Source organism: Eretmochelys imbricata, chromosome 2, assembly GCF_965152235.1.
Source record: "Eretmochelys imbricata isolate rEreImb1 chromosome 2, rEreImb1.hap1, whole genome shotgun sequence".
NCBI classification, from domain to species: Eukaryota; Metazoa; Chordata; order Testudines; family Cheloniidae; genus Eretmochelys; species Eretmochelys imbricata.
In genome coordinates this window covers 99,566,557-99,627,504 of record NC_135573.1, presented here as the reverse complement: position 1 = coordinate 99,627,504, position 60,948 = coordinate 99,566,557, and the positions used below count along the sequence as shown (strand labels likewise).

The 60,948-nt window shown below is 40.7% G+C and overlaps 1 protein-coding gene across 1 annotated transcript; it reads left to right on the top strand.

Annotated features, from left to right (window-relative positions):
- Window positions 1–303: 303 nt before the first annotated feature.
- Window positions 304–30,560, top strand: FBXO15 (F-box protein 15). The gene is made up of 9 exons (XM_077809084.1): window positions 304–400; window positions 2,624–2,728; window positions 5,979–6,221; window positions 6,632–6,841; window positions 10,745–10,874; window positions 11,714–11,796; window positions 14,434–14,579; window positions 23,865–23,989; window positions 28,981–30,560. Exons 1-9 carry the CDS (start codon window positions 306–308, stop codon window positions 29,248–29,250), a joined length of 1,407 nt encoding a protein of 468 aa, XP_077665210.1. The 5' UTR covers window positions 304–305; the 3' UTR covers window positions 29,251–30,560.
- The last annotated feature ends 30,388 nt before the right edge of the window (window positions 30,561–60,948 follow it).

Here is a 60,948-nt window from a genome sequence, read left to right as displayed (position 1 = left end):
TAACAAGGTGACTGGATTGCCTTCATTGGTAAAACTGGCTATTGTCATGGTACCATTCATCTGAGTGGTCATAGCAGAGCCCTATGTTTCAGCCCCATTTCCTCCCATCAGCTCAATAATTTCACATTACTGAAGTGCTGATTATGAAGTGAAACATTGGCCATATAACATGTCCTTCTGAATTTTGTTTCTGTTGTGAGGCATAGTGCATATTGCTACATATTTTTTTTCCCTCAGTTAATGATTATGTGACTATTAACAGCCTTATCTTTGTCTGTAGTAAGAGGTCAGGAATCTTCACTGCCATGTCTGCGAAACTATCTGAAACCCAAAATATTTGCATTCAAAGGCATTATCAGAAGACTTCTATGAAATCAAAATCTTGCCCATGCATTGAGAGGTAAGTATGTCTGTGGCTTCAATGTGATAATCAAATTTTAAAGAGGCTGTTCTACTCTGAAATATAATCATGTTTAAAAATAGCCTAGTGGAGTTCCATATTTGTATCTCAGTGACTTCCATATAAAATATTCTTAATATAAAAGTGGATCGAGTGGTTTACACCAGCCTACCTTGAAGCTTCAAATTGGGCCCTGAGTAATAAACTGGGTCTTTTCTTGTGCATTTTCACCCTTTAATGAAGGTTCTGCAGGCCATGTTAGTCCCTCAGTTACCTGTGTGCAACCCTATGGTCTTGATGAATGAACTACAGGTATATCACTTCTTAAAATCAAAGTTGTTACAGTGTTAGTTTAATAAATGGCAGTTTGTAATTAAACTTTTAAATACTTTTCATGGTGAGAAGTATATTTAGCACAGGGAATTTTAGAGCGATGGGGTATGTAAAATGGGTGGCCTCTTCCTTCAGAACAGGTCTTGAAGATGGAACTGTACTGCTGTGCCTGGTAATGTTACAGGGACACCGTCGACAGAAAAATCACATTTCTCTCTGAAAAATCTTGTACCTACTGTCGTACAAGTAACGTCTGAGATTATTATAACTGGAAGATTAGAGAAACTTCTTTGAGTTTGCTTACTTTGTGCATTTGATAGCACGTTGTGTGCAGCCATTTTCCGCATTTCCCTATGTAGCTAATTATTTAATCACTTTTCCCTGTTGTCTTTCACACAGCAACAGGGAAAAGGGAAAAGCATTTTCTAAAAAAAAAAAAAAAGAAAAAAAAGAAAAGGAAAATGTTGTTATAAAATCCAAAACTGGTGGATGGGACTCTAGAGCAAGGGAACTACTTGATACTATTTTTAACTCTTTTTGCATCTTACTAGGTATGAAGCTGTATTGGGACCCCAGGTAATTAGTGGGGTGGCTAGCCCACGTTGAAGCCCATGCTGTCACGGCTTCACTGCTTCGGTATCTGAGCTAGCAGGATTAAAGTTTCAATCAGATTCCGTGGTTGCAAGTGACCACAGCCTTAGATGTTGAAATTTTAACATATTTCCCGTAGTATTTAGTGGTATTGATCAACCTGTGTTTGGAAGATCACAAACTGCTGGAGTAAACAGTAGTCTTAAACATGCAGCTTCTTCACAAGAACCACAGTTGACCTGCTCTGACCCATAATTGATTTGCTTGGTCACTTGCAAATGGACATAGACATCAGGAAAGACCTTAAGGTTGCTGATTCCCACAGTAGCTCCTTTGTTCAGTGGTAACTCTGACACCAGGGTACTGCAATGCTCAGAAAAATGAGGACAATAGAAAAAGTTTATTTCAGACTTTTGTACCATATGCAAATGTTAATCTAATGGCCTGTGGCTTCCAACCCCTAGAGTCTAGACAAAGGATTCATGCCCCAGGCTGTGGTTTGCACATTCCAGCAGGTGATTGCAAAGCAACAGCAGCAATGGGATTTCAGGGAAGGCACCTGCACTTCATTGAACAGCCTGACAGCCACAGTGGAAGACAAATTTTGCATTTGGAAGTGCTCTGAGGATGCCTGCAAGTCCTATTGAAGTTAGCGGTAGTCTTTCCATTGACTTTAATGGCAGTTAGATTAGACCTTTTATGAGTACACATGGAGCTGAGGAGAGGTATAGCATCCCACCAAAGTTTGGTTTGGAGTCGGCACTGTTGATAAAGTATCTTGGGACTTGACACCACATTTGAAAAGTGATAGTGAACACACAAGATTCTGGGATACATTTGAGAGGTATTAGTGATGAGTGACTGAACGTGGAGCCATGATATGAAAAAAGACTGTGAACCTCAGAGGAGGGGTGAACAGAATAATTTCACATAATTTGAATGAATTCTGTTACTTTTCAAAACTAAATTGGCTTAAAGCTCAAAAAAAAAGTAACATGAATGCATGAGGAACTAAGCGTGCAGTTAACATCTTGTGCCACTTCAATAGGCTGTTGTGAAGTGCAGTAAGCAAAGGCTTTAGATCAAAGCAAGAAATCAAAACTGATAGGGCTGCAGGTTAACACTCTATGTGAGAACACAACATTTTACAAAGACAGGTTTGACATGTGGATTTATGAAGTGGTGGCTTCTCTCTCTCCTGATCACTTTCTTGTGCTGAGGGGTTAAAGGTTTTAGCCACCTGTCAGCTCTGTTTTGCACATAAGTCCAGTAATATTTTCCCTTTTTTTTTGTTTTTAGTATGCCATCAGAGATACTCCTGAAGATATTTTCTTATTTGGATGCTGTATCCCTGTTGTGTATCGGTTGTGTGAATAAACGCTTCTATCATCTGGCCAGTGACAAGTAAGAAGGGGGGAAACATAGTAATCTCAATCTCACAGCAGTCAAGTTAACCTGGGTTATATAAGACTTTTTAATTTAGTTTCATTGATGCCAGGGAATTGATGTAAGTACCCAGCAGCTATTTTTCTGTTGTATTGCAATCTGTATGGTAAATTTTCAATATATTGCATGCAGTTTTAGCTGTGTGAGTTCCATTAAAGTTAATGGGACTTACGTGGCTAAAACCAAGCACGCTGCTTTGAAAACTTACCCGTTTGCATTTATTGCTTCATAAGATCCATTTATACTTTTTTTTCTGATTTAGATAAACCAGCACAGGATGCCGGGCTCCCTCCTCACAGGCAGGGATTTTCACACCTTCCTTTCAGGTTCCTTCTTTTTCATTCCAGTTTTTTCCTGCTTTGTTGCAGGGGGTTTAAGTAGCCAGGCAGTTCTGGTGGTGGTTTCAGCTGCTTCCATTTGTCACAGTGCAATGAATTTATTTTTGATTAAATCAGGAGGAAAAAGCAAATAGAAGAAGGTTTATCGCAGGGGTATCAGTTGAAAGGGCTAAATTCCATGTTTAATTATGGTCCATGGGTCAGAGTATAAATTTAAGACTCAATTCATAGTGATCTCCCACTGATGTCACTGGGAGCTTTGAAGATGGATCAAATGGAGAAGCCAACCTGTATGTAGTAATTAAAATGTTTAGGTATCATTTTTTCAGTACCTTGTTGTTGTATTTAGCGTCACTTAGGGAGAAAATATGCTTCCCTATAGACCCACCCCTATTTCTCCAATTTCTCCCACTCCATTTCCTACCCCATCTGCTAAAATGATATGCACTGAAATTGTTACTGTTGTCACTGAAGTGTCATCGCTGGGCTTTGGAGCAGACACTCCAGTAAGATTAAGGAGTCAGGGAACTCCGCACCTCTGAGTTATGGTCCAAAATGACTGCTTTCATCTGCTGACATTCACTGCATTGATTGCATTTGGTTCACATATGGTAGATTTACTTTGCAACCATGAGGGCTAGAAATAAATAACCTCGGATTTCATTTCATTTTAAAATGTGATTATATCACACAGGCCACATAAATGCAAGGGGGCACCCCTGGTTTAGGGAGCTTGTGGCTTGTAATAATTCCTTTGCCTTTTCCCAGCTACTTTCTTCTGCTCACACCATGAATGACTGCAACTACTGTCAGTGGGAGAGATTGCAATAGCTTAGTTTGGGGCATGCCTTCCTCCTAGTTGGTAAATGCTGTACTAGACGCCTCAGGGATGTGTTGGACCTTTCTGAGAACAAGGTCTCCTTTCCTATCTCAGCCTCCAGTGCTAAACATTTTCAGCTCTCTGTCCTGCTTCTGGGATTTTTTCTGAAATCTAACTTCTCCATCCTGAATTCCTTTTTCAAATCAGAATCTAGGAGTGGGAGGAAAGAGGAGGAGATCTTGAAAGCTTTGGCTGTTGGTGGTATGATCTTTGCAGCCTCTTACAGGGGGCCTCTCTGCAGCTCCCCAGTTGTGCCTCCCAGGCTGTATGCTTTACACAGCCTCAGCTCAAAGAGTTAAAGAGAGGAAGCTTCACATAAATCTTACATGAATTAGACTATCAGACTAATGTTGATTTCCCAGAGAATCCCGTACAAAAGGAATGATGTACTCATAAGACGAGAGAGCTTGGTGGTAGTGATGTGTAGTGACTTACATTAACCACTGAGGGCACGGGAAACAGGCTGATATGAGAGAGACTGACTGTTCTCTTGGACAGAGGTCAGCCTGGGAGCCATCTAAGCCCTGAATATTTTATGGCAAAAGACCCAGAGAAACATACTAGAGCAGGTTAACATAGTTTTCATCTGGGAAAAAGCAGGGACTGGTAAGGAAGACTTGGCTGGCCAGTGGATGTGAAAATCCTGTGGTGAGGCTAATTTCTAAGTGTGAAATAAAACACCATAATGTGTCTCTGGTATAATTACTATGGACTGTGTGGTTGATATTTTGGTAGCACATCCTGTTCATCATTTGTAAAATTGTATTCAGAGGATAAATGGTAACATATTTATTGCATACTGTCCCCCTTTCCCTCCCCCTCATCTCTAATTTGTATGATTTTAACATATTTTAATGAGGAAAGGACAGCCCCAGAGGGAAAGAATTAGAACATGAGGAAAGAAGGATGCTTTTTAAATGCATACAAAAATGCATGAGAAAGAGAGAGAGATGTTGTCTAGTGCTGCATCACAAGACTAGGGATTGGGAAGTCCTGAGTTCTTATTCTGGCCCTGAAACAGACTCTTTTAGGCATTGGGCAATCCTTTAACCTTGCTGTCTCATTTTTCCCATACATAAGTGATACTTATCTACCTTCCTGGGGTATAGTGGGGATTAACTAGATAACATTTATAAAACACTCTAGATGTGGAAAAGTGGCAACTCTTGGGTGGCTTGGAGCCACTGTAGCAGCTTTGCTGGTACCCTCTTCTGGCCATGGTGCAAGGGATGTGCTTGGGACAAAAAGGGCATGTTCAGTACATCCCTGGTATGACCTAGCTGCTGAATTAGGCGTTGGGGACATTAACAGCCAGCACAATTTAAAGCAGCCTTCTAATTTGTACCAGGTGGCTGCCCTGACATTGACTGAGGACAGGCTGAGGACAGGTGGGGGAATGCAGCACAAATGGCACTTTTGCATCTTCCTGTTGGTTATTATTATGATGTCCTTCCTCAGTTTTTGTTCAGACAGTCCCACAGATCTTAGTGATAATTGATTGAGAAGGTAATGAGTAATAAGTAGGATGTATCTGATGTAGTATGATGTCAGGTAAAACTTTTTATATCCAACAAAAATATCAAGATGTGTATAAATGCCCTTTGGTTCTCATTTTGTGATTTGTCGTTCCCCCAGCAATCTAAATTCTAGCATATCTGCACTAATACAGAATATGGGGTTTAACAACAAACTAAAAGAAGGGGAAATTATGAATACAGAAGGACAACAGCCATTGAGGCAAAACCTAGATGTTGGGACTTTCTAGAAATGATTTGTATTCCCTTTATCCACCTAAATCAAACAAACCCAACTTGTTTTTAAAGTTGGTTAATATATTTTTTTCTTAATAAGATTCTCAATAATGCCTGAGATGCACATGCAACTGTATATTTTAATTCTGATGCTTGTGGGTCTGTTCTTTACTGGTCTGTGCCCTCACTGGTAATAACTCTTTATGGGATTCACTTTGTCTCTTGAATGTTTTTTCCAGTGTGATCTGGTTCAAAATTTACTCCAGTTTTTTTCCACCTAAAAGAACAAATTGGAAAACTAACTCTGTTGAAAAAACAGCTGTCTTACTAAGCCATGCTATGATTCAGGACAGAGAATTGGGATATTGGAAGAACGAATATATCATGAAACTAATAGCAGCTGGCAAAACTAGAATAATTCAGCTTCTGAAACCTATAAACCCTTACACTGGCCTTCCACTTAAAACCAAAGAGGCTATCAAGTAAGTAATGTCTTGTCATAAAGTGTGTTTACTCCCAGGCTACATTCAGAATGTTGGCGTAGTGGTTTTATATGGTATCTGTATATGGGGAAATAGAGATGCTAATTCAGATCATGATGGGGAGATGCTATCACTATCTGATTAATGTGATTTAGTCACAAGATAAAACTTAATGAAAATAGAAGTGAAATAAGACATTTCTTTAAGTTTTGCTTGCAGGGAAAAAGACACTTCAAGAGAAATCACCTTGGTTATTTCCATTGAAAGTAATAGGAAGGATACATGCTCTTCTTCAAGGAATCCCCAGGGACATTGCTGACTGAATTTCTAAAGTTCCATACGTTGTTCTTATCACCTCTGGGAGGTTGTTTTAAAAACTTTTTTTATTGTTTTTACTTCCTCGATAACAGAACATGTGGTTTGAATTGGGTGATTGTACTGAAGGACAGAAATGGAAAGGAACATGTAATGGAGCAGGTGGACATCTCTTTTAATGACACATCTGTTACTGTATTTTGGTATGGTACAAACTGGCCATGTTTAGACACCTTGTCAACTCTGGAATTATGTGGAGTGACACCATTGCTTCTTGACCAATGTAAAGTTCCCCCCAAGAATGGGTGAGTTTAAATTAAAGTATTTTCATACAATTAAATATTGTTGGAATAGTCTGTGTGGAAATTGCCTGACCTAAAACTGACCCAACCAGTGAATTATTTTGAGTCCTTCTACAGCCTATCCTAGGAAATCTATTTCTTGTTCTTCATGTCTCCAGAGAGAATAGAGAATTTAACAAAATTATATATTATTTATTACATTATTTTATTAACTGAGTAGGTGTGATATAGTGACTGGCCATGTACAATACAGAAAAATAAAGACACTTCCTGTCTTGGAAAACTGACAGTCTAAGCATAGGTATAAATAAGATAGAATGGTAAATCCAGACTCATGGAAAACTTGTAATTAAAAATCCGTGAGAACAATTCTTTGCCTCTATTTAATCATATATATTAATCTAAGACGTTTGTTACACAAATAAGAAAATGTTGTTAAAATATATTTTAACCTGAATTTTTTTTGTTTAAAACAAATGTGTGTATGTTTAGAAAACCTAAATGAATTAAAGGGAGATTTTAATAAATTCTTTAAAACATCCATGATAGGATTTCTTTGGTGTAAGTGGAAGGGTTTCAGAGTGTTAGTCAGTAATTTAAATGTTTGTGTGAGATGTGAAATTGCACACAACAGTATGGTAGTGCATAAGACCTGGAACACAAACGTGTTGATCTAGTGTCATTGTCCAGGAAGAGTGAGTGATGTATGTGGAGAAGAGAAAATTATATATATATATATTTAAATTCTTTGATGTTGTTGGTAACATGCCCATTGACTTTCTTTACCCTCAACAACCTCATGTATTTTTTAAAATTGCTGATCTAACTCTTTGTGATCTGTTAACTGAAATAGTTTACAAAGTAAATGTTCTTATGTCTGGAAAGAAGACTTTTTGAGCCTGTCCTACACAATCTGGTTTATTAGGGAAGGCGGTATGTTTGTACCCCTGGGAACTTCCACTTTTAGTTGATTAGCCATAGCCATTGAGAGGTGTTTGGCTATGATTAAAAGAAGACTTTATGCATATAAAAAGTAAAGTGTTTTTCTTCTTATTGGAAAATGTTGGCTTATTTTGGTTTCCCTGGGTAACTTACCAATCCTTGGCTGGAACTATATTAACAAGTATTCCAGTTAACAAATCACAATGAATTAGACTTCTGATTTTTAAGAAAAAGTACATGTGATTGTGAAATTTTTTGTTTTTTCACAGGACAGTCCGTACCATCAAGTTCCCTAGGATTTTTTTAAAAATGGCTCCAGAGGCAATCCTGGCAATTACAGGCCAATAACCCTAACTTTAGTACTAAGCAAATTGTTTGAAACTGTAGTAAAGAACAGAATTACCGTACACACAGATGAATATGATATGCTGGGGAAGAATCAGTGTGACCTTAGTAAAGGGAAATCATGCCTCATAAATCTATTAGAATTCTTTGAGGGGGTCAGCAAGCATATGGACAAGGGTGATCCCGTGGATATAATGTACTTGGATTTTCAGAAAGCCTTTGACAAGTTCCCTTACCAAAGGCTCTTAAGCAAAGTAAGCAGTCAAGGGACAATAGGGAAGGTTTCCTCTTGGATCAGCGATGGTTAAAAGATAGGAAACAAAAGGTAGGAATAAATGGTAAGTTTTTATAGTGGAGAGAGGTAAATAGTGGTATATCCCAAAGATCTGTGCTAGGACCTGTGCTGTTCAACATATTTATAAATGATCTGAAAAAAGGGGAAAACAGTAACGTGGCCAACTTTGCAGACAATACAAAATTACTCAAGATAGTTAAATCCCAGCAGTCTGTGAAGAGTTACAAAAGGATCTCACAAAACAGGGCAACAAAGGATGAAGGTATGGAGGATGAAATTCAGTGTTGATAAATCGAAAGTAATGTACAGTAGAAAACATAATCTCAACTATACATACAAAATGATGGGGTCTAAATTAGCTGTTAGCCCTCAAGAAAGACACCTTGCAGTCATGGATAGTTCTCTGAAAAAATCTGCTAAATGCTCAGCTGCAGTCAAAAAATCTAACAGAATATTAGGAATCATAAGGAAGGGGAGAAAAAATAAGGCAGAATATACCATATTGCCACTTTATAAATCCATGGTACATCCACACTTCGAATACTGCATTGCAGTTCTGGTCGACCCATGTCAAGAAAGATATATTAGAATTTGAAAAAAGTACAGAGAAAGGCAACAAAAATGATTAGTTACTACATGAGGAGAGACTAAAAAGACTCTGACTGTTCATCTTAGAAAAGAGACAGCTAAGAGGGGATATGATAGAGGTCTATAAAATCATGAATGTTGTGGAGAAAGTGAGTAAGGAAGTGTTATTTACCTCTTTCTGCTGTTTTGAACCTTTCTCTTTTTTTCCTTTCTTGCCATTTTAAAACGTTCTGTACTTTTCCTTTCCTGCAGTTTTAAAACTTTCTTTTTCCCTTTTTCTCACTATGCAATAATCCACTTTCTTTTGTAAATTACTGGAAAAGGGACTAATCTGTATTTACTAAACTTTATTTAAAATGCGTAAAAACCTGTTTTCTTCTGAAAATCGTCTAATGTTAACATGTGTGAAAAAACACATAGAAGCAGTCCTAATGCACTCCATAAAAGAAAAACTAAAACATTATTTCAAAATGGCTGCCTGGGAAGTATTTTTTTCTTCCCTAGCTTCCTGGACATCACAGGAAGCTGTAAGTGGACCATGGCAGTAGGCAAGCTGGAAGTTGCAAAGGTGTGAGTAACTGTTGTAAGGTTCACCTTTCTTCACCTACTGCTGTATTGGTAGATGAAGAAAGGTAATACTGCTACTATCAGGAAATCCAGGAACCATTTTGGATCTAATTAGGATTCTGAAGCTGTGAACTATTTTAGCAGAAGCTAGTTCTCCTCAATCGATAATACAGTCTCTTTGTTCCTACTACGTGTTCCTCCTAAATGTCTCATTTGCCAACAAGCATCCCTTCTTCCTTATTTGGATGAGTTGCTGCTTGTTCATTTTCATCCAGATCCTTGTTCTTGGTCACACACTGGGAGAATTATTGCGCCTAAAGAATCTGAATTTCAGTAAAAGGACATGTAGTCTTATATCCTAAAAATTACACTTCTGAAGTTCTAGGAATGAAGAACTGAGCATATTGTTATGGTTGGGATGTGTTTGCAGCTGCAATTGCTTGCTGATAGCATCCTGCTTTTTTTTTAAAACAAACACACACACACAAAAACATAGAAGCATGGGAAGAGTGACACTATGGATCTTTACAAGGGTCTTTGTGGAGAGTGAGCAATTGCCAAACAATATCTTGTGAAACTGATGGGAAGGATTGAACACACTATAGAGCCACTACTTACATTCCTGCAAACAGCCAACAATAGGCAATAGTCAATGGTATTAAATATACATTCTACACCAATTTTTCATCCCAAATTGGTAAAAAAACCTGAAAAATACAACTGTATAGTAAATGACCTTTTGGTTCAAATTTCACTTGTTCTGAGAAAGCTTTACCTTCCTAAATTGCCTGCTTAATGTTGATGAATATTTCATGATTCCCTTTGCTATGGAAACATTTTCTTTATAATGACACATTTGTTAATAAAAGAACCCTCTGGGCATTTAAGAAATTTAGTGAGCATATCAGTTCCTCTTGTTGAACTGTACAGTGGATATGTAATACCAGCCTGTGATAGATTTTGGTAGACATCCTTCCTGGAGATTCTCTTCCCACTAGGCTTTGCAGTCCTGCTGGTAAGCTGCTAGTTAGACTTTTTACTGCTTCTCATACTGCACGGTTTCAGAACAATTTGTTTTAGTGCCCAGGGAGAAAATGAAAAGTGGCTGAACTTTCATATTAATACTGGCACTCTCGTGTCTTTCTTTACTCTGCTATGTCTCTTCAAAGACCACGGCGACGTTCCTTAATTGCTGAGTTCAACCTTACTAACCTCACTAAAGTGACAACAATGATTGGTTCTGACATGCTTGTGCAACTTTTCCATCTGAACCCAGGACTCCTGGTGGGTCTCTGGAAGGTAAGACTACATTCAGCTACAGTATATTATTCATTATGGTAGCCTGGAAGGCACAGTTTCCTCCATCTTTCCTTTTTTTTCTTTTGTAAAGTTCAGACATATATATGCAGATAAAGAAGATGCGTGCAAATTACTTCCATAGCCTAATAGGAATCCACAGTCAAGGCCCCCTGTACTATTTTGGAACACCTTCATTTATGCTTTAAAAATATAGATTTCTAATTATTTCAGTGTAACATTCATATGTGCATTGTACGGTTTATTTTCCTCTTCCAGTTTTTGATGTGCCAGGGATTTTTTTAATTGACAAAGTATCACAGTTCAAGGGCAAGCTGCACCTGTGATCTCTCCCCCAGACTTTCTGTGGGCACTCTTTCCAAGAGACAGGCCCTGATCTGCATTCTCCCAGAGTGCTACTCTGTGGTTCCCCCGACTTTAGACTGGATCACCAGGCTACATACAACACCACCTATTCTCACTGTACTGTCACAGTTACAGGGCATGAGCTGCCTTAGACCCCTTTACAGTCCTTTATGAGTGCTCTTCTCAGGTGACAGTGCTAATTATAAGGTAGAAAAATAAGATTAATGAATTGTTGCTGATACTGCAGAGAATCTTCCCGTATGGGTAGCTATCCAGTGGTGCTTCATGTGTTCTTGTGCTGGGACAATGTTTATGGTAGCATTCTATGTGACTAGTGGCCCACGTATAACTATTATTAAAATTGTACTAATGCGTTGTGGTAATCTTGCAGCAGCAAAAGAAGAAGCATTTATTTGTGGGCTTTAATGCACAATACTTCCAGGTGAGAAAGGTATTCATTGTAATTAACTTTTCAGAAAGGAAATGGAATTGCTTTTGTTACGGCAAGTCTTCATCATCATCAACTTATTGAGAGAAGCACTTTGGGCTCTGCCACTATGTAAGTACTGGTTTCTCTTTGCCTGTGGATGCTAGGGATGATCTTTTAAATAAAGCATTGAGTTTGAAAATTAAAATTGATTGGTGATCAAGAAAGTTCAGTAACAATTGTAGTTCCCCCTAACCAAGAATAAGAACTCTGTTGTGAACTGGAGTTGCAATAACTGGTTTACAAAATGGCGTGGAATAGGCCTGTGTTTTCCATGCTAAAATGTACTGTGGTGAAGTAATATATTAAAGAGACCCTGTAAACCTAATTACACATGTGTCTGAAACCTTTCACTGTAGCTGAAAGAAATTAGAAATTTTTCTGTATTTTTTTTCTTTTGTTTATTTTCGTCACTTTCTCCTGATGTGTGACAGACCCACAGGGAAGAGGGACATTTTAAAAAATAGGAAAATGTCATTGTAAATCCACAAAAAGTGGCAGTGTGATTTAATTTAGAACCTGAATCTACTTTTAAATCTTATTGAAAAAGTTATTAGATTTCTAGTAGACAGTGTCCTTAGGTGTATATATAACACTGTATATTAATGCAATATATTCATGTGTGAGTTTTTCCTCACACATGTCAAAATAATGGTTACAATGATTACTATGTCACTAGCCTTCCTGAGCAGCTCTTTTTTCTTCTTCTTCATACCCTTTCCTCCCAGGCTGAAGGAGCATTTTATCTGGTGTAGATATGATGTCTTTCTCTCCCCCCTTCCCAGCCCCCTTCATTAGGATTCATTTCACACACACAATATCTAATAACTTTCACTCCACTGGGGCAGTCATTTATATGGGAAAAAATTTCCAATATGTTTAAGTGACTTAGTTTGTTAAGTGTAAATGACTTAAGAGCCTGTCTCATTGACCTTCATTGGGACCTATGTCACTTAGGTGCTTCTGAAAATGTTACCCCACACCAGTGATTCAATACTCTGCTCCTTCCACTATGGTTCAGGCACAGGGAGACTATATTTCCCTGCCTGCTGTTAGAACGGCGGTTCTCAACCCGCGGAATGTGGGCCAATTAGAACACAGCTGCGGCCCAGGTCAGCTGTGTGCTTGTCAAGTTTCCTTCCCCACTCTGAACTCTAGGGTACAGATGTGAGGATCTGCATGAAAACCCCCTAAGCTTATTTTTACCAGCTTAGGTTAAAACTTCCCCAAGGTACAAACTATTTTACCTTTTGACCTTGTACTTTATCCCTGCCACCACCAAGCATCTAACAGAGATATAACTGAGAAAGAGCCCGCTTGGAAATATCTTTCCCCCCAAAATCCTCCCCAAACCCTACACCCCCTTTCCTGGGGAAGGCTTGATAAAAATCCTCACCAATTTGCATATGTGAACACAGACCCAAACCCTTGGATCTCAAGAACAATGAAAAAAGCAATCAGGTTCTTAAAAGAAAAATTTTAATAGAAGAAACAGTAAAAAGAATCACCTCTGTAAAATCAGGATGGTAAATACCTTACAGGGTAATCAGATTCAAAACATAGAGAATCCCTCTAGGCGAAACCTTAAGTTACAAAAAGACACAAAAACAGGAATCTACATTCCATTCAGCACAGCTTATTTTCTCAGCCATTTAAAGAAAACAGAATCTAACACATATCTAGCTAGATTACTTACTAAGTTCTAAGACTCCATTCCTGTTCTGACCCCGGCAAAAGCATCACACACACAGACAGAGAGAACCTTTGTTTCTCCCCTCTCCAGCTTTTGAAAGTATCTTGTCTCCTCATTGGTCATTTTGGTCAGGTGCCAGCGAGGTTATCCTAGCTTCTTAACCCTTTACAGGTGAAAGGGTTTTTCCTCTGGCCAGGAGGGATTTTAAAGGTGTTTACCCTTCCCTTTATATATATGACAGTGCTGAAGACTGCGGATGTGCCCCAGGTTCCCTGCTGCCTGGGGAGAGGGGTCCAGGCTGCCCCACCACCTAGTGTGAGGGAGTTGGTCTCCCAGACGGGGTCCAGGACTCCCTGCTGGCCCCAGAGGGTCATGAACTCTGGGGTCCGGGGCAGCCGACTGGCCCCACCAGTTCCAGGATCCAGGGTAGCTGGCTTGCCCCGCAGGGTCCGGGGTCTGGGGCAGCTGCCCGGTCCTGCGAGGTCTGGGGGCTGGGGCAGCCACGTGGCAGGGGACTGGGGGGGGTGGGCAGCTGGGGCAGCCACGTGGCTGCGGGTGGGGGGATGGGGCAGCCAGCTGGCCCCCGAGGTCCGGTGGTGGCGGCCCACTCATATGTGCCCACAATATGTAATATGTTGAGAACCACTGTGTTAGAGAAAAGCAGGTGGCCAGATGGATGTTAGATTCAGAGTTAATTTGCCCTTATATATAATGCAGACAAGTCCATCTATTGAAATTTTACATGTACACACTTTAGGTGTATTTAGTGGTAAATTTAGTTAGCTGCCTTTGACTAGTCTTTACAGCACATTAATAAACCTTGTAATGAATATGGTAAACTGTAGTGAAACTTAGAGATTCAGAAATTTTAGTAGGAAAGTAGAACACCTTGACTGCTAATTGTGTTTGCCCTTTTTCAAATCTTTTTAAAATGCTTCCTCTGCTGAAACCACTCAGCATTTCTTGCCATACTAAATTGTTTTTTCCCCACCCGATTTCTCTTGATTTTATTTAAGACAATATATCCTGCCCCCTCATAAACCTCTGCTGGATGATGTTGACCCAGAATATGGACTGCATGGCTACCAACTACATATTGATATGCACAGCGGAGGACATACTTACATGTGTGGTACATTTCGCAATCTATTCTGCAGAAAAGGTAGAGTTAATGGAATTTAGATGTTCCTTTAAAAATGGTTTCTGGGTTCATTTCCCCCCATTTGTATTCAACTTCTTTCTGTTAAGGGAGAAAATAGAATAGGCTTTTAGGACAAACTAGTTTTTTTTTTTCTTGCATTTTTGTTGTGGAATTATTTTGATGGCTACTGCTGGCAAATTGACAGTCTAGATATTATAATGTCTGTTGCTTTTTTTTAAAATGCAGGCTTCTGGATTAAAAATAAAACTGTTCTTTACATTTCAAGGCTGAAATTAGGATAAAGCATCTTGGTAACAAACAAAGCATTTCCAAAAACAGAATTAATTTTATAACGTATTAAACAAATGTAATAACCAAGACTTGACTTCAATGTGTTGTTTTTTTTTTAATTTATTGCTCTTCTTCAATTACTTAAGTTTGCTTTGACTAGATGTGATTTTTAACAAAGCTTTATTGTTCAGATACAATGCAACTTAATAAGCATACTGTGATTCAGACAAAGTATAATTGTTTGGTTTGCTTCTCTAGATTGAGATACATATTGTTATGGCAATCAATACAAAGTTGTGAGAAATTGCATAAGTGTTTGTAAATAATTTACAATAACATTTATTTACTTTATTTATTTAGGCTTAGGCTTAACAATAAAGCATGCCCTTGCAGAAGCTCTGAGTGTCCTAATAATAATTAAACTTACAGTAATAACCACTCAGCAGCATTAAATAATAACATACAAGTAAATGCTGCCAGCTGGCAGCATTAAATAATTAAACTCAGATAACAATTTCCCCAGTCAACAAATAAAACCAGAAAATCCTTTTTTCTCCCCCATGCTTCCCTCTCCCCTCACCCGCAAGCCCCTCTCAAATTACATGATGAAAAATATGCATTCCTTTTTATGTTGGATGTAGGAGGTAAGGAAACTTTTTTTAAATTTTAAAAATCATATATATATATAGAGAGAGAACAAAATCTATACCCTATGAACAGTTGTTTTTTAAAAACTGAGGTAAGCAATTATTACTGTTTCATATTATTTTTCCAATAAATGGCTAATGCTGATGCTTTGTTACCAAATTTGCCCGTTACTTTCGGGTACACTCATTTATTAGGGTTATTCTTCTGGGGGCTGGGGTTCTGTAATTCTGTCAATGTACTGCTTGTGTCGCTTGTGTTCTCATACGGAGCTCTACTTTCTGCAAGTTCCCTCCCGATGGAACTATTCTGCATGACCTAGGTTCCCCAGGGCTGGGTTCCTCTAGCCCCAGAATTGGATGGACGGACACACACACGTATATTAACAGAGCGCGTTTGAGAGGAAGGGGTTAATCAGCACGCCCAAGCTGACCCCGTATAGGTCACTGGACTCAGCAGGCTGGGTCCAGCAGCACTTCCAAGCTGCCACCCTCATAGGCCCTTGGTCTCTGCACGTCCCTATCCCCACTTTCACATTACGATTGTTCTGGTAGTAACCCACTTGATGAGCAAACCCCACAGGATTTTTGGGTGCTGCAGGGATCTTTAGCTTAGGTACAAGGAGCGTTGCTGCAGAGCAAATGGGGAAGCCAAAAAACACCACGAGGGATAGGGGGAGAGAGAAGAGGGAAAGAAGCAACCAGCTTAACCATGCAAGTTATTTATTGCCAGGTAATAATCATACAAGGGGAGCCAAACAAACAAAACAGTTATAATATTAAATCTAACTTAAATTTGATTATAAAAAGTCAGGTTTAGAAAACTGATCACACAAGTCAGGGTCAGAAGGCTATATCTAGAGAGAGAGAGAGAGATGGGTTCTCACCATTCCGTGAAGCCCGAATCTCAACTGCCTGGCCCAGATGTTGTGCAGATATCCGTCAGCTGCTATGGTTGTGTCTCCAGCTTTCCTTATCTGGAAGGCAAAAAATCTTACACTTGTCTACATAGTACCTCTGCTTGTCCTGAGCTTCTGGGCAGTAAGAATTTTTCTAGTCTACCTATATACTGAGGCTTGAAAAACCCACTCATCACCTAGAGCAGATGGAAATATTGCTTGCGCAAGTGTGGGTGGGGTTGGGTAGCCTTTATTTCCTTCTGTTGGGAGGAAGAGGGAGGTACAGGACAAAGCAGCAGAAGTACCACTGATTCTTCTGAGGAGTGGAGGTGGTATGGGCAACAAAGTGAGGGGGAGCCACTGTATTCCTCCTTGGAGGGGAATGAGGAGCAGATCATGAATTCTGTGAACTACAGGAGGGATGAGGAAGCAGTAAGTGGGGTGGCCCAAGGGTTTTCTGCACACTCAGGAGGAGACGGGGAAGTAGCCCTGAAAAGGGTGGGGAGGAGATTGCATAATTGTTTAGATTTGGACACATGGAATCTATTTTGAGGGGAGAGACAGAATTTTGATGTATTGGGAATGGGAATATGTCTGGATTTGGAGATGTGCCTTTTGTGGTCAATGACCGCAGCATCAGCACAGGGATTTCTAGCCAGGCTATACACATCTAAAATGCTAACAGTTCTATAAATCTGTGCGTGTGTCTTGGGGTCTCCGTAATGAACGAAGAAGTGCAAAAGGTAGATCTGAATGATTAATGAATTGATTTATTCATGAATGATGAGTTCATTTTTTAAAAGCATAAATTCTCAGTGGCTGTTATTTGCATCGGATGATTCAACTGGTGTTAGTGAAAAGGTCAGAGAAATGTTCAGAGCTCTACAGAGTCCTGTAAATTAAAAGAGAGCTCCTGAGTCCTTGGAATTTAAGTGCATTGTCTATAGCCAGAACTGCCCTCCCTCAGGAGGCGAGGGTAAAAGTATTTTGGGTAAGATCCAAACTCATGCTGACTTCGTAATGTGGCTGACCCTTTGGGGTCAGAAGAACATTTTGTATATGTGAGCAGAGTTTTTTAAATATCTTCTCACTGTACTGGACCTAGGTGCTGACTGGGGTCTAGAGAACTGGAATGAAATAAAGGCAGCTGTGTGATTTCTTTTTGTTTGCTTCTTGATAACCAGTGTGGGGGATCAGAAGCGCAGTTTGTGACTGGTTGGGGAGTTTAACTTCAGTGTTACTCACCAGTCCTGGGAGTATCTGGCTCCCTTTTGCAGCCTGCCCTAACCTTGGCATTTCCAGTGACGGCTGCCCCAGGCACCCCGGGTCACATATATATTTTGGGAATCCTTGCTATGATGTGTTATATAATGAAAAAATTTTCCTTTAGGTTAAAAATTTTGCTGCTTTTTAAAAACATCATACATTAAGCCAGGCTGAAGGTAACTTATCTAAGGATTTTACTTCGTTTCTAGAAAGAAAAGGAGTACTTGTGGCACCTTAGAGACTAACCAATTTATTTGAGCATGAGCTTTCGTGAGCTACAGCTCACTTCATCAGATGCATACCATGGAAACTGCAGCAGACTTTATATATACACAGAGAATATGAAACAATACCTCCTCCCACCCCACTGTCCTGCTGGTAATAGCTTATCTAAAGTAATCTTCAGGTTAGGCCATTTCCAGCACAAATCCAGGTTTTCTCACCCTCCACCCCCCCCCACAAATTCACTCTCCTGCTGGTGATAGCCCATCCAAAGTGACAACTCTTTACACAATGTGCATGATAATGAAGTTAGGCCATTTCCTGCACAAATCCAGGTTCTCTCACTCCCTCACCCCCCTCCAAAAACCCACCCCCATACACACACAAACTCACTCTCCTGCTGGTAATAGCTCATCCAAACTGACCACTCTCCAAGTTTAAATCCAAGTTAAACCAGAACATCTGGGGGGGGGGGGGGTAGGAAAAAACAAGAGGAAATAGGCTACCTTGCATAATGACTTAGCCACTCCCAGTCTCTATTTAAGCCACGGCTGTTACTCTGAAACCTGTCATTATGCAAGGCACTGCATTTAGCCGTATGGAGTGGAAATCTATCTACTGCTTGAAAAAACTTGCACAGATACAGACAGCCATCATCTTCCTTTCCAAATGCAAACAGATGGACATCGTACCAAAAGGACTGAAGGTAAAAAATCCATTACAATCTACATACCACACAGACTATGCTGACAGCTTGTGCCACACGCTCTCAAAGAAACTGCGGAATCACCTGATCAACATCCTCTACAGCAAACAGGGAAAGATTAAGAATGAGCTCTCAAAAATGGATACTCTCATAAAAAACCAACCTTCCACACAAACTTCCTCGTGGCTGGATTTTACTAAAACTAGACAAGCCATTTACAACGCACACTTTGCTTCTCTACAAAAGAAAAAGGACACTAAACTTTCTAAACTACTACATGCTACAAGGGGCCACAGCAATGGTTCCCTCAACCCACCTAGCAATATTGTTAACCTATCCAACTATACTCTCAGCCCAGCAGAAGCAGCTGTTCTATTCCGGGGCCTCTCCTTCTGCCCCTCCACCCCCACGAACATGATACAGTTCTGTGGTGACCTAGAATCCTATTTTCGACGTCTCCGACTCAAGGAATATTTCCAAAATACCTCTGAACAACATACTAATCCACAGAGGTCTCCCTACCAACACTACAGAAAGAAGGATTCTAGGTGGACTCCTCCTGAAGGTCGAAACAGCAGACTGGACTTCTACATAGAGTGCTTCCGCCGACGTGCACGGGCTGAAATTGTGGAAAAGCAGCATCACTTGCCCCATAACCTCAGCCATGCGGAACGCAATGCCATCCACAGCCTCAGAAACAACTCTGACATCATAATCAAAAAGGCTGACAAAGGAGGTGCTGTTGTCATCATGAATAGGTCGGAATATGAACAAGAGGCTGCTCGGCAGCTCTCCAACACGAGTTTCTACAAGCCATTACCCTATGATCCCACTGAGAGTTACCAAAAGCAATTACAGCATTTGCTCAAGAAACTTCCTGAAAAAGCACAAGATCAAATCCGCACAGACACACCCCTGGAACCCCGACCTGGGATATTCTATCTACTACCCAAGATCCATAAACCTGGAACTCCTGGGCGCCCCATCATTTCAGGCATTGGCACCCTGACAGCAGGATTGTCTGGCTATGTAGACTCCCTCCTCAGGCCCTACGCTACCAGCACTCCCAGCTATCTTCGAGACACCACTGACTTCCTGAGGAAACTTCAATCCATCGGTGATCTTCCTGGTAACACCATCCTGGCCACTATGGATGTAGAAGCCCTCTACACCAACATTCCACACAAAGATGGACTACAAGCCGTCAGGAACACTATCCCCGATAATGTCACGGGTAACCTGGTGGCTGAACTTTGTGACTTTGTCCTTACCCATAACTATTTCACATTTGGGGACAATGTATACCTTCAGATCAGCGGCACTGCTATGGGTACCCGCATGGCCCCACAGTATGCCAACATTTTTATGGCTGATTTAGAACAACGCTTCCTCAGCTCTCGTCCCCTAAAGCCCCTACTCTACTTGCGCTATATTGATGACATCTTCATCATCTGGACCCATGGAAAAGAAGCCCTTGAGGAATTCCACCATGATTTCAACAATTTCCATCCCACCACCAACCTCAGCCTGGTCCAGTCCACACAAGAGATCCACTTCCTGGACACTACAGTGCTAATAAACAATGGTCACATAAACACCACCCTATACCGGAAACCTACTGACCGCTATTCCTACCTGCATGCCTCCAGCTTTCACCCTGACCACACCACACGATCCATCGTCTACAGCCAAGCTCTGCGATACAACCGCATTTGCTCCAACCCCTCAGACAGAGACAAACACCTACAAGATCTCTGTCAAGCTTTCTTACAACTACAATACCCACCAGCGGAAGTAAAGAAACAGATTGATAGAGCCAGAAGAGTTCCCAGAAGTTACCTACTACAGGACAGGCCTAACAAAGAAAATAACAGAACACCACTAGCCGTCACCTTCAGCCCCCAACTAAAACCCCTCCAACGCATTATTAAGGATCTACAACCTATCCTAAAGGATGACCCAACACTCTCACAAACCTTGGGAGACAGGCCAGTCCTTGCCTACAGACAGCCCCGCAACCTGAAGCAAATACTCACCAACAACCACATACCACACAACAGAACCACTAACCCAGGAACTTATCCTTGCAACAAAGCCCGTTGCCAATTGTGCCCACATATCTATTCAGGGGACACCATCACAGGGCCTAATAACATCAGCCACACTATCAGAGGCTCGTTCACCTGCACATCCGCCAATGTGATTTATGCCATCATGTGCCAGCAATGCCCCTCTGCCATGTACATTGGTCAAACTGGACAGTCTCTACGTAAAAGAATAAATGGACACAAATCAGATGTCAAGAATTATAACATTCATAAACCAGTCGGAGAACACTTCAATCTCTCTGGTCACGCAATCACAGACATGAAGGTCGCTATCTTAAAACAAAGAAACTTCAAATCCAGACTCCAGCGAGAAACTGCTGAATTGGAATTCATTTGCAAATTGGATACTATTAATTTAGGCTTAAATAGAGACTGGGAGTGGCTAAGTCATTATGCAAGGTAGCCTATTTCCTCTTGTTTTTTCCTACCCCCCCCCAGATGTTCTGGTTTAACTTGGATTTAAACTTGGAGAGTGGTCAGTTTGGATGAGCTATTACTAGCAGGAGAGTGAGTTTGTGTGTGTATGGGGGTGGGTTTTTGGAGGGGGGTGAGGGAGTGAGAGAACCTGGATTTGTGCAGGAAATGGCCTAACTTCATTATCATGCACATTGTGTAAAGAGTTGTCACTTTGGATGGGCTATCACCAGCAGGAGAGTGAATTTGTGTGGGGGGGTGGAGGGTGAGAAAACCTGGATTTGTGCTGGAAATGGCCTAACCTGAAGATTACTTTAGATAAGCTATTACCAGCAGGACAGTGGGGTGGGAGGAGGTATTGTTTCATATTCTCTGTGTATATATAAAGTCTGCTGCAGTTTCCACGGTATGCATCTGATGAAGTGAGCTGTAGCTCACGAAAGCTCATGCTCAAATAAATTGGTTAGTCTCTAAGGTGCCACAAGTACTCCTTTTCTTTTTGCGAATACAGACTAACACGGCTGTTACTCTGATACTTCGTTTCTCTAAATCTGAAAGGTCAAATTCCAAACCTAGGTAATATAAATCCAATACAACAGAGTTTAGGTTGGGATAAATACCTACCGTTAGCACAGAGAGAACATTAAGAGTTTCCATTTGAAGCTAAGCTTTTGCAAATGGGACTTTAAAAAACAAAACTGGTTAATAAGCATTTTCCCCAAAGGAATGATATTCACTTATCCACAAGTCATAAGTTTTATCTGCTGTCTCTCTCAATGGGTCATTTATATAGCTGATGGTCCTTAATGGGCCATCAAGCAGGCTAGGCAGTGCTGATGCCAAACTGTCTGGGGGTGTCACTCAAAAGCATAGCACAAGTTTGAAATATAGACATACATACGTATCTATAACTGATAATACAAAGGGGATACAAACAGAAAAATTAGATTATCATGTCTGGCAAATTACAACATTTTTTGCAGATACCTCACATGGCATATCTGGCATAACTCATTACAGTTTTACAATATTAATATTCATAATATTCTCAAGTGTCCCCCAGATTCCGTGCAGCGTCACAGTATAGACCAAAAATTTCAGGTGGTTTCTAAAGGTAAGCAGCTAATTTTGTATTATTGTACCTAGCTTTAGGCACCAAAGTTTAAAATTTTTGGCCATTGTACATAAGGAATTGGTATTTTATTTTGTTCTATAGTAGAACTAGAGTATAGTTTGTTAAAATAGTATGTAATAATACTTTGTCACTTTAATTTAAATTGTTTTCAATGAAGGCTCTCAAAGCACTTTACAAACATTTGTAAATGGAGGGAGAGAACTTCCTCTCTCTGTCTCTCACTGCTCTATTTCTGCATACCATATGCGTCTCACTGAGGATTTTGTTGGCATAAAGTTTTAGATGTGAGCTAATACAAATATGCATTTTGGTAGCTTGCCAGACAGTCATGCAGTACATCAAATCAGTTTGTTTTCAACTTTGTTGCAATGTGGGGGGAAAGAGAGAGCAGCATTGTTTTAAAAAAAAAAACAGAATTTAAAATTTTATTAAAGCTAACATTAAAAAATTATATAATACATAGGCTGAGAAATGTGTCTGTACCTCTGGATATAGTGCTTAGATTATCCACAGATACAAAGTTTGGTTTTAAAAGTTGTATGATACACATAGTACATAGGTTTCAGAGTAGCAGCTGTGTTAGTCTGTATCAGCAAAAAGAACCACCTTTTGTGTCAGCGTGGGTGACTCCAACCCTGTATTCGTAAGCGATTGAGATCATCTATGGAAGGCTAGACCTGGTGTTTCCTTTTCCTTCATCAGTATGGTAAAAAACTCCAATGACACTCCCTCCTCCCTTCTTGCTCATGGTGATTTATCAGCCTTAGTATCTCTGCTTCAAGGAGACCTAGTTACTTATGAAGAAGTTCACTTATCTTATGAAGTGATAGTTTGTCCTTGTCAGATATCTATGGATTATTAAGATGAACACCAAAATATAATCAGGCCTCAGAATATTCCATGTCCATTAGAAAGAAACTCTTCATATTTGGGGAGAAAAAACCAACAGGAATTCTTTCCCTCTTGGTTAGCAAAAAGTTGTACCAGATCCAATATAAAGGCTATATTTAATTGTACATAATTAAAACAATATATTTTAATGGTTGTACTAACCAATGAAAATGAATCTTTCTTTGGAAAAATAACAGGACAAGCAAGAAACATAAATCATTTATTTAAATCAAAGTTTTCCACTTGCTGATATAAATAAATGCACCCTGGAATCGATATTGGTTCAGCATGATAGCTTGCATCAAACAAAGTGGACAAAAGAGTGATAATGAAGCACCGCTTCTCTTCTCCTTTTCTGATGTTAAGCCTGATGTTTTTGTAGGGATTGTAACATTTAATTTGGGACTCTTTTTTTTTGCATTCTTTTTAACTTTACTGGGTTGGCGTCAGATTTCAGTATTTGAATAAAATGAAAATCCTAACCCCTCCCCATCTTTTGTCACCTCAGAAAATAAACTAATCCTTTGCATCTTTGAGACATGCTGGCTTGAATTTTTCAGCTGGTTGGGTATGAAGAATTATTGGCTCTTGAGGAAAGTATCCCATTAATGTGCAGGTTGTGAATAGAGGGTTTAAAGAAAGGAAATGTAGAGGTAAGAACATTCCCTGAGTGGCTGACCTAGTTAGATTTGTTGTGCTCTAACTATGCATGTATTGTTAATCTTTTCAGATTACATTCAAAATGGATACTTGAGGCTCACAGTTATAAGTTTAAAAAATAATTCACAACATTTACCTCTTGCTGGGAAAGTTGGCTTCTTCTGGAGAACTGATGTGTTTAAAGGCAGCGTACAGGTAAATCACTAACGTTTTGTTTCTGGAAATAGTTATTTAAAAAAAGTAGTGATATATGCTTGCTAAATATGTTACAAAGTTATTTTGGGTAGTTTAACTTGTAAAAAAATCTCATAAAATCTAGATGTTATGGAGGTTGTGAAGCTAATGCTATTCTTGAGAAATGCCTGCCTAGGACTCTGTTGTACTAAATTCCTAAAAGAGGACTGTCCATAAACTACAAACATGCATATTTTTAATAAGGAGATTGAAGTAATTTACTGCAGTACTGCAACAGTGTTTAAAAATACATTTTTAACATATTTAACTTTTGTAGATTGGAAACCTTTAAATGAGCACATATCTGAAGTAATCTCTACACAAATCTTTCAAACAGTCCTAAAAATGAATATATACTAAAGAGTTTATGCTTGAATTTGATATTTTATAATATTATTTTGACATAAACAAATATAATTAATAGGAGTTGCCATTTTGCAGTTAGGCAGGATGAGCAGAAAGAAGTACTGTATGATGAGTGAGTTAATATTTGGTTCATACATGTTAAACTGCCTGCATTATGCTTTACAGTGTTCATAGGTTGTCCTGTGCGACAGTGAGTGTAAAATTCAGCTTAATTTTTAACAATTTACTACTGCTGCTGGTGGCAATACCCACTGCAGTTAAGATTGAATTCAAACTTCCATTGAGTCCTCACTCTTCAATTGTTTATAACATCCTCAAATTCCTTTTTGACTGAAATTTCTTATGCTTGGTCTTTGCCCAGAGGTAGGGTTGCCAACTTTCTAATTGCACAAAACCAAACACCCTTGTCTCACCCCCTTCCCTGTCCCATCCCTGAGGCTGCGCCGCTTCTCTGAGGCCCCCCTCCCACCACCACCACTCACTCCAGCCCCCCTCCCTCTGTTGCTCGCTCTCACTCACTTTCACTTGTCTGGGGCAAGGGGTTGGGGTGCAGGGTCCGGGGTGGGGACAAAAATGAGGGTTCAGGGTGTGGGAGGGGCTCTAGGCTGCAGGCTCTGGGATGGGGCTGGGGATGAGGGGTTTGGAGTGTGGGAGTGGGCTCAGGCCTGGGGCAGGGGGCTAGGGTGCAGGAGGGGTTTGGGCTCTGGGAGGGAGTTTGGGTGTGGGAGGGGGTTCTGACCTGGGGCAGGGGGTTGGTGTGCAGGCTCCAGACGGGTGGTACTTGCATCAGGTGGCTTCCAGTTGGCAGCGCAGTAGGGCTATCATAGGCTCCCTGCATGCCCTGGTTCCATGCTGCTCCTGGAAGCAGCTGGCATGTCTGGCTCCTAGGTGGAGAGGCCAGAGGGCTCTGCATGGTGTGCGCTGCCCGTGCCCACAGGCGCCGCCCCCGCAGCTCCCGTTGGCCATGGTTCCCAGCCAATGCGAGCTTCAGGACCAGTGCTCGAGGTGAGGGCAGCACATGGAGCTTCTTTGGCTGCAGGGACATGCCACCTGCTTTTGGGATCTGCTCGGAGCCAGGGCAGGCAGAGAGCCTGCCTTAGGCCCGCTGCTCCGCCGACTGAACTTTTAACAGCTCAGTCAGCAGCGCTGACCAGAGCCGTCAGGGTCCCTTTTTGACCGGATGTTCCAGTTAAAAACTGGATTCCTGGCAACCCGACCGAGAGGTGAGATTTCTTCTAGTATCTGCAAGATCAGCTGAGCTTTTTTTTTTCTTTTCTTTTTTTTAAGTTTTGCATATATGAAAAATACACTTTTCCCATTTGTATCAACCAATCAGAAATGTTGTGGTTAGAAAACTGAAAATAGCTGAATCTAGAAATAGCCACATTTAAAAGTTCTAGAGCTATGATCATTTTAAGTCAGAAATGTTATGCACAGTAGATTACTTTTAAACTTCTTTGAAGCTTTTTAAAAGTTTGTGTTGGCTCTTGAGTTTGTCAGCCTGGAGTTTTTACCCTGTTTATGTAGAATTCCTAAGCATGTGTATAAGTGTCATTAACTTCATGGAATTATTCATGGGCTTAAGGTCAATCGGACATAAGCACATGCTTATGCGATTTACTGAATCAGGGCAAAAAGGTCTTGATGGAAGATGGTGAGGAGGAAATGGAACTTGGCGAGGAGGGCAGGTGGTTATACAATGGATGCAGCGGGGGTCTGTGCTCTAGTTGCCTTTCCTGCAGCTCCAACAGACACCTCATCATGTCCCTTTGCTCCCCCATTAGCCTCAGCATCTCCTCCTGCCTCTGCTCTTCGCGCGCAGTTAATGGTTTCCTGGCCTCTGCCACCGAATGCCCCCATGCATTCAGCTGTGCCCTATCAGTCCGGGAGGACTGCATGAGCTCTGAAAACACATCATCATGAGTGCTTTTTTTTCTCCACTTTCTAATCTGTGATAACCTCATGGACAGAGTTGATACGGGGAGCATAGAAACATTTGCACCTGCAGGGGGGATAAAAAGGGAGAGTACAATTTAAGAAGATACATTTCTGAAAAAGGGAAACTCTTTCACAGTGAATCAAGCAATTCACAGCAGACAGCACATGTGTTTTAGGTACAAGGTCACATTTTGCCTTTTATATTGAGCACCTGCTGGTATGGTGACACATCACACACGACTGGGCAACAGAATTTGGTTTCCAGGCAGCCATGGTAAGCCAAAGGGTACGCGGGGTTGGCTTCTTCCGCCTTCATAACATATGGGAATGGTTTCAAACTGCAGTGCCCTCCTTTCCCATAGCAAGCAATGCTGGTTGGGTTTGCCATTTAAAAGAAGGGGCTGTGGTTTTGGGGTGGATGTGCAGCACATCCCTCACTCCCCCCCCCTGCGTGGCTATTCTCCAGGATGATCCCTTTTAGCCAAGCGCAAACAGCCCAGCATGAACGGGGTCCTTTTACTGTTCCCTTACAAAAATTCCCCTATTTCAACCAGGTGATCATGAATGATATCACTCTCCTGAGGCTGACACAGAAAGATAAAGACTAGATTTTGCATGAATGTAACCAAAACCCGGGACCATTCACTGCCATGCTTTGTGCTGCAATGATTCCAGACTACTGGTTTGGCATGGTAATGTGTCCTACTGTGGAGGACAAAATAAGGCAGCCCTCCCCAGAAACCTTCTGCAAAGTCTTTCAGAGTACCTCCAGGAGAGCTTCATGGAGTTGTCCCTGGAGGATTCCTGCTCCATCCCCAGACACGTGAACAGACTTTTCCAGTAGCTGTACTGGCCGCAAATGCATCCCAATTCTTCAGGACAAATCAAACATTAAACACAATTGCTTTTAACCCCTGTACTGTAGTTACAAATGTGCACTCACCAGAGGTGCCTTCTCCGCCTTCGGGGTCCGGGAACAATATGCCTTGGGAGGGTATTGGGTTCCAGGGTGAGGAAAAGCTCCTGGCTACTGGGGAGAACGGATTCTCCCCTTGCCTGCTGCACATTCTCCTCCTCCTCCTCTTCCTCATTCACAAAATCCTCCTCCGTGTTGCATGAGACACCCCCCCTTGCAGATGTCCATGGGCAGTGCTGGGGTCCCCCCCTAGAATGCAGCTGATCATAGAAGTGGCATGTATGGGGTTCTGACCCGTAGCGACCGTTTCCCTCCTTTGTCTTTTAGTAGGCTTGCCTGAGCTCTTTAACTTTCACGTGGCACTGCTGTGTGTGGAGGACAAAATAAGGCAACCCTCCCCAGGAAGGATGATTTTAGCGCTACTCCCCTCCTCGGGGAGGAGTACAGCAGTCGATTTTAAGAGCCTTTTAGGTCGGCAGAACGGGGTTGGTTGTGTAGCTGCATTGCTTATAAAATCGATCTAACGCGGCTAAATTCGACCTAACCTCGTAGTGTAGACCAGACCTAAGAAGGGTTAGAAATCAAGGGCATGAGAAAAGAAAATTTGCTGAGACTTCCCTCATGACATCTTGTATGTGAAACTTTGCACTGACTTGATTATCCTATGAAAAAACAAGTGTGAATCAGATATTTCTCTTATGTTTTGAAAAATTGCTTTGTTTTTTTACTTTGTACATTTGGCTGAGAAACATCAGATAGTTTGTCTACATAACATAATTAATACAGTGTGACCCATAAAAATGAAAATGCATGTCCTTGTTCAGTGTACAGGAGTAATTTTAACAATTCTGAACTCATTGCCAATGGGCAGTGACATATCACCTGGTGTATATGTCTGTCCAGTATTTGTATACCTGAAGAATGCTAATGTACAGGCCTGGAAATACTTCTTGCATCAAAACAAGCAATAATTCTATATGTTGATTCATGTACACCTTGATATTTTATAGTCTTGGATAATATTTTTATACATTTTTTAAAGAATCGTTTTTAAGTATTTTATTTTATTTTAGTATATAATTTAAAAGGAAGATTAAAATATTGTATTTGCCACTCTGGGAATCAAAGACCTCTCTCTACAGCCTCTGCCCATTCCTAGAAGGTTAAGCAGGGGGATGTCTTGCAGTATTTTTAGTTTAAAGGCTGATCTCTGTTTTGTGAACCTCTGTATTTTTCTACAGTCATGGAACTCTTTGCACCTGTTTTGGGATATTGCCTGGTCCATGGAAGTTTAAACTCCATATGTTTGCTCATAATGGAGGGCATCTTGCTATTTTAACTAATAGCACACTAACTGTGATTATTTATAGATATAGTTTTAAATATTTTTAAAAAAATGTTTAAAACGTTGCTTATGGTATTGCTGGTATCACCATGTGATTGCGGGAGGCTACCAATGGCATGCTTAGGCTACAATCCTATTGGTTGGAAACCTTTCCAGTTAAATAGATTGTAGTCCTTTTACAGTGGCCGTTGAAATGCAGTGAATTTTACTTTGACTGTCTACCTATGTGCCAAATCTTGCAGTCTGTACAGCCCTAAGTCAGGGAGAATTTCCCCTAACATCAGTTGTAGTTCTGCCTAACAGTGCAAGGACCATGAGATGTAGCCCTGTGGTAATTATGATATATGCTGCACATAGAAAAATAATGTTTTTTGCTTATGTTTTTAGAACTGTTACATGATGGATGTGACCCTCTTGGATGAAACAGAAAAACCCTTCTGGTGTTTCAGTGCCCCAGTCTACATGAAACTTTCTTCCAAGGCATCCTGCCTTTATGACTATATGGGCCAAAACTATGACTTAAACTATGTGGATTCAGAGGGGAAAGTCCACATTGAGCTGGTTTGGGTAGAAGAAACCAAGGAATACTATATAGTCAATCTGGTTCTTTATCTAAGCACTGAAAAAGTTAACCGCTGGTTTGGAACAAAATACTGATTCTAATAATTTGAGCAGTTACTTTCCCTGCTGGTAATTAGTTGATTTTTTGTGGGAAGGGGGTGGGGATTAAGGTTGAAATGAACCCCACAGTCCAGGTGCTACAAGTTGTTTTGTGCTTTATTTACTGAAAACTAGGAAGTGTAGTCACTTCTTTATTTTTATTATTGTTTTCACTTTTGTTATTGGGGAGGGAAGTTTAAACATAAAAAGTAATGGCTTTCCTGTGAAGCACTGTGATGTGTGCTACTCTCTGTTGCAAGTACGGGGCATGATCAGGGTAAAAAGATCAGTGTCACTCGATACAGTATTATCTGGCACAGTCAGATATGTAATGCTGCTTCTGAAACAGATACTGTAAATATGACTGTGTTCTCTCTCCATATTTGTATGTTCTACACTGTTTCTAAGATCTTAAAAACCACCTTGAAAAACTCAACTCCATGAAGTCTGAAGTAACAAAACAATGCCAGAATGTTGTTGAGTGAGCCTCTGTGCTACTCTCCTTTAGATAATTATGAGAAACTATTGCTAAATGACCAAATCTATGCAGAGGAGGTATTTTTAATCATAATTTATCATTTAAAATTCACTGTGGTAGGGGCTTTAAAGATTTAGATTGAAAGACACAGGGATGACCAATGTGGGGAAGAAGGCTTTTGCCAAGGGAAAGACTTCTATAGACTCTTTTCTTAAAAGTTGACTGCTAAACTGCTGTTGGGTCAGAGGAAAAAATGCAGTTGTTTTAATTTGGTTGCATGTATTGTGTTCCATGTCTGAAAGCACTGAAGCCCTTAGGTAGGAACTGAAAGTGATTTATGTTGGCCCCTAAATAAGGGGTCTGATCTTGTTTTCCCCAGAGGAGCTGAGCGTCATCAGTTCCTAGTGACATAGTTAAGATTCAGTTACTTAAATAGTTGATGGGTACCTAAAATATTGCTTTTAGTATCTATCTGTAAGCACTTGTTTGAAAATTTTGTTTTGTATGTTTAATGTTTCAAGCTACTTGGTTGTACCTTGTGGAGTCCAATCCTGTACACCTTACTTGAAATCCATTGGGAGTTTTGCCTGAGGGAGATATGTGGCATTGGCACAATTGTGTCTTTTTAGTAATGTGGATAATGTTCCTGTATAGTTTGTTACAAATAGATACATTTTGTTTTGTTTCCAAGTACTTCCTATTACAGATGAGGTTGTCCGACCATAATTACTTATTTGTTGTCTTCTGTGACTTGTTTTTAACTGTGGCAAAAGTGATTTGCTTTAATATGTGTTTATTTGCCTCCTGTCTCTATAGTCACTTGCATATATGAGCCAGATATTTAAACAATTGCTGAGTTTAAGTATTTGTCCTTTGCATTACAGATATAGTGATTCTTTTTGTTACTTTGATTTTTAAATTTGTTTACTGTTTTCTTTGAATTCAAAGATATTAAGTAAAGAAAATAGAAAAGGTGGGTTGGTTCAGCAATATGTTTACAGTTTAACGTCTGCGTAACCTCGCCTAATCAAGAAACAAAATGTCTGTGCATTTTTAATGGCCAATCAACATTACTTCTGCTTCTCTGCTTCAGACCAGCCATATTCTTATTCTCCTTCCCCCTCCCCATCCCACTCCCCTGCCGTTGCCTTTCCTGGCTATTTTATAATGATGGGTGGGGCATGCGCAACGGTGTGCAAGCAGGAACATGGGACTCCCCAATAATCATCTCTGCCACTGTCTGCAGCTTCTGCCCTGACCCCCGCCCTGGGATTCCCTCCCCCAAGCTCCTCCTCCCCCATTTCTGCCGGGGGTGGGAGTCGGGCTGAGCTCGGCTGAAGAGATGTGCCTGGGAAAGGCACTCCAGCTAGTGCTCCTGCTGAGCCCTGCTCAATGGCACCCAGAGCAGGGAAGCTGGGCTGGCAGCAGAGTTCTGTGAGAGGGGGCCTTGGAAGCCTGCTGAGCCCCGTCCCTTCCTCGCCTGTAGCCTCCAGTAAGTATTTGAAGCCAGGGACAATGGCGTGAGGGAGGCAGCGGGGCACAGGGGAATAGGTGGGGAACCTGGGGAAGCAGCAGGGCCTGGAGGCATTGGGTGGGGGGCTAATGTTTAAAGTGCCCCCCCCCAAGTAGTCACATTTAAATTCCTGTGCATGCCCTTGAAAACAGGGAACTCCTACGGTTGCCAACTTTCTAATCACACACAACCGAACATGCTTGCCCTGCCCCTTCTCCAAGGCCCGACCTGCTCACTCCCTCCCCCCCTCCCTCCATCACTCTCTCCCCCTCACTCATTTGCACCGGGCTGGGGGGGGTCCTGTAACCCTATTAATTTAGCATGTTCAAGAAGATCACTGATAACTGGAGCTGACTGGAGGACAACAATTCCATTCTATGGCAACTCTTGAGATTTTGACCTTTGTTTTTGTTCTGCATTGGAATAACAAAAGCTTTCAAATGTTTTCTCGAAAACAGAATTATGTCCAAGTGTCTGTCTGTGGTTTTTTAATCAAAACCTGAGCTTTTTGATTGGGGAAGGTAGAGAGGAGGTGTGTGTATGTAGGTATGTATGTATTACAGGTGTAGCCATAACCTGGTGGTTAGGGGGCTGGGTCTAGGAGGCTGAGGCACAAGTCCCTGCTCTTCCTGATTCACAGCAGAATTTTTAATCCCAGATCACTTTATAATCAGGCAGATCAGAGACTTGGACCTGGGTCTCCCATATCTCAGGACAGCACCGTGATCACCAAGCTATAGAGCAAGACAGAGAGCATTGGACTCTCCTTCCGCCCCCCCGCCACTCGATAAATATTGTATGTTGAAATGGGTACATCTTCATAAAACATTTCAGCTTTGATGAAACTTCATTTCCTTGAAAAATATTCCAATCTAACACCAACGGGTTGTCTGTCTGAGGTTAAACAGTCATTTACTTCTTCAGCACAAAGAGAAGTTTCTTTAAGGTACTGTATTAAATTGCACTGAGATATAAAAATGAAATTAGATTGAAAGACATGTTTAATTCTCTGTTTTAGTTTAAAAACAAAGCATTTGGTTTTATAGCATGAGGCATCTTGGAGGAGTGGGACTTGTCAGACTATTATGGACCACAAAATGGATCTTATCACACAGTGGGCACCTGACCATAAGAAATCACAAATCTGAGGGTCCAGCCAGGAATCTTGGTCGTATTCTGAATGCATTTTCTGCAACACAGACTGCATGATTTGGATTAGGAAAGGGAGTTATCCTGATTAATCCAACTCTTTGCTGCTGAAAAACATGCTTTGCAGAAACTATCTGAAGCCTGCATCCCAAGTAAGAGGAAAAATTCATAGGGAAGAGTTGCAGACCAAGCTGGATGAGCAAGCATCTTAAACTGGTGATTAAGAGAAAGCAGAAAGCATTCCAGGAATGGAAGATGGGATGGATCAGCAAAGAAAGCTACTACTTGGAGGTCAGAAAGTGTAGGGATAAAGCGAGAGCTGCCAAAAGCCAAGCAGAGTTGGATCTTGCAAAGGAAATTAAAACAAATAGCAAAAGATTTTATAGCCATATAAATAAAAAGAAAACAAGGAAAGAAGTGGGACCATTAAGCACTGAGGATGGGGTGGAGATTAAAGATAATGTAGGCATAGCCCAATGCCTAAACAAATATTTTGCCTCAGTTTTTAATAAGAGTGGCCGGGTAGCTAATGGGAACAACGATATGAAAGTAGAAATTACCACATCTGAGGCGGAAGTCAAAATCAAACATCTTAATGGGATTATATTGGAGGGTCTGGATAATCTCCATCTGAGAATATTAAAGGGACTGGCACATGAGATTGCAAAACCAATAGCAAGGATTTTTAATGAATTTGTAATTAAACTCAGGGATCATACCTATGACTGGAAAATTGATAATATAGTTCCTATTTTTTAGAAAGGGGGAAAAAGTGATCCGGGAAATTATAGGCCTGTTAGTTTGACCTCAATTATATGGAAGGTCTTGGAACAAATTTGGAAAGAGAAGTAGTTAAAGACATAGAGGTGAATGGTAGCTGGGATAAAATACAACATGGTTTTGCAAAAGGTAGATCATGCCAGATCAACCTGATCTTCTTTGAGAAGATAACTGATTTTTTAGACAAAGAAATCTACCTGGATTTCAGTAAGGCATTTGATACAGTTCCATATGGGAAATTATTAGTTAAATTGGAGAAGATGGGGATTAATATGAGAATTGAAAGGTGGATAAGGAACTGGTTAAAGGGGAGACTACAACAGGTCATGCTGAAAGTTGAACTGTCAGGCTGGAGGGAGGTTACTAGTGCAGTTCCTCAGGGATAGGTCTTGGGACCAATCTTATTTAACATTTTTATTACTGACATTGGCACAAAAAGTGAGAGTGTGCTAATAACATTTGCGGTTAACACAAAGTTGGGAGGTATTGCGAATACGGAGGAGGACCAGAATATCATACAAGAAGAACTGGATGATCTTGAAAACTGGAGTAATAGAAATAGGATGAAATTTAATAGTGCAAAGTGTAACGTTATGCACCCAAGGACTAACAGCAGGAATTTTTGCTATAAGCTGGGGACTTATCAGTTGGAAGTGACAGAAGAGGATAAATACCTGGGTGTATTGGTTGATCACAGGATGACTATGAACCACCAGTGTAATGCAGCCATGAAAGAGGCTAATGCAGTCCTAGGATGCATCAGGCTAGGTACTTTCAGTAGAGACAGGGAAGTGTTAGTACCATTATACAAGACACTGGTGAGACCTTGTCTGGAATACTGTGTGCAATTCTGGTCTCCCATGTTTAAGAAAGATGAATTCAAACTAGAAAATGTGCAGAGAAGGGCTATTAGGATAATCTGAGGAATGGAAAACCTACCTTATGGGAGGAGAGTCGAAGAGCTTGGCTGGTTTAGCCTAACCAAATGAAGGGTGAATATGATTGCTCTTTATAAATATGTCAGCGGGATAAATACCAGGAAGGGAGAGGAGTTATTTAAGTGCCAATGTGGACACAAGAACAAATAGATATAAACTGGCCATCAATAAGTTTAGGCTTGAAATTAGATGAAGGTTTCTAACCATCAGAAGAGTGAAGTTCTGGAACAGCCTTCCAAGGTGAGCAGTGAGGCAAAAACCTAACTGGCTTCAAGTTGAGCTTGATAAATGTATGGAGGTCATGAGAGTGCTTACAATGGCAGGTAGCTGATCTGTGACTGCTAGCAGCAAATACCACCAGCAAGAATCCCAGTGATAGGACATTAGATGGGGAGGGCTCTGAGTTACTACAGAGAATTCTTTCCCAGATGTCTGGCTGGTGGGTCTTGCCATATCCTAGAATTTCAGGGTTGGAAGGGACCTCAGGAGGTCATCTAGTCCAACTCCCTGCTCAAAGCAGGACCAATCCCCAACTAAATTATCCCAGCCAGGGCTTTGTCAAGCCTGACCTTAAAAACCTCTAAGGAAGGAGATTCCACCACCTGCCTAGGTAACCCATTCCAGTGCTTCATCACCCTCCTAGGGAAAAAGGTTTTCCTAATATCCAGCCTAAATCTCATCCACTGCAACTTGAGACCATTACTCCTTGTTCTGTCATCTGCTACCACTGAGAACAGTCTAGATCCATCCTCTTTGGAACCTCCTTTCAGGTAGTTGAAAGCAGTTATCAAATCCCCCCTCATTCTTCTCTTCTGCAGACTAAACAATCCCAGTTCCCTCAGCCTCTCCTCATAAGTCATGTGTTCCAGTCCCCTAATCAATTTTGTTGCCCTCCGCTGGACGCTTTCCAATTTTTCCACATCCTTCTTGTAGTGTGGGGCTCAAAACTGGACACAGTACTCCAGATGAGGCCTCACCAATGTCGAATAGAGGGGAATGATCATGTCCCTCGATCTGCTGGCAATGCCCCTACTTATACAGCCCCAAATGCCATTAGCCTTCTTGGCAACAAGGGCACACTGTTGACTTATACCCAGCTTCTTGTCCATTGTAACCCCTAGGTCCTTTTCTGCAGAACCGTTGCCTAGCCATTTGGTCTCTAGTCTGTACAATGCATGGGATTCTTCATCCTAAGTGCAGGACTCTACACTTGTCTTTGTTGAACCTCATCATATTTCTTTTGGCCCAATCCTCTAATTTGTCTAGGGCCCTCCAGCGTATCTACCGCTCCTTATGCTTAGGATCTAACTGATTGCCATATTTGGGGTTGGGAAGGAATTTTCCCCCAGGACAGATTGGTAGAGACCCTGGGCTTTTTTTGCCATTTTTTACAGCATGGGGGTCACTTGCAGGTTTAAACTAGTGTAAAAGGTGGATTCTCTGTAACTTGAAGTCTTTAAATCATGATTTAAGGACTTCAGTTATTCAGCCAGAGGTTGTGGGTCTATTACAGGAGTGGGTGGGTGAGGTTCTGTAGCCTGGAATGTGCAGAAGGTCAGACTAGATGATCATGATGGTCCCTTCTGGCCTTAAAGTCTGTGAGTCTACATAACTCCTGGAGGCAAAAAAGCAAGTTTGCCAATAATAGGTTAAATGACCATTTCAAAGCATGAGTTTGATATCCTCATTGGTAGTGTTTTTGACTTAAAAACAAAATAGAAATCTTCATTTTTAGCAAACTATGTGGTGTGAAAGGTGCTGGAATGACAGACCCTGAAGTGCTCTATGCACAGACAAGTGCTGCATGGGCAGCAGCAGCTTAAACTGCTTTACCAGTGTGTCTCATGTCTGTATTTGAAGGACCACCTTTAGCGGAGAAAGGATAGTTCAGCTTCCATATCCTTTCAGCCTTGGGCCTCATTTCACTAGGGTGCAGATTAGGTCAGCATTGACAACTTTGTGATGTGAACACACTTGTCCTCTGAGACCTGGCGTGAAACCACCAAACTCACTTTACACTGGCCACCAAACAGCCAGTGGATGGTTACAACCTTCTACCAGTACTGACTTGAAATGAATTTGTTGTATTAATATTTTATATTTCCAGTGTAAAACACATGAGAACTTTTATTCATTTAAATGTCTTTTCAACTAAAAATGCTAAATTATGCAAAGGAAACAGTGTAACAAACACAATGTAACAGCATAATAAAAACTGGTCAAGAAAATATACTTGCTGTAGTCTCTAAAAACTGATAGAAATCTAATGATCTGCCATTTGTTTTATTAAGGGAGCCCATGGGGAAAGGGATAACAAGTCTTTAATAGCCTTATCATTTATCAACTTGCACACAGTGAAAGTGGATAACAGTTAAACTGGGAACACTTCTATTACAGGTTAACTCTCATTAGCTACTTGGTCTCTACAAATGTTGAATCCCAAAAGAAACTACTTTCCATTCCAATTTTGTTCAAAACTCTTCCAGGGCATGACAAGTTCACTTACCCACAGCAAAGTTGGGAACAGAATTAACCCTAAACTAACTGACTTTTAATTTTAAAAATTATGTTCCTAGCTGTTAGGGTTGTGAAGATGTTTGGAATAATGTAAATCAATGCAGTCCTGCTGTCTTTTTGGGTCTTCAGACCAACAACTCCTGTGCATTTCTTACTACTTATGAGGGCTTGTCTACATTACCTGCTGGATTGATGGGCAGTGATCGATCCAGCGGGGGTCGATTTATCGCTTCTAGTCTAGACGCGATAAATCGAGCGCTCTCCCATCGACTCTGGTACTCCACTGGAGCGAGAGGCACAGGCGGAGTCGATGGGGGAGCATCAGCTGTCGACTTACCATGGTGAGGGCACCACTGTAAGTAGATCTAAGTACATCGACTTCAGCTACGTTATTCATGTAGCTGAAGTTGCGTAACTTAGATCGATTTCCCCCCCTCCCCCCCCCCAGTGTAGACCAGGCCTGAGTTAGCAACAGAATTAAATTAACACACTCTGATCATTTCCATTTATGTCTCTGCTATTCAGAACCCCGTAGATAGCAACAAAACGGACAAGGATCATCTTGATTTCACTCTGATGGTGGATAGAAAAGCTATAAACAGCATCAAGGGAGAGGAGAGCGTGATGAAAAAAGGAGGCTGGTATGACGGACCTCGCTGGTTTGCCTCTTCACCTCAATCATAGAATATCAGGGTTGGAAGGGACCCTGGAGGTCATCTAGTCTGATCCCCTGCTCAAAGCAGGACCAGTCCCCAATTTTTGCCCCAGATCCCTAAATGGCCCCCTCAAGGATGACCTGGGTTTAGAGGGCCAATGCGCAAACCACTGAGTTATCTCTCCCCCATCAAAGAAAAAGGCAGTTTGGGGATCTTGATTCTTAGCAGTATGAGACAAACCCAACTTAAAGTTTACCAAGAGGTGGCTGCATAACAGTCGTAATAAATATCTCAGTCACTCCTAGATGTGGCAGCAATACGTTGCTCGATTTTGTCTGTCCAAAAATACAGAACAGTTATTCCTAAATATTTACTTTAAGCATAGATTTATTGATAAATTGGATATGCATCCAAGAATGTGATATCATGAATAATAAAATTCACCTCAAGATATTTCTACTTTATTGTTTTTAATATTTAAAAACTGTATATTATACAAACAATAGTTTTGACACCTTCTAAAGAAACATGGATATACATGGTCATGAAACTATTTTTTGTACATTTTCAGAGTGTCAGTTTCTAGTGAATGGCTGATGGCTTTACTCTGTCTGGAAACAAAGATTGAGTTTCCATATGCACTCCTATTAATAGGCCTGTGGTTGGCCTGATTCTCTTTACATCTGTTTTACACTGCTGTAACTATTGACTTCAGTGGAGTTACTCTTGATTTATTTGGCAGCAGAATCAAACCCAGCTTGCATGAACTGGATCCTGTAATGATGTATGTATTGCCTGATAGGCGCGTCCATGTTTTTCAGTTCCTCATATGGTTGCATATTACTGTTTTGTAAAAGTAAAAAATACTATCTTGAAGCTCTATTAAGAGCAATGGGATATGAGGGAAATAGCATCAGCAGTTAAAAGGGGGACAAAAATCAAAGGCCAAAATTATTTTGAAATAATACTTCCTTATTCAGTAACCATTCTTATACCCTTCCAGCCTTCGCAGAATTATAGGGGATGCTTGGGAGAAATTGGGCTTAGAGTCCTCTGTATGTCTTGTCATCTTTTAAACAACCAAAGGGAACTGACAGGCAAAAGAAACCACGTGAGCGGAAAAGACAGCATCCATAAAAATACTTACTGGACACAGAGACCATAAATCAGAGTATTCCATAATTATTTATTATGGAGTTTCTTGCACCTTCCTCTAAGGCATCTGGTATTGGAGTTGTGCTTTTGGCTTAGATTAGATGGACAACTAGTCTGATCTGCTGTGGCAATCTCTATGACATATTATTGCTACTAGTAAGTTAAAGCAAATCCAAAAATGAAGAAACCCTTTTGTTTTTATACATTTTCAAAGACAAACTCATCTAAGTGAAAAAGAGAAACTGCCAGCAATTTGAAGTGTGTATATTTAACTACTATGTTTTAAAAGGGTAATTTACCTGGTAGGCAAGCATAAAAACAGTAGTTATGTTTATTTTATTACATGTATAATAGTGTTCAGTTAATGTAATGAGCTTAAATTGCCTTGAAAAGGGATCAATGGGTACGAAAGAGTGATTTAACCAAAATGATTGTAGCAATTCAGAAATTTGTCTTTTTTTAAAGAAAGCTACATCAAAATGTTAACCCTGCTGTTGTCACTGGTGGCCTACTGCATAAATAAATTACTTTATTTGTGTCCTATGGTCTTGGTTTTTTGTACATTTTGCTGCAGAATGTCCTCCTAGATTTGTAGTTCTTTTCATGAATAATGTATAAATTCTCTTGTGCCATATCCTCAGCTGGTGTAAAATAGTGTAACTCCATTGACTCCAATAGAGCTAGAGACACAAGGTGGGTGCGGTAATACCTTCTATTGGACCAACCTCTGTTGGTGAGAGAGACAAGCTAGACCTGAGGAAGAGCTCTGTGTAGCTTGAAAGCTTGTCTCTCTCCGCAACAGAAATTGGTCCAATTAAAGATATCACCTCACCCACCTTGTCTCTCTAATATCTGGTACTGACACAGCTACAACAACAGTGCATACACAAACGGAGCTACACAGATTTACACCAGCTAAGGATTTGTCCCTCTTAATTTTAACAGTAAATATCAAGGTGGCGCTGGAACATTTCAGTACTTTATTCAGTCATTTTTCATTCAGAGCGCTTATCACAGGGGCTGCAGGTCACTGGAACTTTGGAGGGTGGCCTGGGGACCGAGGTGTTCTCCCTTCATCTTACCCCCCGAGATGTCCTCCGACTACATCTTCTGCAGTAGCTACTGAGAGCGCCAGATCTGCTTCCACAATGCATACAATGTTCTCAATACTGTAAGCTTGCTGGAAATAAACTCATTACAAATGCTATGTACAGTGCTGTCTTCTTACACTTTCCCTCCTGTGCTGTGCAAATCAAAATCTTTCTGCTTCTGATTCTTTAGACACTCACACATGTGCTTAACTTTACTGGAACTACTGAAAAACTGTATACATGTACATGCAGGATCAGGCTAAATTTTATGTGTTATTTTAACAAATATGCATAATTATATTTCTAATTGTGGAAAGCGCATGCATTTAAACACTTTAGAATGACTGTCACAGAGATGTTTATTTTTGATGATAAAACATGTTAATTTCACTGTTTAGAGTACTCAGTGAATATATTTTGCTTTTTCGTCATCTGAATGCAAAAACTAGAAAGCTGAAAAGTCTTGTTTACCTGTTAGAAAATCATAAACATATTCAATAAAATGTTAATATCTATAGATGTAATTTGTTTTTGTTGAATTATGGTTTGAGTTCTGGCTACAGATTATTCCCGTGTCTTGTTTATTGATTGAAATTAGTTATTTGTAGGGTTATGAGCAGAAAGAAGAAATGTTTAAAAGAATGGGAATAAGGTGCCTTGAAATGGCTTAGTATGTCTTTACACTAATACTACATAAGGCTGAACTAAAAATTGGACAGATGAAATAGTTTTTTCCACAAATCACTAAGAACTGGGATGACAACACAACAGAAGAGTTTCTAAACTACAGTTTGTGGTTATTTTTATTGCTGTTGTGAACTGTTAAATTTGATCAGTTAACTTCCTTTCTTCTACCTCCCTTATAAATCAAAATGGAAATAGTGGTAGCAAGGATACTTATAGTAAGCTGTCTGTGATAAGGAAAGATATATTGAATATTAGTGCATCACTTGTTCTTTTCTCATTTTCAAACTTGGTCAAATCCTCTTGGGGATTTTTCTCATCTTGTAGCAGCTCTAAAATGTCTGCAGAGAAGGATCAGAGATACTTTGTACTTACTGCAGGTCTGGTCAACACAGATGATTATAATAAAAGGAGAAAATTATAAGGCTTCTAAACACACAGAGAGAAGATGGAACTGGAGAGCTTGGACCCTGGATTTGATTGACGTTGTATCATCTCTCAAAAGTATATTGTGAGAGAACAAAGCACCAGAGCTTTACAAAGTCTGAAAGTGCAGACCCATTGAGAAGGAAATACATGTACTACAAATCAGAAGTATTGATCAGAGACCAGTGGTTAACATTACATTTGTTCTACATATGGATGATTTCCAATTATATTCATTTCTCTGGGTTTTTGATGATAAGACTCTGTCAAAACAGCTGAGGTCATTAAAATAAAAAAAATCAGCAAGAAAAATGGTTAATAACCAGCTGACTAAGTAACATTCTTTATTCAATTTATTAATTTGTTTTTCAGTGCAAGCTGAAGTACTGTAAATCAATGTAGCCTTGAGAGAGCAATTCCATGTACAGTGCTTATTAACTATTTCCAAACAAAACAGGTTCAGACCAAATATGGGTAGTATTGGAGTTCTACAACCTCCCTCCGAACCAACCATAACTGCCCTTTTTTTGAAAATAAATAAGATAAATTTACAGTAAGAAAAACTCAATATTTAAAAAAAAATCTGGAAATGAACAATTAAGGGATGAAGTCAATTCCCTATTGCTTTATAACCATTCATTTGTCACTTTGACCTCATCTGACCCACCCAGTCACAGCTTTGTCTCTTTTTTTCTTTGTCAGAGAAATGTGTGGCTGGATGTATATTTCTGATTTCATATATTGTTCGTTAAATGTATAATAAAGAATGCAAAAGGAGGATGCTATAGCATGAGCCTATGGCAGAGTTCCATAGGTTCTGTGTTAGTGTGGGGTTGAGCAGAAGATTGCTTTTGGGAATAGAACCAGCATTTGTCCTGTTACAAAACATGCTGATCAGATTAGTGTTCTTTTGTTATATAAGTCTGTGCAGACCTTGCTGTTTATATGTTTAACTGTATTTTGTAGGAACGAATGTGTGTGGGGGACCGGAGCGGAAGATTTTGTGGTGTATAAAGCTACATATGCCAAAGCAGGGAATGTTGTGCTGAGGAGGAGGTAAAGGGGGACCCAACCAGGTCACCCTTCTGTCCAGCATCACCCTTTACCCAATACTGTACAGAGGAGATGAGTTCCTTCATGCTGGGGGCACTGCGACCCAGATGCTATCTCCCCATAATGTGGGCTGCAGAGAAGAACCAGCCAGAGATCCCAGCTGGTAGGGGCAGAAGCAGCCAAAGCAGGGACCTCTGGACATTCAGAGAACTCTCTACAGTTTTGACTGGACTTTCTCTGCCCTGTGCTGATGGGCTGTTTGCGCCAACCCTCCTCCTCCTCTTCTCCTTCACAGTCTATGTCCCCTCAGCTTCACGCCACACCCTCCTACCGTCTTGTCCCCTGCCCTGTGCCTCTTCCCTTTTCTTTCCATCTAGCTTATCCCCTCCTAACTAAACCCATAAATAACATTTTATTTATTTATTCTGTAGCACTATCATGCTGCTTGCTGCCAACGCATTGTTTGCTCTGCTGGTGTGTTTTACTCCTTCCCCCACCTTGCGTCTCTCTTGCCTGTCAGATTGTAAGCTCTTTGGGGCATGAACTGTCTACTACTCTGTACAGCGCCTAGCCCTTGGGCACTACCAAAATGAACATGTTAAATACACAATAATAATATCTTAATGTGACATCATATTGGAAGTGGATTTGGTGATGAGACAATGGGATTTTACAATTTCTGAGTCAATTTTCATGTTGACCTTCTGTATGTGGTTTTGCACATTGTAAGGGACAGAGTTGAGGCTGAATTGGAAAGCCACAGTTTTCCACATGCAGTCTCAGATCAGTACCAGCACGCAGCTCTTTTGATGCCAGCATCATCATCATCACAGCTTGCCGCCTTTTTTGCCTCTTCAAAGAGCGGTAAGTGGCATGAATCCCGGTGGACTGCATATAAAATGTATGCATTGTTCGACACTTCCCTATTCCCATGAGGACCACTTTTCAAACGGCTAGCTGCAGTCTCAATAACATGACTATGAAGGTTGATAGTGTGCCAACACTTGCCCCTCTGCAAACCCTCAAAACCCCCATCACTGAGGAGACCTTGTACAGGAGATTGCTCTTAATGAAAAGCCTTTTACCTAACTTTCCCCAGCATTACTCCATGCAAATACGTAGTCTGTCCTCAGATGTGCAGGTGCCTTCCAATTAAATTACGTCATGGTGCCCTCTCACAGGTGGAATTTTATCTCTGTTTAGCGCAAGCTCCTTATCTATGGATGTCTGTAAATTTAGAGTATAGGTGGAGGCCCACCTACAGTTCAGACCTTCCATCGAGAAGTGTGTTTTTCAGTGCATTGGAACAATTGGGGATTTTCATTCTGGAGTACTTCATTATAATTGGATCTTCAGTCTATCACAGTCGGTACTAAGCAGGCTCAGTGCTCTACATCCACCCGTACTAATTCGCTGGTAACATTTTGCAAGCTAGGAGTCATTTTTAAATAAAATGCATGAACTATACTTATGCTGCCTTGATTTCTCAAGCAGTGAAATTTACAATTAAATGGGAGGAGGATTTACAGTTTGTGTTTCATACTGTAGCCTTGACTATTAAAATACAAATTAACCTCAGGCTACAATGAATGCTTTGGAATTAGGATACAAGCAGTTGTTCCATCCCTCTTTCACCATAAATTTGTACTGAAACCAATTCTCTGGCCTTATAAGTCTGCCCCAAATGCATGGCTGCTAAAGCTAATTGGAAACTGCATGTAATCTGGCTGTGCCAAGTTCCCTATATATTATATCTGAGTTTTGGTAATTTCCACTATCTCAGATATAACAGTAATGCAAATAGATTTAGACCCTCTTTCCTTAATACTTTAGGAGATAGTAGTGTGTTATAAGGCTGTGAGGCAGACATACTATCCAGGCTTAAAATAATTTTTTTTTCTACAGCCACAAAATGTATGATGACTGACTGGAGCTGTGACTCCCTGCCTCCTTTTGAAATTTGCAGTTTGACTATCTTCCAAGGATTACGCTGTTTGAAACAATGGAATTGGAAACAAACTGACCCAAAGAGGATTTTAATGCAGTGACTTTTCCCGACACCTATGCCACAAGCACTGCAGCAAATTTCAGACATGACACTTTCTCATTTTATCCTTTATTCTTATTTCCAGCTCCCAGGTAGTGCACATAATCTTCTGCAAACCTTGTTGTGTATTTGGCATTCCAGACAGGTAGCATGTGAAGTGATCCCCTCATCCTTTTTATTTTCCCTTCTCATTTCAGTATGATGTATAAAATGACACATGCTGAGTTGGACAAACAGAAGCTTGTACAGACTGAATAAACTGTGATTGTTCACCCTATTTTCCCCCATACAAGAAACTGTTAGTGACTGAAATTTGCATAAGATTACCTTCAGTGAAGTATTATTTCCTGCTATTTGGTTGCTTTCTCCCAAGGCATCAAAATGACTGGCAGTCCAGCTGTCCTTGCAAATCACAGTTTCTGCTGTGTGTATTCTAGTCTGTGCCCATAACCCCCTTTCTCCATCATATACACTTTTGATAAAGGTTTTTGTATTAGTGCAAAACAAAACCTTGTTAGTAATAACGTAGGATAGTCTTGATAGATAAGGTACTGCTCATGTCCTCACTGTCCTGGGTTTCCCCCATTTGGTAAACTGGATCTTGCACCCTGAGCCTAAGCAGAAGGTAAAGAATTGCAGGGTTGGGCAGGTCTCAGCCTTTGAAAATGATAGCAGCATCCAGGTGTTGGCTGTTCTATATTTAACAAGTCAGTCTTTTCTTGGCCCTCTTGTCCTATATTACACTCACTTAAAGAAACAAGTGGATCCAATCCTTAGGGGCACTGCTTTGTGTATGAACATATCAGAGCTCAAGAGAGATGTCTTAAAGCTTCGGTAGACCAAACATCGGAAATAGGTGAAACTGGTGCCCAAATTGATGTGTGTGGTAGGTGAAAGCCTTTCATCTCCTTAGGGCTACTTTTGCCACACAAAAAAACAAAACAAAACAGGTGGAAGCTGAGGTGAACTTTCCAGAGAATGCTCTTGATTAGTGTAGCCTCTTTTTTCCCCCACTCATGAATTATTTTTGAATTGTCTATTTTTATGACAATTATGTTCATAATTGTTGCCAAACACATTATGCAAAAATATTTCTGCTTATGAGTTATTCACAAATTATTCTACTCAGCTATGTGCGTTATTGTTTGCTATTCATTATTTGTGGTGTGTGACTAGTTATCTAACTCATGGCATTGTTTCTGCTCTCTTATTACATGAATAAAACTTTCATAAACAGGTGTGAAAAGCATGTGTGTTGATGATGGTTATATGAACACTTCAGGTGCACGTCTGTCACACAAAGCACATCCGTATAAGTATTCATGAGACTTGCACTCGCCATTAACATTCCTGTAACAAATCCCTCCCCTCCATTTGTATAAATGTTTATAGAAAATTAATAAAGAGGTTTGCAAATACTCTTGAAGTGAATTTGTGGTTGTTATTCCAGTGACTAATTCTGAATACTGTTTGTGTAGTATTTTCTCAGTTTTAGTATTTTTTTTTTAACCTGTTGGCTTCTGTAATTAGGCTTTTCCAATGTGGTAGAATACACTGAGGTTGATGTCTTGTGAGTCTGATTTTCAGAGGTGCTGAGCATGCAGCTCCCAGTGACTTCAGCTGGAATTGTGGGTATTCATCAGCTCAGATATTTGTTAGGCTTTCAGGTCCAGATTTTCCCGGTGCCAGTTGGTTAAAACATTTTTTTTTCTGTTGTGAGGCCTGTAATATGGCAATTGCTGTAGCCACTGCTTTATTAGTTTTCTGCATTCACCTGTTCGAGTGCTTAGATACTATAGCGGTGAGCCTATAAGCCATCAGACATACAAAATGCTCACCACTACTCCTTTTATATTTTGAAATTGACTTGTCTTCCAGAGTATTTTGGTCAGAGTGCAGACATGGAAAGAATGTTAGAAAACCAATTCATTAAATACAATCTTTCCCCTTAAAGCCCCCAAATCCAAGAAACAAGATCTGAGCAGGGAGGGCAAATATAACTCCTGATTCCTCCTGATTGAATAAAAGGTGTGAAAGCTGTGGAAATGTCCTACTTTTTTGGGAACTCAAAAACTGTATGATGAATACAGCCTGTTGTTGACAGTAGAGTCAGCCTTGGGCTTTTCCCCCTTCCCTGGATGGCACTTCCCTCAACAGGCTTGAAAACAGATTGGCCAAACTACTGACTGAAATGAAAACAGAAGGGAACTAGACACTGGGTGAAATCCTGGTTGCATTGAAGTCAATGGCAAAATTCCCTTTGACTTCAGTAGGGCCAGGATTTCATCCCTGGTGCACAAGAGTGTCTAGCAGGGGTTCATTATTTACCTCTTTATAAGGGAGTTGGCCAAGCCTATGTTAATGGCCACATTTTTCCCACCTTAGTTGGGTGTGGGATAAGGGTTAGATCCATGGCTGACATCCATTGTCAACAACAGGTTATTTTCTTACTGGAGACATGGTCTTAGTTGGTTCACTCCATTTCTTCTAATCCTCTGTTGCAGTACTGAACTGTTGAATTCCTTCCACTTCCTCCTAGACCTATCATGAACACTAGTAACAGAATTTTGGAATAACCTTGCTGTGGGAAGGAGGGGAGATGAAGATGGAAACAGAATCCTTAGCGTATGGTATCCCTAGCCCATATTTCATTATCTTTGCCTGTTTTTCCCTCATTTATCTATCATTCTTCATTCCACACTTAGCTCTTGCTATCCCTTTTCTCATGAGGAGCACCCTCTGATCTTTCTCCTCCCATCACCATCCACATTCAAGGAATAGATCAGAGGAGGGGCCCCTAGTTCTTTCATGTACTGAATATTTGGCAGGTTTGCTGCTGGGAAATGCCAGAACCTTGTCTTGTGTCTTACTGCATTTCTTTCCTAGTTTCAACATCCTGAGGCTAATGGTCTGACCACACACAATGCTTCCAATAAATCCAGTCTGATCTCCTCCCCTAAGTACAGAACTGAATATTTAATGGCATCATAGAGTGATTCCTAATGTTGGAAGTGAACATAATGGTAGCTTCCCGTTAGTCCGAGGGTTAAAGAGGAGAAAAAAATATCCCAGCCATAGTATAAATTGAAAAACCGCAGAGGTCTTCCCATCTTAGCACAATACCTTTAGAGGTAGGCAGACTAAAAGAATGATATTACAGAAGAGATTTCAGCCATTGGCAATGACAGACATAATTGATACCCATAAAGCACAAATTTTATCACATACAATGTGTATGTCACCTGTAATCTGGAAACAGGGACTAAATTAATATTCTATAAGAAGTTTAAATCATAAATCAATCACACCACAAGTGTTTCCCTTCACATACAGAATAATGTACCCTTATTACTCTGAAGATGTGATATACAGTGAGACAAATCACATAGATGCGTAAATATGAACCTCCATTACAGCTACTGAATAGCATCCTTGGAGACTAAGGCTATGTCTACACTAGACACAACTGGCACTGGGGTGTAGGGTATGGGCAGTTACACACTGCAGTGAAGAGTAAAAGGGGAAGAGTAGAGTGATAAGCGTACTTTGTTAAAACTTTATTACAGCTTACTAATTCAACAGTATGAATCATAAATAGTAGAATCTCAGAATTACAAACAGCAGAGTTACGAACTGACCAGTCAACTACACACCTCATTTGGAACTGGAAATACACAATCAGGCAGAGACAAAAAAAAAAAAAAGCAAATACAGTACAGTACTGTGTTAAACGTAAACTACTAAAAAATAAAGGGAAAGGAGCATTTTTCTTCTGCATAGTAAAGTTTCAAAGCTGTATTAAGTCAATGTTCAGTTTTAAACTTTTAAAAGACCAACCATAATGCTTTGTTCAGAGTTATGAACATTTCAGAGTTACAAACAACCTCCATTCCCAAGGTTTTCGTAACTCTGAGGTTCTGCTGTGCTAATTATTTTGCCAGTTGAAAGTTATCTTGTAAAGTAGCTTAATGAGTTAATTTCAATAGATAAGGATTTTCTAAATTATGTTGATGTTGGTTAATTTTGTCCACTAGATTTTGAGAACTTGGATCTGTAGTCTGTGTAGGTGACACATTTCTGGTTTACATTTTAAGGGAATTTAAGGTTCTTGGCAGGCTTCAAATTGACAGCCCTTGAGGCAGAAGATTTCTGCCCTTCCAAAGAATTTGTACAACATGGATGACAGCAGAGTTCACCAACTCCTAATCTAGCGGTGTTAACCTTGAGAGGCGAAAAAATAGCTCAATCCCCATGCCAGTTCAATGCCTAATTTTGCATTTTAAACCGTGACTGCAGAGGTGAAAAGCTGGCATTCCAACTCTCTTTCTCTGGCTTTTTAAAATAAAATTACATCAAGTATATGCCTATATACTGTGTTGGCAGTATAAGCCCATCTGCATTAGAGAGCCTGAGAAGTGCTGAGCACCTGAAAATCCAGTTGATTTCCATCTCCTTGAGGCAGGATTTTATTAATGATTTGTACTGTGCACAAAAAGTTGTGCTAAACACCCAACAAAACAAATAGAGAAGTCCCTGCCTCAAAATGAAAATCTAAACTTCAGACATAGCAGCATAAGGGTCAGAGAGAACAAACCTGGGTGGAGGGAGGAAGGGGAAGAACAGTGTCACATAAATAACATCATGTGGATTGGTTAGACCAGCAGTTCTCAAACTGTGGGGTTGCCAGGGCTGGCTTAGACTTGCTGGGGCCTGGGGCCGAAGCCAAAGCCCAAGGACTTCAGCCCTGAGCAGTGAGGCTCAGGTTGGGCTTCGGCTTTGATCCCCCTGCCTTTGGTACCCCTGCTGAGGCAGCAGGACTTGAGTGGGTTCAGGCTTTGGTCCCCACTCCTAGGGTTGTGTAGTAATTTTTATTGTCAGAAGCGGGTCACAGTTTGAGAAGTTTGAGAACCCCTGGGTTAGAGAATGCCGGGAGTGGAGGGCAGTGTGCAAGATTGGTGTGTGAGAGAACTAAAGGAGTATCAAGGCTGGTTTCTTTGCAGGAGCAGGGGGAAAAAAGAATGCAGAAAGGTCAGACACATAGCAAGAGCTGGCCTTTGAAAACAAGGATAAGTTTGAATTTGTTACGCAGAATGATGGAGTGTCAGTGAAGTGATTCAAAGATTGGAGGTGAAATGGCTATAGTAGATGAGAAGAAAGAGGCTTTTGGCAGTGGTCATATAATGGACAGTCTAGAGGGTATCAAGAAGACCAGAGAAAAGGAGGTATGCAGTAGTCATTCTAGGCGATGTTTAGGACATAGAGACTTAGTTTAGCCATAGAACCAGAGATGAAAGGATATATTTTAGAGATGTTTTGGAAGCAGAAGCAACAGGATTAAATCCCTTTTGGTAGACTGTGTGTGTGGAGTCACAGATGATCCCCTAGGTTTTGGGCCAAGGGAGAATGACAGGTGTTCTCAATTGTGATGAAGAATGGGGTCTGGGTGGGGTAGGGGAGGAGGATTTAGAAGGAAAAATCAGGAGCTCTGTTTTAGCCATCTTGAGTTTGACAAGACAGCAAGCTATCCAAGATGAAGTGTTGGAGAGACAATGGGATAGAGACCAGGTGTGGAGAAATAGACCTGAGAGCTGTCTGCACAGAGGTGCTAATTCAACCCAAGCAAGTGGATGAGATCTCTGAGAAAAGTGATGAGGGAGAAAATGTGGGAACAAGAAGAGATCAGTGCAAGACAGTTACAGAGATGAGGAACGGAGAGGAGAAAATGATCAAAACCAGACCAAAAAGAGCGGGTGGAGTGCACCAGAAGAGGAAAGTATCATGAACGTAATATACAAAAATAAAGAGGGAAATATAATGCAGCTGAAAGCAGCAGAAAGGTCAAGGCAGATGAGAGTGTGGATTGAAAAAAAAAACCCACTTGAGATCTGGTCAGGCACATATCATTAGAAACTTGGTTGAGAGTACTTTGACTAAATTGGCATAGATCCAGCAGTGGCAATGAATAAGTTAATGAATTGGCTGTAAATTAGTTTAAAGAGAAAGGAAGATGAGAGATAGGAAGGTAGGCAGAGAACCAAGCGATGCCTAGAGTTGTGTTTTTGAGGGGAAATGTTTGTCTATACATGGAGAGGAAGGAACTAGGAGAAAATGAAAGGTTGAAGTTGAGAGAGGTTGGTAAGAAGCTGGGAGCACTGGATTTCTAAAACTATTAGAAATTTGAACTCTACAGCTGAAAATTGCTCAAAAGTAATATTTTAGCACCTAATTTATGGCAACGTGCAAATTTGAGAACTATCCTTCTTTAAAAAGTCTGCACTTTGGGATATTGTTTAAAAAATTGTGGTTCTTAGCTTGATTTAAAGTAGAGTGGCTTCAGTGCATCCTTTCAATAACTTTGTTGAAACGGGCTCACAAAGGGAATAAGATATGACACATAATTAAGATATTAAAAAAAACATATAGGATTTCGACAAGAGCAATAAAGCAGAAAAAAATAAAGCAAATTACTGTACCTGCCTATGAAATGCTTAAAGTCCTGTTGCCACATCATTTGCTTTTTTTATTCTTGTTTGTCTGTCTCCTTCATTGTCTGTGTGAGAGGATTTAGTCAGTTACCTAAGCTTGTTCCTAAACAATGCACACAGATGAAATATCTTTCTCTCTGCCTCCACTGCATAACTTACCCTGTTCTTGTGTGGTTGAAAGTATTACAGTAACCACGTTTAAACTGGAAGAGTAAAATGCATTCTCCATTTAATGGCTCGTGATCAAGCTACTGTGAAATGAATAATTTTATGTGTTTCAAAAAGCAAAAAATTACATTTTCTAAGCATTGGACTTGAGAAACATAATTCGAAAGGGAGTTGAATGGATTTTTTGGGCTGGCTTGGGAGCCCAGCCATTTCTATGGCTGTCTGAACAGCTAGATGAAGGTTCATATGATATCCCATCCCTCACCATTGACCCCCATTTGGAAACTGTCCAAGGAAGTATTATGAGGCTGTTCACACATGCCCTCCATTTTCAGTGGTTGTTTTTTTTTCCATTTCTGGTTTTTTACAACCGTCTTACATTTGAGGATCTCAAATCACTTTATAATACCATGTGTGGAAAACATGAGAAATTTCTGCATTACTTTTGTGACAAAATATGCATGACTCAGTTTCCCCACTCACTTTTGTATTATATGTTAGGACTGAAGGGGTTAATTTGTTCTCTGGGACAGAAGCATAAGAGACGGGAACTGGTCAGGTAGGCATGTCTGGGGGCTTGTCTACACTGTGTGTGTATGTGTGGGGCGGTTACAGTGACATATCTGCAGTGCTGTAGCTATGACACTGTAATCCCACAGCATAGATGCACCCTACAGTGTTGAAAAGGGTTTTTCAGTCACTGTAGAAACCCTGCCTCCCCCAGCAGCAGTAGCTAGGTTGATGGAAGCATTCTGTCTACACCGGGGTTAGGTTGGCATAACTGCAGCACTCACGGGTGTGAATTTTTCATACTCCTGAGTGACGTAGCTCTGTCAATCTAAATTTTTAGTGTCGGCCAGGCCTGGCTTGGTATGAATGAACTATCAAGAACTGTCAACATCTGAATGGAGTAACCTGAGAGATATAATGGAAGTCTAACGAATGGACGTTAACTTTTAATGACAGCTGGACATGTGAAATCAGTATGTCTAGAGCTTGAAACAAAGAATGGAGGAGTCAGGAGAAGAGCTGGTTGGAGATTTTCAGATGAAACAGGAGCTGGAGATGCAGAGCCCTTGGTGGGATGGGCCTTTCTGGGAGATGGAGCTGGAGACTGTGGTAAGAACTCTGCTTCCCGGTGTAGTGGGAGAGATGGAATCCTGGATTTCTTAGGCCCAGAGAGGCAAGCTGTGCTGCTAGCATGGACATGCGTGTAAGCTTTGCTTAGCAATTGTAACCTAAAGACCTTAAAACACTGTATTCCAGTTGCCTAAAAAAATGCTGTCTTGTATTGAAAAGGCTGCAAACATCTGCTGGTTGCATTGCTTCCAAAAGGTAAAGACTCCATCAGGAATTCGAGTTTGTTTGGACTTCCTGAAGAAGCCCTGGTGAAAAATAGTGGTGCTGAAGCCAGGGCCTGGTTTTGGAGTAATGCAGCTGCGGAGCTTCCTCTTGCAAAAAGTGGAGGCCTAGGGCGTAGCATTAGAAGACAGACACTCCCAGAGAGATTGTAGCTGGCAGAGGCAGCTCACCCCGTGGGATCTGAGACACCATTACTGGTTATCATAGCGCTAGACACGGTAAATATATGATTACGCACGCACACACACACACACACCAGTTTAAAGAACATTAAGGTTGCAAAGTCAAGCACTTAGAAATTAGGAGATGCCAGAATTCAGGCTGACTGTGTGTGATGCTTGGTACACCCTGCACCCCTATGTTCATCCTTAAAATATGATTGTGTGGTATCCAATGCAAAGTTTGTCATCTCGGGTGTCTTCAGAAGGCTCATGATGCACTGAGCATTGTTGTTATAGTAATGTTATAGGTTGTAATCTCATGTATATAGTTATGAGGCTGAAAATGTGTCCTCATGGCTTAAAACAAGCCCAGACAAAACTCTCCAGGAGCAGAGGGGCAGTTCACACCTCATCAGGGCATGTATGGGACAAACCCAGCCCAGCCTCACAGGAACAAAGGACACTGGCCAAGGCAGCAACAAAGGATCTGTTGGATTCTCGAGTGAGTCACCCCCGTTCCTTTGGTCAGTTTGGGCCTATGATGAGGTAATGCTCACCTGACTCTGAAGGTGTGTGTGTGTGTGTGGGCAAAGCCAAGAAAGAAGAAAGAAGATGATAAAAAGGGAGAGATGTTTGCCATGCTCTCACTCCTCCACCTTCATTTACAGACACCACCACGTGACTGAAGCGCTGATAAAAGGCAGAGCCTGGCTGAAGGGCAACCATCCAGCCTGAGGTGAGAAGCATCTAAGTTTGTAAGGGCCTTGAAAGTGTTAAGATCAGCTTAGAATGCATTTTGCTTTTATTTCATTTGACCAAATCTGACTTGTTATGCTTTGACTTATAATCACTTAAAATCTATCTCTGTAGTTAATAAATCTGTTTGTTTATTCTACCTGAAGCAGTGAGTTTGGTTTGAAGCGTGTCAGAGACTCCCCTTGGGATAGCAAGCCTGGTACATATCAATTTCTTTGTTAAATTGACAAACTTATATAAGCTTATATATGTAGCGTCCAGTGGGCCTAATTGGACACTGCAAGATGGAGGTTCCTAGGGTTGTGTCTGGGACCTGAGATATTGGCTAGTGTCATTTGGTTGCACTATCCAAGCAGCAGCTGGCCAAAAGTGCTCACTGACATAGCTGGGAGCAGCTTACATGCTAGAGGCTGTGCATGAACAGCCCGCGAGTGGGGGTTTTCAAAGCAGAGAAGGGTAAGGCTGGCTCCCAGAGTTGAGGACTGGAGTGACCTAGCACATCACCAGTCCAGATAACACCAGGGGAAGTCACACTGCAATCTTAATTCAGCCCCCTTGTGCATATGCATTATGGTGCAGTCTATAATTACATAATCATCTACTATTTTTAACACAGGACCCCTGCCTCCTTATCCCAGTCCCAGTCTCTTCCTTGACTTCTTTTTTCTGAGATCCAGCCTTCCGCCCACTCTGTCGCCTTCTGTAGATTGCCAAACTGAGCTCTGCAGTGCACAGAGGTCCAAACTCATGCAGTGGAACCACATGGCTTCCATTGCCTCTAGAGTGAATAGAGGTGTGGGCTGCACTTTGACCCTAATGTATACATTAAAAATGAAGATGAAATATGAGAAAGACATCATAATTCTTGTTAAGTGTCATGTCTAGTGTTGAAATTTTTTTCCAAATAAGTTGAAATAAAGCGAATACTCTGAAATACTTTTCTTATGCCAGCAGGTCTTTGACCAAGGAGCAGAGACTAAAGCGTGTATGTATTTTAAAACTATTCACCCACCTACAGTATGAAACTTGCCATGTATTCAAGTTTAAGTGACATCGTAACAATCTACAATTATTTTATCCTCACTGTATTAGAGCTGTTAACTTTCACACACAGTGCAGGAAATCATAAGGATTTAGCCAGAGGATGTTCCATTTTACCAAAAAAGGAAACCATTGAACGCAAAGTACTTAGGGAGACGTGATTCCTCACAGGCACTGATCCTGCATTGTTTTTATTGTATTTATAGAAAGATAAGCTCACTTTTATCCCGACATTGGCAATGTTGCAATTTTGGATGTTGTTCTTGAAAACCTGGGATTAGGTAAAAATCTGTCTTGTTTTGTTTAAAGTAAGTTTCTAGCTATCATGTTTGTGGGAAAAGCTTGAAAATGTGACCCACGTGAACTGTGAAAATTCGGGAACCAAAAGGGAAACAAAAGCACCCCATGTATTTTCTTGATTTTGATGATCATGATTTTGGGGAGGCCTGACTCTTATTTTTGGAATCCTTTGGGTTGGCAATACTGCACAGGTGCCTTTGACCTATGCTGTTAACAGGTGTTAGAACCCTCAGTGGAAATGCTGACTGATTCCTTCTCACTCACCAAAGCTCTTTAACTCCAGCCAGGAGATAATGGAGGTGGGAGTGGCTTTCTAGCCAGAAAGAAACAGTCTGGGATAGACAGGTTGTGAGACAGAGATAATGGGTGGTGGTGGCTAAATTGCCTTTATGTGTGTGCCTAGCACCACATTACAACAGGTGAAAGAGCCAGCCCAGAGCCACGGGGAGCTGACAGACTATCTCACTTCTATTTCCTGCTGGTAGGCTAAGAGTCTGAGATTGGGGACAGGCCCAAGGAGCAGCTTCCCTACATGTGGCCACTATGGATTGTGTGTGGCTCAGCTTGAGGTAGCACATTAAAAGTAGCAGTATGGACGTTGTGGCAGAGGCTTAGGCTAGTCACCCAAGGTTGGACCTGCCCAAGCCTCCACCAATGCCACAATGTCCACACTGCTATTTTTAGTGCAGTAGCTCAAGTGCCATTAGCATAAGTCTGACTACGTGGGCTGGGAGGCATTCTCCCAGCTACAGTGTAGACATAACCTATGAGCTTGCACCACCTGTGAGAATAGGAGTACCTGGGCTGGTTGTCTGCTGATAAAAGGCATTAGAATGCTTCCTTATCTCCTTAAGTCTATAGGTGGGGGAAGAGAGTTTGGAGCTCACTGCTAGCACGTAAAGCCCCAGTAATAGAAAGTCCCCAAACAGGCAGGTGAGTTTAAGTATTAAGTGAGTTTAAGTATTAAGCCAGAATGAGGGTGCTCTGTACTAGAGCAGGGTAAAGGCTGAGCTAGTTTCCAGGTTTGTACTGTGCTTTACACTGTACAGAATGTAACCTCGGACTTCCTAAGTGTTCCGAAATTTTTCCGAGACGTGTGTGTTATAATATTTCCAGCAACTATTAAACCATGAAACTTTGGTACGACTATCAGTGTTGTGATAATAGATTTATGACTTTCCACAAGTGGTTATCCGAGGTGTTCTTGCTATGGGTCATTTTGAAAACCCAATTATATCCTCCTGAGAAACTGTGCTGTAAAAAGACTGTCACTCTAGAAAAATTATTTTTTAGGTACCTAGCTGCGTGGATGATGGATTATTTTCTATGCACCCATGCACAAATGCTGAAGTGGAATTCCTGCTAGCCAGTAACACAAAGCTGCCATTTTTGTACATTAATATGAATGACACTGCTTTAAAATATTTCCCACGTACTTGGAAAGATTTTTTTTTAAATGTAGTGAAACTATGAATGCACCAAACAACGATCAAGGGATTCTTGGTTTGGTTGCATTTCTCTAAACTAATTGTCAGCTAAATCATCATCAAACCCACATTTTACCAAATTGTAACCGTAACACAGTAAATGGTACAGCTGCTCAAATAGTGAGACAAATGTGATTTGCGGATTGTGGATTTGTATTGCTGCTCAGTAAGCCCTAAGGCTATCTGAAAATGTCTATGAATGCCAGCCTTTCAGTGTGAATGGTTGTCTGCCCAAAAACTCTCTCCTGAGGTATGTTCTTTAGTCTCATGTTCTAATGATCCAGTGTGGGGGTGGGAGAACACTTCAAAACTCAATGATCAAAAATTGTGAAGAGGTAAAAGTTCTTTTATTAGCAGATTGTGTAATCTGGGTTGGCCTGGCCCTAGAGTTTCCCTCCAGAACCAATTTGCTGAAGACCACCGTTCCTCACAGCTGAAAGCTACTCAGTTACTTGCAGGGTGGGTTTTGAAGAGCCAAACGGGCCACAGTGAGTCAACAGGAATGTCACCATTACCATGCAAAGTTCCAACACCTGATATTTAAGTGCTGGTCAGGAGCCCAGGGCAAGGGAAACAAATATTATTTGCAATAAATAATTTAAAGAGCTGTAGTAAGCAATGGTGCAATCGAAACAATAAAAGCAGAAAAGGTAGACAAAGGGGTATACATACTTGTTTCTTGCTTCCAAAATAGATGCAGTTTAATACAGGAAATGTCTAATACATTAGACAGAAGGGCAATTCTTTGTTTTACTGTGAATACACTTGTTATTGAATGGCTGTGAACTCTTTAACTTTATTAAAGTTAAAAGAGTTTAAAGTTTAACTTTAGACAGGAACAAGAGAAGGCAAATTGCAATAATTATGGTCATTCAGTGACCAGAACGTTTTCCATCAAATTATACATTTGATGCTATATCATTAGGGACTCGTACACTGTACATTGAATGCTGAAGAATGGAGAGGGTATTAATCAAGCATTAGCAGAAGATAATTTCCTTTAAATGTGCCTTGGTACACACATAAGAATGATTTATTACTACAAGGGGAGACTATACTCAAAATTACATTCTTATATAGACACACTGGATTTGCCTTTTCTTTTATGCTGATGGCATTTGAAGGCTTTGAAAGTGTTCCCAGCTGTAGTGTTTTTTTCTGGGGAATGTAGAACAACAGTCATCACATTGCTGATGCTAAGATCTGTTAGCGCAGTTGGGTGAGTGAAACCCCCTGCACCACCGTGCTCAAGGACATTTGCACCACTATCCTTCCATTTTAGGAAGACTGAGAAGTGAAGAGGTGACTACAGATTGCCCCGCAACAGGTGGCCTATAGTAATTTATTTTCTTGTAATCATGGATGGCTGTGGGAAGTTACTGCTTCAGGGGTATGATACTAAATAATACTTGGGCTTGTTCCTTAGACCAAGCGGTCTGATCTTTCTCTCAGGTGAACACTGCCAAAATTCTATTGCCCCTATTCTCATGCCATCAAAGAGTTCTGGTGATCTCATGTAAAAATGATGAGATCTCCTAAGTGAACTTTACACAGACTAAATTTAGTGGTAGTTCTCCTATGATCATTGTGCTTAAATTTCAAAGCATATGCATTTGTAGTTATAAAAAGTTTTTATGGATAGCATTCTTTGCAGGCTGCTTTCCAATAAAAGCATGATCAAAATAATGTTTCAAAAAGGCAGCTGCAAATGAATATTTCTTCAGTGTTAAAAGCTATCCGTCATAAAAAGTGGTTTGAGGATAAAAGAGATACAGGACAATTTGGTGCCTGTCTTAGATTCCTCAAATAGTTTAGTTGTTAAAGATGGGCCAAATGAGATGAACATTTTTTTTTTAAAGTAACCTTATCAAAACAGTGTCTTATCTCCAACTGTGACTTATCACATACCTTCAGCTCTGCTTCATCCTCCTTTTCTTTTGTGTTTGCCACCTCTGAATATTTAAATACTGTGATGGGGCAAGGCCAGATGGCTATAGTAAAGTAATGGGACACAGATATATTAGCCACAAGCTAAACAAATCCCTGTTACCAGAATAAGCAAATGGCAACTGTTTCAGGTCAATTAAGACACCTGAGGCCAATTAAAATCTTTCCAGAAGGCAGGGAGGACAGCTAGGTTGATTGGGACACCTGAAGCCAATCAGAGGCTGGCTGAAACTAGTTAAAAGCTTCCCAGTTAGTCAGGTGGGTGTGTTGTCAGGAGCTGTAGGAGGAAATTGTGCTGTTGGAGAGACTGAGCAGTACCAACCATATCAGGCACAAGGAAGGAGGCCCTGAGGTAAGGGTGAAGTGGACCTTGAGGAAATGAGGGCTGCTGTGGGGAAGTGGCACAGGGAATTGTATGTATCCTGTTTCTAAAAAAGTCAGCTACCATAGCTGATACTATTAGGGTCCCTAGTCTGGAGTACAGGGAAGGCCTGGACTCTCCCCTTTGTCCCCTTCCCCCGATTAATCACGGAGACTATAGAGACTGTGTAAAGGAGGGTAACTTCTCCTCACCTCCCTTGCTGGCTTATGATGAAAATGGCTCAGTAGGCTGTGACCCTTGCCTCTAGAGAGAGAAGGGCTACATGGAGGGTCACAGTGAGCCTCTGAGGCTAGCAAAATCTGCCAGGAAGACAAGGACAGAGCTTTATCACAGTACACCTATAATTTGTATGATAAAAGTTATGTATCTTCAATTTAAAAATTCGTATCTGAATAGAAATGAAGTGTGTTCCTCCTAGAGATTAAATTGTACCTAGGACAAAGCAAATAGGCTGCTGATTATGACCCCTAATGGACAGGATAAAGTGGGTAGTAGTAAGAGTTTAGTTTAGATATAGAGGGCCACAACTATTAGTGAGTAAGAGCACTTCAAAATTAATGCATACTTCAGTGGGAAGCCAATGTAGGGATCTTAAAGTACAGGTGATATGTTCAATCATCCACAAAGAGTGGGAACATTGGATCTCTCTAGAGTACCAATTGGAATATCTAAAATTAGTGCCACTTTGTACAGAAGGGGGGCTCTGAAGCTTTGTTTCTGGGATGGCTTAAACCACTGTTCACTAATGGATGAGGGAGACCATTTTCCTGTTCCTTTTTCTGCACCTGTTCCTTTTTCATTGAGATCCTGAACACCCCCAACTCCCATTGATGCCTGTAGGAGTGAGGGGTACCCAATCCCTCAAGTATTAGACCCTAACAGCTGGCAGTAATAGGAGATTCACCCTGCCCAAAGAGGGTCTGCCTTTAATGTGGTTTTTCCTTATTTTATCTTCTGAGTTTTGGAGAAGACTGAATTTTCATAACTGGTAATAGACTTCAATGAAGGATTTTTTGCGAAGGTTCTAAGAATACAAATAGCTTCATTAGAAGTAGTTTTAATTATTCAAGGTCTTAGTGTAATTCCCCTTCATATTATTAGGAGTTGTACACATGTTTTGAGGTGAAAGTAGTACCCATTTATAGGAATGAAAGTCATTCTGAAACAGTCTTTTAACCGAGAGAGGTCATTTGAACTACAATTCCCAGAACACCTATACTGATATAGCTGAAAGTTCCCAAAATAAATCATAATCCATCATTTTGAAGCCAGATTGATGTTAATGTTAGAAGGATTGATTGTGACTTTACAGAATGCTTTAGTGTACATTTTTTTGTTACCATCCATATATTATATGGTTATTTCCATCTTAGAGGTCTGATTATTGCATGAACTGTCTGACCTTCTCTGTCAGACACTATTGCCTCAGCAAAATCTATTAGTTTGCACTCTGCATTGAAACTTGTCCCTACATTATCCTGATTATAATGTAAACAGATTCAGAATCAGTATAGTTAGTAGGGATTGAGTTTTGTGCTGGGTTTTCAAGTCCTAAAAACCCTTCACTCCATCCCCCTTACTTATACCACTGACTCCAAGGAAAGCTTTGTTTTTTGACAAATACTTCTCACTGAATGGCAACCCATCCAATCAATAAAGATTTTTGAAGGTAATTCTTGCCCTGATAAACCAGGCAACAAAATAAAACTGTAGTAGCTCAGGACTCCAGTTTTGTGAGAAGTAAGAAAAACTTTAATTGCAAAAGTCCTGTTCTAATTCTATAAGTCATGATTTCTGAGGCGTGCTGTGTTATGCAATGTGACTCATCCCAGCACCTATTGTTAGGCTGTTCTTTATTAGCAGAATAGAAATCTGATAATTTGCTTCTATAATATTTAAAGTAACAGGGATGTATCATTATTTATTACTGTAGTAAGAATGGCAATAGATTAGCATTCTCTTTGTGTACCCCATGAGTATGAGGTTCAGATCAGGGAAACTGATCATCTAATCAGCAGACAGTATTCAAAGTCCTTTTAGGGCTGAATTTCAGTCACTTGCCAGCCAACATTCCTAATGGAATTCCACGACCCAATGTTTGCGTCTTTGGGCTAACCCTGAGAATACTACAGCTGAATACTGAGGGACTGTCGGCAGCCTAGTGCAGCATTATACATTACTCTAGTTAGACAGACAATAGAAGCTGCAACATGAAATACAGGCAAATAACTTGTGTCAGATTAATCAGGAAAACAGTTTATTAGAGCACAAAATTCCTGAGTCTGCTATTCAGTAGTGAAATGCTGATATTGTATGAACTGTGCTATCCTTGAGCTTCAACTCCAGACCTGTGCTAATGACTCCCCACTTCTCAAGGCCTTCAAAACAGCTAGTTGGTTGTATTAGCTTTCTTCTCGTTCAGAGACAGCCCTAGAATTCTTTTGGGAGGCCAGAAAAACAAGGTGTGCGGGTCACCAAAATCCAAGCCATGAACATTTGCATACTCCCGTCATGACCCTTCATGATGGTGGAAATCCAAGGATACAATGTCATTACCGTACCTAGAATTGCCTACTCCTCCTCCTAGCCCCATCTCCCTAACATCATGTTCTCTGCTCATCACATACATTTTTAATTAGTGGCAAGGTCCAATGTGAATTTACAGAAGGTGGGGATCCTAAGAACTTGGATCCAGCTATCTCTCCCTTTCCTCATTATTCCACATCAGAAAGCTCATAATACCATTTGTAAAATGGGACAGCCAGAAGGATGTCTGCGTTCCTTTTCTTACTTCTTTCAGTCTTCCCTTTTTTTGGGATGGGGGGGAAGGTTCTTTTTTTCCCCCTCTTAGTATCCTCTGTCCCCCTTCTCTCTGGGGGTGTCAGCCCTTTTTCAAAAAGTCCTCTCTGTTCCCGTGCTGTCTTAGTTATTCCCTCTCAACACCAAATAAGCACTCTTTCCCTGTCCCCTCTCCCAGCTCTTTCCCTACTTCACATTTCTCACCCAGATATTTCCTCCTTTGAGCCTACCAAGTGCCTTCCCTCCTTCTGTACACACCCCATCCCCACAAAGTCCCTACATGCAACGTTGCCCCCCAAGATTTTTCTTTAACTGCCTCC

What these genes read in the sequence shown, in the direction of transcription:
- FBXO15 (XM_077809084.1), top strand. Translation starts at nt 306, where the DNA reads ATGTCTGCGAAACTATCTGAAACCCAAAATATTTGCATTCAAAGGCAT. An exon ending in TATCATCTGGCCAGTGACAA is followed by an intron (nt 2,729 to 5,978) that starts GTAAGAAGGGGG and finishes TGTTTTTTCCAG; the next exon opens with TGTGATCTGGTTCAAAATTT. An exon ending in TGTTTAAAGGCAGCGTACAG is followed by an intron (nt 23,990 to 28,980) that starts GTAAATCACTAA and finishes TTATGTTTTTAG; the next exon opens with AACTGTTACATGATGGATGT.